Source organism: Ascaphus truei, chromosome 12, assembly GCF_040206685.1.
Source record: "Ascaphus truei isolate aAscTru1 chromosome 12, aAscTru1.hap1, whole genome shotgun sequence".
NCBI classification, from domain to species: Eukaryota; Metazoa; Chordata; class Amphibia; order Anura; family Ascaphidae; genus Ascaphus; species Ascaphus truei.
In genome coordinates this window covers 51,280,688-51,352,776 of record NC_134494.1, presented here as the reverse complement: position 1 = coordinate 51,352,776, position 72,089 = coordinate 51,280,688, and positions in this window count along the sequence as shown.

The following is a 72,089-nucleotide window of genomic DNA, read 5'->3' as shown; positions in this document are numbered from 1 at the left end:
TTTTATATTTATAAGAGCACTGTTGTCAAGAATAAAAAAAGTAAGAATCTCTTCAACAATGAATTTAACCTCGTCCTAGAATGCTTCTCCACCGATAGCTGTTGGCTTGCAGCACTGCCCACTCACTTGAAACGCTCCCAAATATCCAATCCTCCACCTGTTCGTCCACTGAAAGTTATTTTTCTTTAATCTCTTCCACCCAGAGTCATTTGGATTTAATTTTTTGCAGGTGCAAGAGCATTGTGTACTTTTACACGCGCATACTGTATGTACACCGACATCAGTAGCTGTATTTTGTACAGAGAGCAGAAATAAAGAAGCGCAAGCATATGTCGGGCTTCCTGCAATATATGATTTTAAAATGAATTGTTGCATACAGTATGTAAAGTTCGTATGCAGGCTCCCACATCCCAATATGGGACTAAATGTTTTTTTATTGTGTGATATGTAAACATAGGACTAGAAAATGTTCTTTAAGGTATTCAAACCTAAAGGTGGTGGGAAGGAGGGGGGTGGGGGGGAAGGGGAGGTGGGGGGGAGGTGGTGGGAAGGGGAGGGGGTGGGGGGGAGGTGGTGGGAAGAGGGGGGGGGGGGTGGGGGGAAGGGGGGGGAGGTGGTGGGGAGTTGGGAAGGGGGGTGGGGGAGGTGGGAAGGGGGGTGGAGGTGGTGAGGAGGTGGTGGGAGGTTGTAAGGGGGGAGTGAAGGGAAGGTGAAGGGGGGGTGAAGGTGGGGGTGGAGGGGAGGTGAGGGGGGGGGTGGAGGGGAGGTGAAGGGGGGGGTGGAGGGGAGGTGAGGGGGGGGAGTGGAGGGGAGCTGAAGGGGGGGGGTGGAGGGGAGGTGAAGGGGGGGTGGAGGGGAGGTGAAGGGGGGGTGGAGGGGAGGTGAAGGGGGGGTGGAGGGGAGGTGAAGGGGGGGTGGGGGGTGTGAAGGGGAGGTGGGGGGTGAAGGGGAGGTGGGGGGTGAAGGGGAGGTGGGGGGGTGAAGGGGAGGTGAAGGGGGTGGAGGTGAAGGGGGGGTGGAGGGGAGGTGAAGGGGGGGTGGAGGGAGGTGGAAGGGAAGGGAAGTGGAGTGAGGGGAGGTGAGGGGTGGGTGAGGGGAGGTGAAGGGGGGTGAGGGGAGGTGAAGGGGGGTGAGGGGAGGTGAAGGCCGCTCCCTCACCCGTCCGGCCGCTCACTCACCCGTCCGGCAGCTCCCTCACCCGTCCGGCTGCTCCCACGTGGATCTGAGGCGGGAGGCAGCTTGTTGTGGCCGCTCCCCCGCTGTGTCCCGGGCGCTCGCTCGCTCCGCTGACTGTAGCGGCGCCGGGGGGGGGGGGGGTGGAGGGGAGGTGATTTGAAGGGGGGTGAGGGGTGGGTGAAGGCCGCTCACTCACCCGTCCGGCCGCTCCCACGTGGAACTGAGGCGGGAGGCAGCTTGTTGTGGCCGCTCCCCCGCTGTGTCCCGGGCACTCGCTCCTCCGCTCACTGTAGCGGCGCGGGGGGGGGCTGTTTGAAAGCGCGGGAGACACGGGGAGAGGAGGACGTGCGCGCGGGTGTGGAGGCTGATTTCGGGGAGGAAGAGGCGGAGGCTCCGGCGGGTATGTGAGCCTCCCCCCCCCCGGGTTATACAATGCTGCTAATGTACACCCCTCCCTACTGTGTGTGTGTGTGTGTGTGTGTCCCTGTGTGTTTGTCCCTGTGTGTGAGTGTATGTGTGAGTGTGTGTGTGTGTGTGTGTGTGTGTGTGTGTGTGTGTGTGTGTGTGTCCCTGTGTGTGTCCCTGTGTGTGTGTTTGTGTCCCTGTGTGTGTGTGTTTGTGTCCCTGTGTGTCCTTTGGGCCGTCACTCCGCCTCAGGCCAATGAGAGGTGTGCGGGGGCGGCCCAAGGGACCAATGAGATTTCCCCTAGGGACACCGGACATCCAGCAGGCAGGCAGGCTGGCATGCATGCATGCAGGCAGGCAGGCATACAGTGCTTTCACTAATATAGTATAAGATAATCAGAGACAATGTATCAGGGAATTGACGGCTCAGACAAGGGCAATAAAAACACACAATACATGAAACATGTTATCACCGAGTAAGTAAAGCAAGAGCACATAGGACGTATTTGCACAGTTCAGCACTGAGAGAGCTATAATGTGTGGGAATATGTCTACTTGTGCCTCAATATCAACTGCATAGCAGTTACATAGTGTACATGTAATGTGTCACTGTGATGATAGCCTCCACAGGTGCATTAATATTTCACAAAAATAACTGGGTTTTAACTGAAACGAGTCTTAGATATAATAAATTTAGTTTATTCCTTAGGATAGGTTAACACATGAATAATACAGTAACAGACAAGAAGTACACTTACTTAGGGGTTGGGGAATGAGAAGTTTGATGTAGCATTTCTCTTCAGCAATCAGGTAATCATCAGATGATAAATTGAAGACTCACAACGAACAACCAACAATGAAGACTAACAGCTATGGATATATGGGGAACAGCTTATAGTTATATAAGTTTATATACCTTTTCTCCCTCTATCCTTAACCTTGAGTACCTGTGATTGGTTTCCCATTATCTCCAGCCAATCTTTGATGGGGGAACACATTTTAGGACAGGCCCCCCTCCTAGCTGGCACATGCGCAGTAGAACTTTGGGGTCTCATTTCTGTAACCCCCCATAGGCAAATGGAATGCCAGCCAGTCTACCCATCTGGACCTCTAGCAAGATAACCTTTGTTGGAAGGTGATAACTGGGACACTTTGAGACTGCTCTGGCTTGAGCCTCCTCCGCCCTTAAATCATCAGGGAGCGTGACAAGACCCTTTGCACAACACTTAAATCCCAGACATTGGGGCGACTCGGGGCCATCTGCTATCCTGGTGGACAAAGGAATTTCCTCTGAGTCTTTGTTCATACCTTGGAACACAGTGTAAAACATAAAACATAAATGTATTAAAATATCCGGTTCTATTGGGTCCCAGTTCTCATGGCCGGAACTGGGACACCATATGATCCAAAAGACGACTTGCTACGACCTATGGAACCGGAGTTACACAAATGCACATTAAATCATTTTTCATTTAAATACAAAAATCTCCGCTAAAAAAGAAATCTCAGCTTTTCACTAAATCCCCATTGAAAACAACGGGCTTCTCCGCCATAGACTTTCAATGGTAAATTGCCACCATTGAGGTCAATGGGGTTTCTCCGCCATTGAAGTCTATGGGAAAAGTCCCGAACCTTCAAGAGGGTCCACACTCCGTCGGGTTGGTCCTGGAGGGTCAAGGATGGTTCTGCAGTGATGCCGGAGCAGTGACTGCAGACACCCCAAGCCTTGATCCGCTGGGCCCTCCGAAACCAGAGATATGGAGTACCAAAATACAGCATTTCACACTTAGTCATTTTTCTGAACCGTTTCTCGGTACGACCCTTATCGGGGGTCCAGGATTTGGGGACCCGGTTGTGGTCGAGTGGGGGGACGCCTAGGGACTAGGGGCAAAAAGAATTTTATTCCTAGGGGCCCTAGAACTATTTATTCCCACGCCACTTGACGTTGACCTTGACTTGTAAGTGATCAAAGCTCTCCTATTGAAAATGTATCCGCTTTGCGGTTTGCGTTCTGGACGGCAGCCAACTTGTTCTTCGAAAGTTACTTCGAGGAACCTTCATTGAAGTCGATGGGCCCATTGACTTTCAATGGGAAACCGCCGCTCTCCCTCTCGGACGCCACCTGCTGGTCTTTACAGGAAACAGGACTAAAACAACAAGATTCTCCATTAGAATGCATGGAGCCCTAATGGCGGCCAATGGGGACCTGCAAAATGGTGCCTGAAAAGGCGGGAAAACTTCACAAAGAGCTATAATCATTAAAGGACTATTATCCCTTGTGCTTCCGGATGGATTCCAGTGTGTGTGTGATGCAGACACTGATTAAACCAGACATTACAATGGAACAGGGAAACAGGGGAATACACATGTACATGTCATTACAGGGGTTAAATCACTGTTCTGGGTCTTAGCCCAGTTAACCCTTTGACTCCCAGGTGAGGTCAGGGGATGGCCAAGTGGGGTGTAACCCATTTAATCCCGGGCCACCCCCTTTCTCCCTCTACAGTCACCTTGGAAACAAAGAATATATCGCAGGACAAGAGATGTATAGTATCGTTATGTACAGTATGAGTCAACAAGGGTTATTTAATGGTTACTAAAGTAGGCGCACTTGTTAGTTCATCGTGATAAAGGTTCTTGTATGAGCCGAAACATTGACTGTTACATTTTCACGATTTAAAAAGCCATATGAATGCTATGTTTGTCTACTATATAATCTTCTTTCGCCCTAATTGATCCACTGCTGGATAAAGGCTCCTCAGTGATCTTACAGGTACTGTGGTTGCAAGCCTTTCTTCTCCACATTGCTCCAAAATATTTACTAAATAAGCAGGGACTATTGCCCCCCCATACAAAAGTAATTTGTAGTGGACTCTATTTTATTACAATTGGTTAATTTTTTTATTCAGAAATGTGGTACAGCGATTGGAACAAAATTCAACCCATCATATGCCAATTTTTATATCGGCCTAAGGGAAGAGAAATACATATGGAACAATAAACCACTAGAAAAACATATCACAATTTGGAAACGTTTTATAGATGACATACTTTTTTTCTGGAAAGAACCTAGAGAAGTTTTTAATTCTTTTTTAACCTAAATTAATAACAGTAAATTCAGACTGGTCTTTAGGATGTGGTTGATGACTAACAGATTGCTTTTTTTTTTAGACCTTTTACTTTTTAACGAGGGATTTGGTCTCATTTATTCTAAGATATTTTCAGAAAAGAAGTAATGGGTATATTTCAACCCACGGAGTGGGCACCACCCGAACTGGATTGATAATATCACATCTTGACAATTCCGTAGTTAGAAGGAATTGCACTGATTTAAAAATAGAAGCTGAACTTTTAGTGGCTAGGTAAGAAAAAAAACTACAGTGCAGAATTAGTTAATTCAGCTCTGGAAAAAGTCAAAACCCTGACCAGGGCAGGATCAATAAAGGAAACAGAAAAAACAGCTCCAAAAAATGACAAAATACAAGTTTTATCACACAGTCTAATGAAGGAGCAAATCAAATACAAAAAATCTTTAATAAACACTGGAACATTTTTCAACAAGATGAAGTTCTCTGCAATGCAATCTCTGAGAGACCTGCCATCACATATAGAAAAGGAAAAAACACAAAATATAGAGTTGCCTAAATCTGTCGAAAAAAAACAAAAGAAATCATACCTAATGAAACAATATGTGGTGTTGTTAAACTGCTAGGATGTTACAAATTTTACGCAACACAAATGCTTAACCTCCAACTTTTTAGACACCAAGGAACCCAAGAAGATCATATATTGTAATAACGGACAAACTTTTGCAATTAAAAGCTACTGTATGGCAACTGCAATTCCAGTTGAGTGGTGTATGTGTTGAAGTGCCCATCTAGCAAACAATATGTGGGAGGCACAAAGAGGAATCTCAAGACCAGATTCCTTGAACACCAATGTAACATTAGCTCAAGTTTCCTCAATCGTAGAGTGTCTAAACATTTTTTTAAATTCCATAATAAAAATCCTACTGTTATGACTTGAAAATGAGTTGAGCATGTGGTGGTGGATAGACGATGGCGTGATACATTCTTACGCCTTAGACAAAGAGAGAGTTTTTGGATACATGCATTGAATACACTTTCCACGGTCTTAACATAGATATTTACCTAGCAGCCTTCCTTTAATCAAAAGTAGTTTTTGAATTAGTTTTTAAATACACTATTTTCTTTTATATAGGTCTCCATGCATCTGTTGTGCTTTTTTATCATTATTATATATGTTAGTATATATATTAGTATATATTTTCATCCTAAATAGTTAGCCTATCTTCTCAATTCTGCGCCCCCCTTTTTCCCCCCATAATTAATTGTGGTTGCATATCTGTAAGGACCTTCATACCTTTTACAATGAAGTATATTGTGAGCTGGCATTTTTAACTTTTTATATTTGTATTGAATAAATCTCTTTTTTTTACAACATAGAAGTGTTTTGCATCTTATCTTCTAGAATATATATATATATTTATATATATATATATATATATATATATATATATATATATATATATAAATATATATATTCTAGAAGATAAGATGCAAAAACACTGAGAGACCCGGCGTTGCCCGGGATGTAATGTTCCCGCTCCTCTCTCTCTCCTCTCTCCTCCCCCCTCTCTCTGTTTGTCCCCCATTCACATCAATCCAGTCCCCCCCTCCCTCCTTTACAGCTCTGTTTGTCCCCCTTTACAGCTTTATGCAGTGTGTGCGTCAGTCGTTGTGTGTGCGTCAGTCAGTCACTGTGTGTGCGCGCGCGTCAGTGAGTCTGACGCAGAAACACAAACACACACACACAGACTGACTGACGCACACACACACAGTCTGTGTGCGTGTGTGTGTGCCTCAGTCAGTGTGTACGTGCGTGTGCGCCTCAGTCAGTGTGTGCGTGCGGCAGTCAGTGTTTGTGTGCGCGTCAGTCAGTGTCTGCGTGTGGCAGTCAGTGTTTGTGTGCGCGGCAGTCAGTGTGTGCGTGCGTGCGCCAGTCAGTCAGTGTGTGTGTGCATGCGTCAGTCACTGTGTGTGTGTGTAAGTGTGTTTGTGTGGGGGGGGTGTGGGGGTGTGTGTGTGCGCGCGCGCGCGCGCGTCAGTCATTGTGTGTGTCAGTCAGTGTGTGTGTAAGTCAGTGTGTGTGTCAGTCAGTGTGTGTGTCAGTGAGTGTGTGTGTCAGTGAGTGTCTGTGTGTGTGCGCGTCAGTCAGTGTGTGTGTGTGTGTCAGTCAGTGTGTGTGTCAGTCAGTGTGTGTGTCAGTCAGTGTGTGTGTCAGTCAATGTGTGTGTCAGTCAGTGTGTGTGTCAGTCAGTGTGTGTGCATCAGTCAGTGTGTGTGCGTCAGTCAGTGTGTGTGTGTGTTTCAGTCAGTGTGTGTGTGTGCGTGCGTCAGGGTGTGTGTGCGTGTGGCTGTCAGGGGTTGTGTGCGTGCGGCTGTCAGGGGTTGTGTGCGTGCATCAGTACATGTGTGTGTGTGCGTCAGTCAGTGTGTGTGTGTGCGTGCGTCAGTCAGTGTGTGCATGCGTCAGTCAGTGTGTGTGTGCGTGCGTCAGTCAGTGTGTGTGTGCATGTGTCAGTCAGGGTTTGTGTGCGTGCGCCAGTCAGGGTTTGTGTGCGTGCATCAGTCAGGGTGTGTGCGTGCGTCAGTCAGGGTGTGTGCGTGCGTCAGTCAGGGTGTGTCTGTGTGCGCCTGTCAGAGTTGGTGTGCGTGCGTCAGTCAAAGGGCAGGTGCGGGGGGGGGGTGAAGGGCAGGCATGGGGGGGGTGAAGGGCAGGCGTGGGGGGGGGTGAAGGGCAGGCGGGGGGGGGTGAAGGGCAGGGGTGGGGGGGTGAAGGGCAGGGGTAGGGGTGGCGTGAAGGTCAGGGGTAGGGAGGGGTGAAGGTCAGGGGTAGGGGGGGTGAAGGGCAGGGGTATGGGGGGTGAAGGGCAGGGGTATGGGGGGTGAAGAGCAGGGGTAGGGGGGGTGAAGGGCAGGGGTAGGGGGGGTGAAGGGCAGGGGTAGGGGGGGGTGAAGGGCAGGGGTATATGGGGTGAAGGGCAGGGGTAGGGGGGGTGAAGGGCAGGGGTGGGGTGAAGGGCAAGGGGGGGTGAAGGGCAGGGGTAGAGGGGTTGAAGGGCAGGGGTAAGGGGGGTGAAGGGCAGGGGTAGAGGGGGTGAAGGGCAGGGGTAGGAGGGGGGTGAAGGGCAGGGGTAGGGGGGGGTGAAGGTCAGGGGTTAGAGGGGGTGAAGGGCAGGGGTAGGGGGGGTGAAGCGCAGGGGTAGGAGGGGTGAATGGCAGGGGTAGGGGGGTGAAGGGCAAGGGTAGGGGTGGGGTGAAGGTCAGGGGTAGGGAGGGGTGAAGGTCAGGGGTAGGGGGGTGAAGGGCAGGGGTATGGGGGGTGAAGGGCAGGGGTAGGGGGGGTGAAGAGCAGGGGTAGGGGGGGTGAAGGGCAGGGGTGGGGGGTGAAGAGCAGGGGTACGGGGGGTGAAGGGCAGGGGTAGGAGGGGTGAAGGGCAGGGCTAGGGTGAAGGGCAGGGGTAGGGGTGGTGAAGGGCGGGGGGGGTGAAGGGCAGGGGTAGGGGGGTGAAGGGCAGGGGTAGGGGTGAAAGTGAGGCACAAATTATTGGCAGGAGTAAAATGTCCCTACACACACACACACACACAACGGGAGTGAGAGGTGGTGGAGAGTGGGACTGGCGCATATCCGAGGAGGCTGCTTGGCCCCCCAGCGGCCGGGGAGTTAGCGGCGGGGAGGTAGCGGTGGGGAGGTAGCGGCGGGGAGGTAAGGGAGCGCCGGGGAGTTAGCGCCGGGGAGGTAGCGGCGGTGAGGTAAGGGAGCGGCGGGGAGGTAGCGCCGGGTAGTTAGCGCCGGGGAGGTAAGGGAGCGTTGGCGGCTGGGGTAGGAGGGCCGCGCCTCGCTTCCCCTCCGTCTTTCCGGGAGCCGGTTGAGAGCTAGGGGGGAGGAGCCTGAAGTTGGCGGCAGGGGCAGGAGGGCCGCGCTTCCCCTCCGTCCGGGAGCCGGTGCAGGGCGACGCACGTGATGGGGGGGTGGGGGGGGACAGAGGGGGTGGGGGTGAGGGTGAATGTGTGTGTGTCTCTCTCCTTTGGCCCATCACTCCGCCTCAGGCCAATGAGAGATGTGCTGGGGCGGGCGGGCCAAGGGAGTCATCTCATTGGCCTGAGGCGGAGTGACGGGCCAAAGCTCCAATGCGATTGCCGCTAGGGACAGAGGACAGACAGAAAGACAGGCATACAGTGCTTTCAGAAATATATAGTAGATAATAGTATATGGAATTAGAAGAGAGAAGTGCGTACCACATAGTGTGATACAGTATACTGTATTACATTTTATGACACAGATTTAAAACATCTACATAGGTACACTTAGAAGTGAAGTGAGGAAATGCACATTCGGGAGATAAAATCTCTCAATCATTAGGTAGTTTTGGATAACGGTCATCTCACGGTGTAGAAAGAGCTGTTGTCCTGTTAGATCAGTCAAACCCCACTACTAGCACCCGATTGGAAGCTGTTCCCATCCGATAGAGGCGAAAGACTTGCATACAGCAACTAATGTCCACAAAGTAACAAAACACAATTCCTCTGAGCTCAATCGCTTCTGCTGACATACTAGCGTGATGACGCAACATGCAGCACGTAGCACAGCCCATATACGTTTCATCTACATCCACGTGACATCATCAGGGGTATGGGTAGTGGAGTACTCGGCACTGCTTTGGAGAACTTAAGCTATATAAAACTTTATGCTCTCCTGCCCCTCCTTACATCTCTGCCCTAATTTCTCGCTATACACCATCCAGACACGTGCATTCTGCTCAAGGATGTCTTCTCTCTACCCCTTTTGTACCTAAAGCCCTCTCCCGCATTAAACCTTTCTTACTGACTGCCCCACACCTCTGGAATGCCCTCAATACCCGACCAGCACCCTTTCTATCCACCTTTAAGACCCACCTTAAAACACACCTCCTTATTGAAGCATATGAGTAGCCCTGGGGCTGATACTTTACACATCACACATCGACCTTGACCCCTTGCAGACGCATGCCTGAACACCTTCCTACTGTCTCTGTATGTTCTTTCTGCGTACCATTTAGATTGCGAGCTCTTCGGGGCAGGGACTCCTTTTAGTGGTGTCACTTTAATGTCTGAAGCACTTCTCCCCTTTGTGTTATTTGTATTATGTCTTGTCTGTATGATTGTCATGCGTATTACTGCTGTGACGCGCTATGTACAATAATAGCACTATATAAATATATACTTAATTTATAGACTCGCTACTGTACATTCAACCCAGATATAACAATGTTTTCCCGGAGGACACTTCCACACTGGGAAGTTGGAGCTGGCCGCATGAGTTGCGATAGGAAAACATTGGCAATCTCTCCACATAAAGGATCCTATGTAACCAGCTGCCCGTATCATGTGGACCATTACATTATCCATCTAGATTCAAAGCTTCGTGGGGCAGGAACCTCCTTTCTTTGGCCTCTGTTTGTCTTAACATGTATTTACTCTTATGGTATTGTCTTCCCTCCCACATTGTACTGCCATGTTGAAGATGTTGGCGCCATAGAAAATATAGATGACAATATAAAGTTATTAAACCAGTTCTCTCTGTTCTGACAGAGAAGCTCTCTGCCCGACCCCCAAGTCTGCCACCTAGTGCTTTTAATACATACTGCATACAGAAAGATAGCTAGCAGTGCTTTCCGTAGAGAGAGAAAGCAGAGACACATTCATTCGGTAGCACAACAGAAAAGGGAATAGAACTGGACATCTGCATTTTATGGCAGCGAAAGAAATAGTACTAATGCATTTTCCTGCAGAATTTTGTAGTGAAATTAAACATATTAATCATCACTCTGGTGTCTGAAGCACTACAATGATTACTTAAAGTCTCATGAATTAACCCGTAATGTGCATATCACAAGTCTATTAACGTTTCATAAAAACATAAAGAGACACCGCTTTTAAAATAAACTATTATAGGGCTATAGCTAAAGTAGTGACACTTTGTACCATTGAGAACTATTATGGTTCAGTTACATCTGCATACTTTTGTTTATTCTCTCATAACATCCATGTCCCCTAAAGATACAGTACATGGCATATTTAATATTACTTCCAGGTTCCAATTATAATTCAAGTGTTGTATGTTTACCCTACAAAATACAGCCCACTAGGTTGCATAGTTTTGAGTAATTACGACTATAGCTGCCTGGCTATAGAGACTTGGAATAATGCCATTGTACCTGTATACCAACCACCATTAGTAGAACATGAGTCTTTAACATCTGTATGTAAAAGCACCAGCCTCTATAAGACTGTACTCCTATGCCTCATGTTTAAATAGTAATGTGCAGAAATTGACAAGTGTTAGTAGACTGAGTATGGTCAACTGCTGATGCATACAGACCACCAACAAACACTTCAGGCTGGAAGGACTATCTCATTTCACGTGGGGCCTTAGTGAGAACGCAAACAAGATTGGTGAAGGATCTATGAATAAATATAATAAACCAACCTCTTCATACTGCTATAGAGAAACCCAGGAAATAAAAACATTCAATGAGATTAGGCTGGACACCATGACGTACTGTAACAGAGCATTGCCAGGTTCTAACAGTGCCTGAATGCAACTCTTATTCAATAAACAATTACACAACGACTGGAATAATGCAAACAGCTCCTATAAATGTAACCAACGTATCTCCAGCAACACCTGCACAAAGTGAGCTGATCTGAATGCTCTGTGCCCACCTCCAGTCCTCAAGGGCCCTCAACAGGTCTGGTTGACTGAGCCACTGACTGAGCCGCCTGTGCTGAATAAGGGATATCCTTAAAACCTGACCTGTTGGTGGTCCTTGAGGACTGGAGTTGGCCACGCTTGTGCTAAGGTATTCAGACTCATCTTAATGTACAAAAAGAGTTAACCCAGCAGCAGCTGGTCAGGAGAAGTCTGGCTCGCTTAGTCCTTATCTCACTGTTATCCTCAGCTATTAACTGGCCACAATTAGGAAACATATCAGTTACTGCCATCTGTTTTTCACGAGGCCCTCATTGCATCATAGCAGCTAAGGGGGATTAAGTGGAGAAAGGCAGAAATGACAACGGGTTCCTAGTGTTGTGCTGGTACAGTCGGAGCAGTCATACTGTTACTTGCATGCACGGTCTGAAATCAGGAACAGCTGCAAAGAATTAGGCACAAAGATAAACTGTGAAGACCGTTTTGAAGCTGCTGAAGCAGAGGAAATACACTTTTTATATAACAGAGGATATTTGTTCAACCGATTAGAGCTGGAAATGTGAATTCAACACCTACCTGTAGGTTTGCATAATTGTGCATGCTTTCAAGCAGCACTCTGCACTAAGCGCCATTTTGTTTTGTTTTTTGCATTTTCCTTTGATATCGACTTTAAGAAAATCTCGCCTTGCCCTTTCAGAGGGTGTTTTTAATTTTTTTAATGCAATGCATTGTTGAGGAGATATGAGCAGTTAAAATATGAAGCATCCGGGAGGTCAAAATGGACATCCCCGCAAGAACTTAGTGCAGTGTGAGGTTACCATGAAAACCTGAGACGCTGCAAATGAATAAAACAATGATAGGTAAAATGCAAAAAAAATATGAACTTTGTTTTTTTTAAAGGAGCGGGAAATATGCGGGCGCCAGGATGGCAGCACTGTTGACGGAGTACAGATTGTTTCTGGCAGCTCATTTTCTGTACCCCCCTTCTCCAGAGCTGAACCGTGCTATGTACCGTCCCCTCCAGGGAAAACACAACGGTGGTTTAAATCTCTCACATCACAAGGGAAACTGCAAATTGGATGGCCATTTAAATACCAGCGCGAAACCAGGAAGTGATTGATATCGGCACCTTGTATGTATGTATGCATATCTTTATTTATATAGCGCCATTAATGTACATAGCGCAGTGGTTTCCGACCTTTTTTTTGTTAAGGAACCCTATGTGAAATTCTGCGGAATCCCCAACTCTCTCTAATATCGCGTCTGAGATCAGATGCATTGTAAGGAACCCCAACCCTCTCTAATTGCGCGTCTGAGATCAGATGCATTATAAGGAACCCCAACCCTCTCTAATAGCGTGTCTGAGATCAGATGCATTGTAAGGAACCCCAACCCTCTCTAATATCGCGTCTGAGATCAGATGCATTGTAAGGAACCCCAACCCTCTCTAATAGCGCGTCTGTGATCAGATGCATTGTAAGGAACCCCAACCCTCTCTAATAGCGTGTCTGAGATCAGATGCATTGTAAGGAACCCCAACCCTCTCTAATAGCGTGTCTGAGATCAGATGCATTGTAAGGAACCCCAACCCTCTCTAATAGCGCGTCTGAGATCAGATGCATTTTAAGGAACCCCAACTCTCTCTAATAGCGCGTCTGAGATCAGACGCATTGTAAGGAACCCCAACCTTCTCTAATAGCGCGTCTGAGATCAAATGCATTGTTAGGAACCCCAACCCTCTCTAATAGCGCGTCTGAGATCAGATGCATTGTAAGGAACCCCAACCCTCTATAATATCGCGTCTGAGATCAGATGCATTGTAAGGAACCCCAACCCTCTCTAATATCGCATCTGAGATCAGATGCATTGTAAGGAACCCCAACCCTCTCTAATATCGCGTCTGAGATCAGATGCATTGTATGGAACCCCAACCCTCTCTAATAGCGCGTCTGAGATCAGATGCATTGTAAGGAACCCCAACCCTCTCTAATAGCACATCTGAGATCCAATGCATTGTAAGGAACCCCAACCCTCTCTAACACCGCGTCTGAGATCCGATGCATTTTAAATTCTTCTGCATATAACACGTGTTCCCCCCCCCCCCAACCTCACTTAGAGGCCAGTGTGTGGGAAAGGAGAGCATTGCTTCGCTGTTTGGTGCTTCACCTGTTGGTTCGCAGGAGGTCTGAGTGGTCTGTAGATGTTATGAGACTTAGACAGGACTGGCCCTTACAGGACTCTGGTTCATCTTGGTGTTATCAGCGCCTCCAGTAGCGATGGCTTCCACAAGTGTAGGCGTCAGCACCCATCACTACACACATACCTTCACCCAGCCCAGGAACCAACACCTTAGGCTGAGGTATAATTGCAGGATCTTTATTCAGCATCATTCAGCTTAGCAGCATATTCTTCTGCATACGCCCCAGGACTTCTGGACAGTGCTTTACTTCCACTGCTCCAGGTGGTCATGGCTAGCCAGCCAAGTGAACAAGCTTACCCCGCCATGGGGAAGACTCACAGTTCCCACCATCACTTCGCCCTCCTTTACCCTAGCGAGGGATCAGGGAGGGACACACTCCACCTCATACCCTGAGGTGCAGAGGCAGACTCCTACATCCTCTCTCCCCAAGGTGGAGAGGAAGACTCTCCTTCCACCTCATCACACCATGAGGTGCAGACGAGAACTCCTCCTACCTCCTCACTCCATGAGGAGCTGGGAGGAACTGCTCTAACTTTAGCCTACTCCCCTTACAAACTTCTAGAAGGGGCGGGCTCATGGACTGTACCCACCTACAAGGGGCTGTACGCAGGCCATGAGACACCACCTACCTTCCTTCACTTTCTGGGAAAACAGGAAGGGGGGGGGTCAAGGGCCCACAGATTAACCTGCTAATGCCTGGATCTTAACATGACTTACATAGCAGATATACTAAGTGGGGAGGAACAGGTACAGCTGGACATACCCAGTTACACGCATTTGATACCATTTTAAAATGACCTGAAAATTACAGGGGACCCTTTAGGGAGGCCCAGGGGAACCCAAGGGTTCCTAGGAATCCTGGTTGAAAAACACTGACATAGCGCTTCACAGCAGTAATACACGGGACATAATCATATAAATAACAGATAATATAAATAAACACATAATGGAAAGAAGTACTTCAGACATAAAAGTAACATTTAGGAAAAGGAGTCCCTTCCCTGAAGAGCTTACCATCTAATTAGGAAGAACGTACAGAGACAGTAGGAGGGTGTTCTGGTAATAGCGTCAGCAAGGGTCAAGATCGATGTATGAGGTGTAAAGTATCAGCCACGGAGCTACTCATATGCTTCGTTAAGGGGGTGGCTTTTAAGATGGGTCTTAAAGGTGTTAAAGGTCTTCACCAGTAAGTGTCTCAGGAACAGGGGCAGGAGGGCGGATCCCCAAATCTGAAAATAGTGCAATTCAGCTCGGGGGCCCCACCACTTCCTATCCTGTAAAAGCAAAATGGGGTAACACTGCTGGGATTGCTGCTTTAAGGACATGTTGGGTTACAGGTTTCATAGCACATCCTTTAAAAGGAGCCGTCTGATACAATAACACATATTGGAGTACCATGTATAACATACTCTTCATCATTTTCATATATATATATATATATTTACGGAGAATGTGTTTATCTAAGATTAAAATTCTTAGCAGTCCACTGGAGAATGTCATGGATCTCACCTACATAATATTTGTTCCTTAGGAAAGAGGGGTGAATTGTGTTCGTCCTCTCGTCTCTCTCTCTCTCTCGTCTCTCTCTCTCTCGTCACTCTCTCTCTCGTCACTCTCTCGTCACTCTCTCTCTCGTCACTCTCTCTCTCGTCTCTCTCTCTCGTCTCTCTCTCTCGTCTCTCTCTCTCGTCTCTCTCTCTCGTCTCTCTCTCTCGTCTCTCTCTCGTCTCTCTCGTCTCTCTCTCGTCACTCTCTCTCTCGTCACTCTCTCTCTCGTCTCTCTCTCTCTCGTCTCTCTCTCTCGTATCTCTCTCTCATCTCTCTCTCTCGTCTCTCTGCACAAATTGTGGGGATTTCCATGAGGTTACCCACTAGAAATATTTAGACCCTGTTTTTTCTTGCCTGGCTTGTTAGCTTTTACATCATGTCATAAGTGTATTCACATGTCTCGCGCAGGTCCCCACCACCTGCTTTACCACATTGTCACGTCATACAGTGGTTAACACAGAGAAGGATTCTGGGTAAATACATGGAAAAGAGCATAGAGAGAGTGTCACTTTTTGCTTGCTATCCATGTTGAACAAAGATATTTCCATGCTACATAACAAAATTTAGTCAGAATAGCCCCGGATTAAGGAAATGCATAAAATCCGAAGAATCCACTCATAGACAGCTATGTTTTCCTTTCAGATTTGCCTCAGTGAGCAAGGTCGCTGATTCTGCTTTCAGAAAATGATAGTGGGCATGAAACTATAAACATTGAGGTTATGGGGGTAAAAAGTGACCAAAACTGGGGGGGCGCAGGGTTTACAGAGGCCCCGCGCGCTTCCCGAAGGCACTTCAATGAAATGCCGGGGGAGCGGTAGAACGCTTGTAGAAACAATGCTGCGGTAATTCCAGTTGCGATAACTAGGGCAGAGTTGGAAAACAAGACCTGTAGTATTCAAACGATAAATTCCCGAATTCGAAGTGCTGAGAATCTCAGTGAGAACAGAGAAAATAAGGAAATGAAACAAAAAATATTTGGTAATACAGTTACTGTAATACTGTACATGTTAATGTAGGACGGAGGGCCAAAGTACAAATGAAATAGGGGCAGCAATATCAGGAAAACAGGGCACTTAGAACATGAATAAAGTTTCACAGGTTGGCTACTGTTTGGAATATTGAAGGTCTTTCTTTGTACACAAAAACACTGTGTAGATGTCACACTGTATGAATGTCTGTTTTCTATCAATACGTGAGAATAGTATGTTTTGATATACTGTAAGTGCCTGGAAATGTTTTATCTACCGTAATAGGGAACCAGAGGAAGACACAGAACTGTGGGTTCAAGACCCAAAAGACAGACAAAAGATTACATTGGGGAACAAAGAGAAGATCAAAGCATATCTGAATGCCAAACTAAAGGAGGGAAACATGAAATGATACCCACTCTCACGCAAACAGTGTCAATGAATAAGCAGAATACAGCATGTTCCAATATAGGGTAACATCCTGTCCCTAATCTTGCAACTAATTATCTTTTTCCTTTTTTGAACCAACAGGGGAACAAGTTCAGACACACCAAACATGCCCAGACATGTAGATAAAACATGGATATGTGTGGTCTTTGAGAGAAATATTTAACTTGTTCAATGCTGAAAATGATAAGCCAATATTTCATGTCTATAAAATACATACATGTTTCCTTCTACCAATAAAAACAAAGACCAGATTTTCTGAACAATGTCATGAGAATACACTTTAAATCCCCCAAATTTCAATAAATATAAATTTAAGCAGCAACCTTTTCCAACATTAATTTAGAGTTAAGTTTGAAATATGCACATTATGCAGCCATTGTACCCAAGCTAAACCCTTTCTCTGCAGTAAAAGTAAGTCAGTTACTGATTTTTTTGGCTTCTGAGTTTTCTCTGACACTCACAGGCAGCTGTTATAAATCTATTTCAGGAACAAAAAAATGGTGCAAAGTTACTTAAAACAGGTCTCAATAGAATGTTATCAATAGTGTACAGTATGTAACTGTTCGTCTGTCTGATGTTATGAAGCCCCGCATTGCTTTCTCATCATCTAGAAACAGAGGAACATGTTCTGCAAAAACATGTCCAAACTTGAACTGAATATATGGATACAATGGGAACTTCTTCAGTGCAAAGGAAGAGAGGTCATTTCCAATATATTTAATCAACATGAGCGATAGCAAAAAACATAAAAATGTCAATGTAATAGAAAGTTTATATTACCACATATCAATTTTTTTTATGTCAAATTCACATGACTTCAAACATTTCTTTTAATGAGATAGTAATATAAAAAAATGTTGGACTGGAATATGTCATGTTTGATTGGCACTACACATTGTGGCAAATATACTTTATATCAGCGGTGCGCAAACTGGTGAGCAGGAGAATTTCTAGGGGGGGGCGTGGGTGGTTACAGAGGCCCCGCACTCTGCCCCGCGGCATTTAACTTAAATGCCGGGCCGCGAGGCCTGTGTAACTCACTTACCTGCTGCCAGCCGGGTCTTTGGCGATGCGTCGCCATGGCAACGCAGTGTCAAATGACTCTGCAGGGTTATGTGATGTCACATGACCCACAACGTCATTTAACGCCGAGTCATTGGAGAGGGGGGCGCAAACGCTGCGGCTCCCGGGCAGGGGGGCGCAGCTGAAGAAGTTTGCGCACCCCTGTTTTATATCACCTGAGCAACTTGTGGAGCGGCAACAGCAGAGAGTCCTGCAGATAGGGTGAACAGATAAAAGGCCGTGCGGGAGTTCACGGGTAATGAGAAGAGGTATATGTGACTATGCATGCTGCCAGGACAACCCCGGGGCTCCGGACTACAACCATTGCCTGGGCCCTGGTGAAGTGTTGAGCTGGGTGTGGGTGTGGGGTTGGTTGGTGTTGAGGCCCTAGCGGTTGTGCCAGTGGTCCCAATGTGCTAACTAGAGGGGAGGGGACAAACGACAGACAGGATAACCGGGACCCCGGTCTACAGTCATTACTTTTTCTAATGTAATACTTATTTTAAGAACTTTTTTTCATTCTTTATTATGCTATCTGAGCATTTTGCTGATTATTTTGATATTCTTCCATGATGTTTAACAAATTAAAAACCAAAACGCGGAAACATTTTAGAAGCAGAATAGCAGTGAAAGTGCCCACTCTTACTAAAATGTATCACAAACAATCGACACTTCTCCCGGAACAATACGGCTGCTAGAACTGTGAATGACATAACAGAAACCATGATAAGGCGAGACTATGCGCCACTGGAATCCTGCTCCTCTCTTGTGCTCTTGGCAAAGGATTATAACCCAAATTTACTGAGTGGTACTATCCAAAAAGAAAGCTTCCGGGACTGGAAGATACCTTCTGGCCCATTCAAGTAAATGGCAGTAAGATGTCTTCCGGCACCGGTAGGTGTCTAATGAAATAGCACCATTTAGTAAATAGTAGCCCAAATTTTGTTTAAAAAAGTTAAGCAACCTAAGCTTTCTGAAGTCTTGAGCTTTGCTTTCTATGAATGGCCATGCAAATACAGTAGCTCCACACAGGAAAACCATGAATTCTCAGTGGTTCAAAGTGTAAGGATCTGTCATCCGCGCCCCTCCCGGCGCGCTCCCAGCTTACCCAGACCCGCGATCGGGTGTCCTGCCTCTGCTGCCTCCTGCAGCGCATCTCGCAGAGCAGTCATTACCAGCGTACCTTCTAGGGAAGCACGTGGACCTCACTCAGCACTAAATGCCGCCCCCGCCTCCATGCTTCGCTCGTGCAGTTACGTCACCGTCGTGCAGCGAGCATCCGCTATGCGCATCACCCACAAACGCGCGCAGTCTCCTCCATTCCGCTGTGTAATAGGATTCTCCTGTCTTGCCTCCATCAGCCAACCACAGCCATGCATACTAGGGAGTATGCTTCCTCCACATTGGACTGCTCTCCCTATATATGCTCAGCCTGCCCTCTGGCACATTGGATGAGCATAACCTTGTTTATGTGTGCTGCGTTCACTGCAGTCCTGCCTCCTGTCTGAGCCTTGCCTGTCTTGTCCTGAGTTACCTGACCTTGCTTGTTTTTTGGATTCTGCACTTCTCCGCTCCTGACCCGGCTTACCAACGACGACCCGTACCTTTCCGCTCCTGGCCCCGGCTTACCCATGACGATCCGCATCTCTCCAATCCAGGCCTTGGCTAAAATACCTGCAAATGATCCGTACCTCTCCTATCCAGACCTCGGCAAGTATCATTGACTATCCTGACCTCTCCTACCCCGACCCGGCTAGCTCGACCTATCTACACTCCAGACGCACCCACGCTGCTACGGGTTGGCGCTTATCAAATCCCCACCTCAGCCTCACGGTCACGCCTTGTTTGTGGTGAGCACATCGTTACACAGAGGTTGATATGGAATTTTTCAGAAGATTAAAGAAAGATTTGATACACTGGAGTCAGGTGGCTGTAAGGGAGAGAGTTATTAGGCACCAGTACAGGGTATCACACTACGATTCAGCATTAAATGTCTTTCGAGTTAATAGCAATTAACACGGGGGGGTCATGCAGTAAGCGGCGGAAAATTGCATTCGCCAGGGGTTTAAATTCGCCATGTTTTTGGTGTGTTGCCCTCGCTGTATGCAGGAAGGGCCGAATCCCTGGCGAATCACAGCGAGAGCAACATTGCCAAACATGGCGAGTAACCGGTGGCGAGACAGTCTGCCTGGTGAGAAGCTGCCGAGATGCCGTCCCCTGCTGAGATGTGTCTGCAGCAGAGAGAGATCCGCCGCTCTCTCTGTGCAAACATCGGCACATTAAAAAATCTTTTAAATACAATTTTATTCATAGTGTACATGTGCAGGGGGTCTCCTGAGCTGAACCGCATTCCTTTCAGGTCCGGGGACACCGTGCTTCCCGAGATGCAGGCCCCGTTATGAGGTGCCGGTATCCCTCTGCATTTAAATGTCCCGATCATGTGACCGCGGAATGTAAACAAAGCAGAGGGATACCGGCACCCCATAAAGGGGCCTGTATCTCGGGAAGCAGGGGGTCCTCGGACCTAAAACCAAAGCGGTTCAGCTCCGGAGACCCTCTGCACATTTACACTATGAATAAAACACCCATATCAATAAACAATCATTCCTTACCTTTGCGGCTATCTGCTATGGTAACGAAGCAGCATGAATGTATTTTTAATAATAGTGTACTGTGAGCACGGGGTCCCCTGAACTGAACCGCATTGATTTGTGGATCAGGGACCCCCTGCTTCCCGAGTTACAGGCCCCGGTATGTGTCATCGGGTGCCAGTGTCGTGCTATCTTTATAGCGTCCCATACATGACGAGCCCGCTATAAAGATGACGGCGACACTGGCACCGATGCCCCAAACTGGGGCCTGTAACTCGGGAAGCAGGGGGTCCCTGAGCCACAAATCAATGCGGTTCAGCTCAGGGGACCCCCTGCTCCAGCACAATATTATGAAAATACATTAGTGCTGCTTCATTACCATAGCGGATAGCCGCTAAGGCAATGAAGGGGTTAAGGCATAATAGCATGTTTATTGGGGACAATTGCCCCCAATAAACATTGCAATAAACAACATACACCCCCTGTACCCCCAACAAGCCCTATACCCCCATTACATATATCACATTTTTGGGATGCACAGCAATGATACTATAGGCCGGCGGTGGCCCTCGGGTGATCCCCGCAGGCCTGCAGTACCAATTCAGTGCACCCCAAAAAAAATTACAACACATAAATACACCCCCCCTTAACACATACAGTATAGTAATGTGCAAAATTAATATTATCCACATATGGATAATAGTGAATGTGCCCATTTAAAATACATAACGAACACTAAATGCAATAAATACATATAGCACTCACCCATGTCTGGCTGCCATGATGAAGGCTATCCTCATCTTCATCACCGTCCATGCCCCCTCCGATGCTGCAAAACATAAACAAGAATAAAAACAGCCAATGTAATGTCCCCAAACCCCTTAATCACCATAGCGGTTATTAACCGCTACAGTCATTAAGGGGTTAACCCACCCTCACCCACCACTTGGGAGGCCTACATACCCTCCCCCACTACCCCCCCACCCCGTGAGGCCTAACCACCCTCACTCACCCAATACCCAGCCAGGAGGCCTACCCACATACCCTTGGGGCCAATACCCCCTTCCCCCACCCCCAGTACCCACAATAAAAACAATACACAGCCCCACAATAAACATCATTATATGTATTAAATACATAACCCACCCCCTGTGCCCCCCCATAAATACATGATTTATTATTTAAAATACAGGATTAATACCCCAGGCCCACGGGAGTCCCCGGTGGGCCTGATGGGTCACATCACAGACCTCACCGTAGCCCAGCACCATGTTTCAAACAGGGTCTGGAGGCCTACGGGTGGTCCCCACCAGGCGCAGTGGTCCACCAGGTGGTCTCCGTGGGTCAACGTGGGCCACAATGGGATCTCCACAGGTAGGCCCGTGGCTGTCTGGGGGGCCCCGGGTCAGACCCACAGGTGTCTGAGGGGCCTCGGGTGGTTCCCACAGGGGTCTGGGGCCCTTGGGTGGTCCCTACGGGTCCGCGGTGCCCCCACAGATGTGGGGCCACCGGTTCTTCCCCGCAGGTGTCCCCCATGGACCCGGCAGCCGTTTACCCGTGAGAAGCCAGAGGAGACCGCAGGTGGTCTCCATAAGTCCCCCGCAGACCTGAGGAAACAACCCTGTATGTAAAAAAAATAAACATGTCCTATGCTTTAAATACATCAATCCCCCCCCAACACATACAGTACAATAATGTGCAAAATAACTATTATCCAGATAGGGATAATAGATTATTTGCCCATTATTAAACACATTAACTAGCATAATAAAATAAATAAAGTTCTACTGACCTCATCAATAAGAAGCCCCCTCGCCAGCAAATTCTGTGTCCTCCGTTGCCAACAAAATACATAGCCAATACATTGCAATTACATTCTGATATCAATTAACCCCTTAATCACCTTATCGGATAATAACCGCAAAGGTAATTAAAGGGTTAAGCCACCCTGGCCCGATACCCACCCTTCAACAATTCATTTGTACAGTGGCTTCATCATGCAACTATATATATATAAAAAAAAAAAAAAAATATATATATATATATATATATATATATACATACATATACATACATACATACATATATATATATATATATATATATATATATATATATATATATATATATATATATATATATATACATACATATACATACATACATATATATATATATATATATATATATATATATATATATATATATATATATATATATATATATATATATATATATATATACACATGATGAACCAATATACAAAGAAATGTTTAAGGGTTAACAAAAACATGCACAAATAAAAATACCACTTCTCCATATCAGCCACAGTCAAACCAAATCCTATTTCATAATAAAACCATTCTCATCTGCCAATCAAAAGCATCAAATGCCAATCAAAACATTGATTTTACATTGTATACATGATGCATAAAATCTGTGCACAATGTACACTCTGCCAATCAATGTTAACAATAAAACATTCAAAAGAAAATACAATGAAATCCAAACAAATATACTATTTAAACCAAGCAAGCCAACCGAAATAAATTACCATTAATTAATCAAATCCCAAAACAATTAAAATACCATCCAATTCAATTACACAATTAACTCTTTTAATCGTTAAACAAACCCATTATCCAACAAAGTTAACATCTGACAAAATAGTAGTACCAAAATAAAACCCACTATAAAAAGCAAGCCTCACCCTGACCTAAAGTACAGCATACAACACCAAAAATTACATCTATCTAATTAAAAATTACATTACACACATTTAAGAATAGCAGCATATCAAAATACATTTAAATAGTGCAAAACAAGCATTTCCAAACAAATCATTTCTTACCCTGTATGTATATATCGATAGAGACATACATACATACATACATACATACATACATACATACATACATACATACAGTGGCAAGAAATGATAATGGCAAAACATAGTATCACATATAATAAATGACCAAAAACAGTTAAAGTTAAAAAAAACCCATTTCTTTTGTTAACTTACCATTAGCTGCACCATTCTCCGACTCCCATTGAACACCAAGCTCTCGAACCAATCCACGCACAGCAACAGGAACCCATAAAATAAAAAACCATAAATAAATAAACCAAGACTTTTTTTATATAATCCAAAGCGTCAACGGGATCCTGATCTGTGTTCTTCCGTCTTCTTTCTTGTTCTTCTGTGGTCTTCTGGGGTCTTCTGGGGGTCTTCATACCGTCTGCTGCCACGCCCCGGTCCTCTTCTTTCTTCCAGAGGTCTGTCCTCCTCGGCGTCTGCCTTCAAAATGAGACGACATAGGCTTTTATAGGCCTATGACGTCACATTGTCGTCATATGATTCCCATGGCCCTGATTGGGCCGTGAAAACCATGTGAATTTGGGGGGAAAAATTAATATTAATGACGTCATTTAAAGGAAATGACGCCAGCCAATCAGAATGGCTGTGCTTCAATTGCCTTTAAGATGACGTCATGAAAAGAAAGATGGCCGGCCTCACATGGTACGGTAGCCAATCAGAGCGTGGGAACTACATCCCTACTCTGATTGGCTCTAGTAGACCATGTGACAGAGGCTTTGGGGAGAACGGATGTGACGTTCTTGAAAGCCTGTCACATGGTACTTGAGCCAATCAGAGTTGGGATGTATTTCCCACGCTCTGATTGGCTACCGTACCATGTATTAACCGCTACGGTCATGAAGGGGTTAAGTCCACCCGCAACCCCCCCACAAGCCCTAAACAACCACCAAGGGCCAAATACCCCCTTCACCCACCCCCGCTACCCACAATAAACCTGGCACGGCTGGTTAACCCCTTCATTGCCTTAGCGGTTAGCCGCTAAGGTCATGAAGTGGCCTTTAAATGCATTTTTCCTGCCTCGGATGCATGCCGGGGGGCTGGTATTAATGGGTATCAACCCCGGAGACCCCCGGCATCAATCCGAGGCAGGAAAAAGACCTGAATTTTTCTAAGTGCCGTTCCACCGCTCATCCGCAGCCTCTCCCAAGTAACTTGCCAACTTTTTGGGCCGAGACAGATTGCCGTGAAAATCTCAATTCGAGAGTAGTGGCGCAAAGCTACTCGCCACTACTAGAATTGAGCGGGTTTCAAAACATGGCTAGTTGCGGCGCAAAGTGCCTTTTCGCCGCGCCGATGGCGGAAAAAAAAACCGCCAACAAACTTGGCGTTTTTTTTTCTTTTCGCCAAGTTTTCGGGGCTTACTGATTCGTGGTATGCATTTTTGACGAAAAACGGGCGAAAAGTGACTTTGCGCCTCTTTCTGCATGAGGCCCTGGATCTGGATGCGATGCCCCCCAATCACACAGCGCTTTGTCAATCCCAGCAGAAGTGTGTACTGATAAATAAATTACCACCTGAACCATGTTCTCCTTTCTCTACCTACCCCATGGAGTTTCTACAGTCAAAGGTGCCAGGTCTGATAATAAAATATGCACATTAAAAAAAAATCAATTGTTTAATAATGGTGTTCCCAGGAAGCATACCCGAAAAAACTCAAATGAGTTCTACTCTTTAGCTATCCCTGGATTGGGGATAACTATCCCTGTGCCACGGAATATCTACTTAATTTACCCCTGCAGAACATTTAGGGTCAGCATCTGGAAATAGCCAAAGAGCTCAGTATTTAGAGCTGCCAACAATGAATCACACACTTTGATCCTTCGCTGATGTACAGTTTTAAGTAATTGAAAAAGTTCTAGTTTCTAGGGTTCGGTATTTTAGTTATGGCAGGGCCAAACTTAATACTCCTCTAGTGTCAGGTGCTATAACCTAAAATAGGGCCTCATACTGTTGGATTGTGTGGGTATCTCTTACACCTTTTGGTAGAGAGCCTGCTGAAGAAGATGTATGTTAGATTCTTAGGCATGAAGAACTGTTTCAGCCTCTAAATATACCCTCATTATTCAAGGAAGATTTGCCACTTCTTAAATAGCCAGAACTGTATGTATAATTTGTATTGCAGATGACGAGTGAGGGAGGCAAAGAATTCTGTGAAGGTGTGAAAATTGCAAGTAAGACACATTTTCGGATGATGTATGCAAAAGTTATTCCTAATAAGATCTTGTGTCTATTCATTAAATATGTAAAGGCCTTCATTCTTAAAAATGTAACAAAAGACAGATAAAGTGCGCAAATTAATAGTTCTATTGAGTAAACCCTTAACCACCGTGTGTTAAATAAAACAAAATACAACCTCTATTTCGATAGGTGACCTGCAGCTATATGATCAGGGGTAAACCCCTAGGCAACTGAAACACAAAAAAGACAGAAGCGCAAACGCACATAGTGAAGTTTGTAAAAATGGGTGGATATATTTTTAGGGTATAATATAACATCAGGTTAGTGGGTATAAAGCATTTCATGTACAATACATGAGTTTACCAACGCCGCACTGCCGCCTCCAGACTTGAGGAATTCTCTCTCACAGCATCCAGGACAAGCTGTCTCGGTTATAGTAGGAAACCTCCTCTGTGGTGCTGTGTCTCGGTCAGTCTCCTTCCCCGATCGCTGCCGTTATAGCTGCTCTTTCTCGGGTCTTTTTCCAGCTACCACTGCGTCCCAGCTCACTTCGGCAGTAGGTCACGTGTCCCGCGGGGTTTTCGACCGGCCGCAAAGGGAGGTGATGCCTTAAAGCACGATCAGGGATCCCTGAAGAAGAAGCTTATGCTTCGAAACGCGTTGGATGAAGATTTTAATAAGTCCTAGGACTGTATCCCCACACTCTGTGTGATTTTTCCTGCATTGGACTGATTTCTCACAAAAAAACTGCATTCGGCAAACTGCAGTAAAGCTAAGATCGTGCTTTACGGCATCACCTCCCTTTGCGGCCGGTCGAAAACCCCGCGGGACACGTGACCTACTGCCGAAGTGAGCTGGGACGCAGTGGTAGCTGGAAAAAGACCCGAGAAAGAGCAGCTATAACGGCAGCGATCGGGGAAGGAGACTGACCGAGACACAGCACCACAGAGGAGGTTTCCTACTATAACCGAGACAGCGTGTCCTGGATGCTGTGAGAGAGAATTCCTTAAGTCTGGAGGCGGCAGTGCGGCGTTGGTAAACTCATGTATTGTACATGAAATGCTTTATACCCACTAACCTGATGTACGCAGATATTATACCCTAAAAATATATCCACCCATTTTTACAAACTTCACTATGTGCGTTTGCGCTTCTGTCTTTTTTGTGATTCTTAAAAATGTGGATTTTATCTAGAGAGTAAAGAGCTGGAAGACAATGGAGGGACCTTACCGTCTACAGTGTCAGTTTTTGGTTAGGATTCAAATTTGAACTACGAACTAACTGAAATAACTATAGTTGTATTTGGTTTAATATTATTTGTGTATTTATATAAAAGGGGTATCAATATTTACGTTTTTATCTAAGTATGTCTGTATTTTTGTACTGTTTTAACTATGTTGTTTAATACTGTATAATATGATGGGAAAATCTAATAAAAAAACACCAATGAAAAAAAAATGTGGGATTTGCACATCGCTCTTTTTGCAAAGCAAAAAAGGTGTCATGTACATTCCTAACTACAAACAGAAATGTATGCAGTTAGTAGTTACAAAGTAGATGATATTGAAAAAAGACACACAGTATGTCCATTAAGTTCAAACCAAGTTAAATTCAGACGAAAGATACGTATCCTATATTTGTGTTTACAATATTTTGATCCTGAGTAAGTCAAACAAAAAACCCCAAGGAAACATTATCCAATGAAGTATGTTTCAAAAGGGGAAAAATAAATTAATTTCTGACTCCAGATTACTCCCTGGATCAACATCCTTCCTATGTTTGCTTATTTGGTATATCCCAGTATACAGTACCTTTCCTTTCTAAAAAGATGTCCAATCTATTTTTGAAGATATCTATTGTTTCTGCCTTCACTGTCTCCATGAGTAATGAATTCCACATTTCACTGCCATTACCTTAAAGAACTCTTTAGTTACTGGTGAAATCTCCTTTCCTCCAACCTTAAGGCTGATTCCACGCTGCCGCTACCGTGCGGAGACGTCTTAAGGCCTTAAGGCAACGCCTTAAAGCATTGATCGCACACATAGGCCACGCGGGAGTGCACGACAACAGGAGGGGGCACTTTTGCGTGAGGAAAGCGTGCCCAATGAGGGCGAACCAGCTCTGTGACATCACTGACACGCCCCCCCAATGGCGCATCTGGTATTGCCGAAAAACCCACTCGCTTCACGAGGGTGATGTCACGGATGTGCACGCCTCCATATGGGCGAAGGCAACATGGCCCGGGCCTAAAGCATGACCCTGTGTCCTTTGTACTGCCCTTGGGATGAATAGTTCTTCTGAAAGCTCCTTGTATTGTCCCCGAATCAGTGGCGTAGCAAGACTTGTGCGGGCCCCGGGCAAAAAAAAATTCAGGGCCCCTTCATGTCTCTCTCTTTTCACGCGCTCTCTTTGCTTTCTCTCTCTTTGCTCTTTCGCTCTCTCTCTCTCGCTGCTCTCTCTCTTTGCGCTCTCTCTCTTTGCACTCTCTCTCTTTCTGCTCTCTCTCGCTGCTCTCTCTCTTTGCTCTCTCTGCTCTCTCTTTGCGCTCTCTCTCTTTGCTATCTCTGCTCTCTCTCTTTGCGCTCTCTCTCTTTGCACTCTCTCTCTTTCTGCTCTCTCTCTTTTCTCTCATGCTCTCTTTGCTCTCCTCTCTCTCTCTTTGCTCTCTTCTCTCTCTCTCTCTCTTTGCTCTCTTCTCTCTCTCTTTGCTTTCTTCTCTCTCGCTCTCTCTCTCTGCCCTCTTCTCTCATCTCTCTTTGCTCTCTCTCTCTCTCTTTGGTCTCTCTGCTCTCTCTCTCTTTGCTCTTTTTCTCTCTCTTTGCTCTCTGCTCTCTTTTTGTGGTCTGCTCTCTCTCTCTCTTTGCTCTCTAACGCTCATGTCTTTCTTTTCCCTATTATACTTTATTTTCTCTTGGTGTCTCTTCCTTCTGTCTCTTCCCTTTTCATGTCTGTTTGTCTGTGCTCCCTACTGTATCTCAGGGCCCCGCCCCCTGCCACAATCCCCACCCATCTGCAGAGGACTGGATTTCCCTCTGGGAATTAATGTGCAGGCAGGGGGGGCAGCCGCCGACAGGGGGGAGAGCGGGCCCCCCAAGAGCACAGGCCCTTCCAATTTAGCTAGCCTCATAAATCAGATTATCCATCCCCTTTATTAATTTGGTGACTTTTCTACACCTTTACTAGTTCCATAATGTCTTTTATGGAATGGTGTCCAAAACTGTACTCCATGTTGCATAACCATAGCCTTTGTTACAAACTTTCACATAACATAATAAATATAGCTTTATTCAAAGCAAGGTGCATGTACCACAATGCTTCCTCTGTACACAATAAATGCTGCAAGCATGTGCACTCACTGTTCACTACAACCAATAGTAAAGATGGACAGGTTCAAAATCTGAACTTGGCGAACTGCGACGTTTGTTCGGATAGTAAACATTGGCAAAAAGTTGCACATTTTTTTAAGAGAATCCTTCTTGTTTTGAGTTTTTTTTCCATGATTTATTTCCAAAACCCCAAAACAATCAGGTTCCAGCAAAATCAAAATTCTCTTTTTTTAAAAAAAAATGAAAACAATACAATAATAACTACATTAAATGTCCAATAGACGAACCGTATTTACAGTATGTTACACTGACCATATCACTAGTGTACAGTATGGTTAGCCTCTTCAAAGCAGAATTCATTTCTAGGAGTTGTTAATGACAGACTTTACTGTTACTGCGATGGCATTATCAAATGTCTTCTATCACACTTATGTATCCCGAGGCAGGGTGCCCTCTGGCATGAGAGCTTACACCCTATCACCTCTGATAGAACAAGGGAGTGTTTTAACCCCCTAGTAATTCTAAGGTGATACTGGCGTACAGAACCTTCTTAGGAGTACCTGTCCGTTCCCTCTTGGGGTAGAACATGCTCGGAGCAGTATAGAGGGGCTCTTTAGGAGTGGAACTTCCCTACCTGGAAAACAACAACGTGATCCTAACACTGAACACATGTAGTTACAGACTGTCAGGACTTACTGATGAGATCCACCTCACTCTGGGTCCAGTAAGATCTGAAATCTTCCATCCCCATCGTATATGTCCTATAGTGACATCACTAGTCACTAAGACTACTAAGGGAAGGGTTAACTGTCTACAAAGTATAATTATCTAGTGACACACTAGGCACCTACTAGAAGGTGGGCGTGGCTAATGTGTTTACCCTGCAACTCCACCTAAGGGACTAGGAGACTATTACACTATATTTAACCCATCTGGAGACCATTAACCCAATAAATTAACATAGCATACACCCCAAGGGTGCCACATATATAGTAGCTGAAAGTTCCCGGCTTTGCTCTGGAATTCTAAGAAACTAACCTCGTCCCTCCCCTCCTCCCATCACTTTCCTTTAATACCTTATGATGTCCCAATTATTTCCGCATCTCTCCTTCATTCTTAATTTCTCCTCACGTGCCAACTGGCTTCCTCACTTTCTTTCCTCGTCTGCTTTCTATGTAAACTTTATAGCTCAAAAGACAGAAAAGCCCAATGCTACATCCAATTTGACAAACTATATAGTAGGTAGTATATAGTTAAATACTTCAATAATGTTATTCTCATAAATAAGGGTCATTTGGTTAAACCCTTTGGCCAAAGTGTTGGATTAGAACAGGGGAGCGCAATTTTTTCCCCTGCGCCCCATGGCAGTCCCCCTCTCCTTACGCCCCCCCCTTACCGTGGCTCTGCTTCCCCGGCATTTAATTTAAATGCCTTCGGTAACCACGAGGGGCCTCTGTAACCCCCCTCAGAGAATCTAGCACCCCCCTGAGGAGTGCGCCCCCCGGTCTGCACACCCATGGATTAGAACATAATGATGGCAGAGATATTTATTTGTTGAATGTGTTTGTGTATTTTCTTTCCATGATAGAACATTATGACTTTGAGAAAATCTGTGGGGGGTGGGGGGGAGGGAGGGGAGGGAGAGAGGGGTGCCTTAGCGCTACTGTGTCCACATGGAAGACTTTATATGGTATTGTTCTCTTATGGAAAGAGCTTACAATTTGCCAAACATCTGACTGATTTGACAGCTATAAGCAAGATTGTTTTAAGTGTTAACAGCCTCATAGAGATGTCCTATAGAGGTACAAATGGCATATTCAATAGTACTGATAGCACTACAGGTAGGTTTCATTTTGGCACTGGTGCAAATATCCTTCATCTTATTTTTTCTACAGCCTTAAAAAAATGTCTGGCTAACGTATGAGCTTTAACCACTACTATGGCGGCCATGTGTACCTTCAGTGAATTTAAGATCAGACCCTAGTCAAGTCCCTACTGTAGACACTGCTAAATATGGGGAACAGACAGCTACCAAGGATCTAAATCTCATTCCTTGCATCAGAGAGCAAAGCATTTCCAAGACCTGATATAGGTTTTTTGTTGCTTGTAAAATTTCTATCACCTTGGATGGTAAACCGAGAGTCTCTAAGACGCTTTACTCAGAAACCAAGATGTCAATTTCAACCGCTGAATAAATGTCGGGAGAGAAGCGGCACTCACGCGGACTTCGTACAAATAAAATAACTTATTTTTTTATTAACATCAACATTTCAGTCCCTTGCACAGACCTCTCTCTCGAAAGGAATATCTAAGGAACCAAAAAGTTGATGTTAATAAATAAGTTATTTTATTTTTACCAAGTTCGTGTGAGTGCCACTTCTCTCCCAATATTTATTTATTGGATCCAACTCCTGCTGAGCACCCATGCCTGGTCAACCGAAGGTTTTTGTGAGTGCCCTTTGTCTGTTAAGATTAATCTCAACCTCTGTACATCCAGATATATTATTTGTCCTTGGAACAACAGATTCAAAATAGTTGGTAAGCAACATGGGGCTTGAACTGACATTAGCAGAACTTCTGAGAACCATGACCTTCTTGGCCAGAAAGCAATTATTTCAATGTGACCACGCTGTTCCTCAACTTCTTTAATACTATTGGAATCAATCTAAAGTGAGGGGAGATGTAAGCTAACCAGACCTTCCATTCCAAAGTCATGGCATCCAGATGAAAAGGCTGATCTTACTGGAACTTTGAGCATTAGACTTTCATCTTTCTGGTAACCATCAGGTCTATGCTGGGTTCACCCCACCTCTGTACTAGCTCCTGGAAAATGACAGTACTTAATTACCATTCTGCCTGATAAATCCAGTGGTTGCTGAAAATATCCGCCTGATAATTGAGCTTTCCCGGTATGTGGATTGCTGAAATACATCTCACATTTTTCTCTGCCCACTTGAGAATCTTTGGAACGTAGAACATAAGTGCGTGACTTCTTGTGCCTGATTGTTTGTTTATATAAGCTACTACTGTAGCGATGTCTGACTCTCAGGTCTACTCCTTTTAACTAATGCTGAAAAGCCAAAATTAACACCCATAATATACTGCAGTGTTTTTCAACCAGGGTTCCTAGGAGCCCTTGGAATCCCGAGGCATTCATAAAGGGTTCCCTGTAATTTTCAGGTAATTTTAAAATTGTACCAAATACAGAAGAATTTACAATGCATCTGACGCACTGTTCGAGAGCGTTGGGGTTCCTCAGAAATTCACATAGGGTTCCTTAGCCAAAATAAAGGTTGGAAAACACTGCTGTACTGCTTTAATTTCTAACACATTGGAAGGCAGGTTCCCGATTTCTGGCCTGTTTGGCTATGTCATACTGGAACCCAGATGCGCTCCCCATCCTTTCTTGCTGGCGTCTGTAGTCAAGACAACCCATGATGGGGAGTCAATGGGATTAGCTATACTTAGATTGCCATATCCACCCATTCAAATGGATAAACCTGATAACATCTTTTAGATAAGGAAATGTTCTTGTCAAGCACACTACATTCTTTTTCAATAATACCCTTGACAGACTAATGAACTGGGAAAAAAAAATCTTGTTTCTTTAGAACCACTTTGTAATTTTTTTTTATTACAGACCTCATAGCTTTAATTATATTATCTATATCAGATGCCAAAAAAACACCCATCTCATCCCTTACTTCACCCTCCTCTTCAAAAAAATTCTCTCCAACACATATCCTGTATTCCATGGGAAAAAGTACAGTATCACACAGGCATTAAAGTTACTGATGGGTATTTTATGGGGGCATTTACATTTTGGCAATGGGCCTTCCAACCCATTGCAAAGGCTCCTCTGGCAGTGAAAGGCTTAGAATATTTGTCATGTAGCATTAGACCTTAAGGTTTCGCTAGCTCTAATGTGCATATAGTGTGACTCTGTATGATAATTCATCACTTAATATGCAAAACTCGCTGACTTTGGAATGTATTTTTAGAATCTCTGCACTGTACAGTACAACTAGCTGAGAGTACCCAGCGTTGCTAGGGAATTCTAAGAAACAAAAAAAATGAGATTTATAATCAGATAACTACATTTTTTAGTTTCTTAATGAAAAAAAATGTACAGTATGTATTTTTATTCTAATGCTGTTGGGTAAACTATATAAATATATATATTTTTTTCATCAGGCGCCAAAACATACAAAAAATTTTTACAGTTCCCACTCTGGAGCATCTAACATAAAGTTGACCATGTTCAAAACATGGATTTTCTAAAGTCAGTCCAGCTACTTTAAGTGACTGTCCCTGAGATTTATTAATTGACATTGCAAAGGCAAGCTTCACTGGAAACTGAAGTCGTTTGAATTGGAAAGGAATGGCGGTAGGGATGCGTGGGATTCTTGGTATGAATATATCTTCTGCTTTAGCACAGCCTGTTAAAATAGTGGCTTTCCATTACATAGTCCTGGAGCATCTAAATTTCCCGGAATCTTGATAGGTGAGCTGATTTTAAGCATCAAGTAATGTGACAACATCCCAGACGGTTCAATTGAATTTAAAAACGTGGGATATTGAACTGCTTCATTTATATCTATACTGTGTCGATTTGACTTGTACAGTGTGTTCTAACTTCTCCAGGAAATTGTTGTTGTACTTCATTGACAGAAAACGAAAAATTGTGTGGTACTCAGAACAATAAACAGACATATGAAGAAATATATTAATTCCAGTAGGGGTTACCCTTGAGGTATCAATTGGTATATGAGGTTTATATAGGTAGATTCAAAGAAACGCTTGCCTGGAAAACCTCACAAATCTCAGCAGTAAAGGTTTAACACATCCTGTGTCCAGAAATAACAGCGTAAAAGATCTGACCATACCTTCCTTCAGCCATCTCGAGATATGAGATGTACTTATTATTATTATTATTATTATTAATAATTATTATATTAGTCATATTTGGACTCACTTCATAAGTGCAGCATCATGACGTAATCCCCTGAGTCCTAGGGTCCTGGGTTTGCCATTCGTTTGTAGAAATTGCAGAAGAGTGAATGGAGAAAAACGGAGCACTAACAATGGAACAGCAAGAAAAAAATATACAGAGAATGCGTTCTCTCTAAAATATAATTATTTATTGATCAGAGATAAAACGGAGGTATCTCCCCACCTACGCGTTTCACAGAGGGGGTGGGTGAAAGTTTTAATTGTCCCAGGGAGGGTGATTAGGCCTCCTGGGAGGGATTAACGACTCCCTTACCTTAGTGGTTACAACCGCTAAGATAATGAAGGGGTTTACCCACACCGCGAGACCTAACCACTTCACACACCCCCTCAACGACCAATACAGCAGTGGAATTGAAAAAGTGCTATTAGCTAAAGAAGGTTAATAGCGCTTTTGCTGATTCAAATAATCAATAAAGTGCAATACACTACTTTAAAAATACATTACTCTAAAACAAAACTCTAGCCAGTTAATCCATCGATTGCCACAGTGGTAATCTATAACCTCAAAGGGTCACAGATAGCCACATTGGCAAGCAATGGCCACGCAACAACCCCCCTTATATAAGGCCTGTGATGTCACATTTGACTGACAAATGGTACCTCCACAAATATGATTGGTGGATATACCATGTGATGGCTTCCCTTTTTTTTTTTGAGTGATGTGACGTCACCTTAAAGGGAGGGAAGCCATTCAATCAGGTAGCATATGCTTCCGTTCCTTTAAGATGACATCACTTAGCGGTAGTAACCGACTTTTATCGAGTGTGAAGCACCTTTCACCACTGTGTCCAGTATTTTTGGAGAAGCCACCTGGCAACCCTAGTTATGTCACTGATGATGTCATTTGTGATGTCATCTGTGAATTGTATTCAAACATAAACAAAACTTTGCTCCTTGATCTGAGGACCCATCATGAAAAATGTGGTTACAATATCTTAAGAGTTGTCCAAATGCACAGCGAACAGACAAACAACTTTCCAGAATATATATAGTAACTTATACTACAGTGGAACTGTCAGGTTCTCCGCACGCGTTAAACTGGATACAATGCAACCCTATCTTGACCTTTAGCTTGTGAATATAATTTAGTCAACAACAATTTACTGATAATGTTGCCCAGGTATGATGGGGAAAATCTAAAGCTCTGCCTGAAGCATAGTGTGCAGGTTACACATTTCCATCACTGTGGGCCAAGCCGTCGCTGCACCAAGCTGTGTCACGTCACTCACAGAGAATATTACAAGGTCGAATGGGGGAGACCGTGAACTTTTGCAGCTGTATTGTGACTCAGTGACAGATATTTGACTACTATAGGGAACCAATTTGCCTCCAACCTATTTTAGCCTCAAGTGGGGAAAAATCTAGACAGCTGGATAGGTCATGGTAGATGTCCGAAGACTGAGCCACTGTTAGAGCCACCTGTGCTGAAGCAGGGATATCCTTAAGATATGACCTATTGGGGTCTTGAGGACTGGAGTTGGGAACCCCCTGGATTAACCCATTGGTGGCATGGGGGGGGGGGCAGCAACTCTTTTAGATCAGGGATGCATCACACGCACACAATATAATATATTATGGCAACAAGTATTCATTTACCAATTTTATTATTTATATTTCAAAGGCACAGTGAAAAAAAGGAAAGGCAGCATGACAAAGAAAGGTGACAAATACTGTTAACAGCATATAAAGGATTCATAAACTGCAACAAACTAACACTAAAACCTCCTTTCCTGTGCTTCCCCCTGAGCAGTTCCTGCTCTACCTATTCAGTGTGGACATTGTACAGAGGTACAGCTTCAGTGTTCCCCCAGATATACCAACATACCCCGACATGCTTCAGAATATCACTGAGCTTTCATACACCTAACATCCACCCACCAACCCTATTGGTTCCAGCGGTGCAGCTACGTATACAGATGCACAACATTCGACGACGGCTGCCTCCAATCCTCTGTTGCCGCTGTCCTACAGGTGAGTTTTACACTCAAAGCCTGCTACGGTAACCCACGGGACTTCACTGTGCTCTGCGATCGGTCGCTGCGGACTCCAGTGACGTCACCATTCCCGGTGTGTGGTGCCGACAGCTTGCGATACATCATTCTTTGGCAAGGATGCAGAGAACCAACAGTGAGGGACGTTTGTTTGTTCCAGTATGTGATACATGCCCTCTGGACTCTGATTAACGGACTGCGCTTTGAGTGTAAAACGCACCTGGAGGACAGCGACAACAGATGGAAAACGATTCTATCCGGATTGGGGCAGCCGTTGGCAAGGAGCTCCTGCGTAGTGGTCACCTGTATCCAGTAGTGGTAACATGTACCCTAAACATGTGAAAGTTACCAATGCACCTAAACATGCCCTGCCTGATTAACTGACTATTTTGTATGTGCATTTTTTCACAATTCATTTGCGGAAGATTTTTAATTTGTTACAATGTTACAACCTAAATAGGATTAAAGAACAGCAGGGTTTTACTGTACTGTATTCTTAATTGTTCTAGATTACAAAATACTGCCATTTGACTATCTGGTGAAATAGCTCCTCCGAGTGATCAAACAGGAGAACTGCAGAGACCAACTAACCAACATACAGTAGTAGAATGTGAACACTTTGAGGTATAAGAAGAACAAATATAGTAGCGCCAAGGTATTGGTGAATATGAACCCTAATAGTGACTAAAGATATCTAATAGTGGAACTATACCATGTATAGGTGCATAAATAAAACAAATAAGTAATAAAAAATGTGCAATAATAAAGTGATATATAAACATACAACACAGTAAATGCCACAATAGAATGATGTTAATATGTGCACAAATGTGAAAAAACGTGCATGAGAAAAAGAAAAAGAAAAAAAGTCCAACCAGTCCCTTTTAAATCAGTCCATGACTGGTAGACAATTGGTGCTGGTATGGGGGTCTCAGAATGGATGAACCACAACCAATGGAAATCTAAAGGAAAAAAAGAGGAGAGAGCGCACGCCCCATAGCGTAAAATTGTACATTTAATGGTAAAAAAGGAAGGGAGGGGGAGGGGGGGGGAGGAAATGCACTCACAAGAGTAAAAACAATTCAGGAAATTTGTGAATAATTCACCACCATCCGGTTTCTCTGTATCAGGAATCAACAGATCGAAGCTCCCTCAGGGCTGTATGGACGATGTGGCTGCTACCAGGAAACCAGAGATGTCCTCAATGGTCAAATCCGTCTGTAAGAGTCCCAGAGATTGCCTCCTACACTTGAAAGCCCGCAATGTTATCTCGCGCTCGAGGCGTCCTCCTCGTGCGCATGCGTAACGTCGTAGTGACGCGATGACGTTCCCTGACGCGTTTCGTCACCAGACGGCGACTTTCTCAATGGGCTGATCATCCCTTTGAGAAAGTCGCCGTATGGAACTTTCATCTTTAATTCAAGGGGTTGAACAAAAATATCGTATGAAACGTTTAGGAACTGCAAACATTTTCATACACAGTCCCATTATTTCAGGGGCTCAAATATAATTGGACAAATTAACAAAATAATAAATAAAATGTTCATTTTTAATATTTTGTCGAGAATCCTTTGCAGGCAATGACTGCTTGAAGTCTGGAACGCATGGATATCACCAAACACTGGGTTTCCTCCTTTGTGATGCTTTTCCAGGCCTTTACTGCAGCTGTCTTCAGTTGTTGTTTGTTCGTGGGTCTTTCTACCTTTAGTTTTGTCTTCAGCAAGTGAAATGCCTGTTCGATCAGGTTGAGATCAGGTGATTGACTCGGCCATTGCAGAATATTCCACTTTTTTGCCTTAAAAAACTCCTGGGTTGCTTTCGCAGTATGTTTTGGGTTATTGTCCATCTGTAAAGTGAAGCGCCGTCCAATCAACTTCACTGAATTTGGCTGAATTTGAGCAAACAATATATCCCTATACACTTCAGAATTCATCCGGCTGCTTCTGTCTTCTGTCACATCATCAATAAACACTAGTGACCCAGTGCCATTGTAAGCCATGCATGCCCATGCCATCACACTGCCTCCACCGTGTTTTACAGATGATGTGGTATGCTTCTGATCATGAGCCGTTCCAAGCCCTCTCCATACTTTTTTCTTCCCATCATTCTGGTACAGGTTGATCTTAGTTTCATATGTCCAAAGAATGCTGTTCCAGAACTGGGCTGGCTTTTTTAGTTATTGTTTGGCAAAGTCTAATCTGGCCTTTCTATTCTTGAGGCTTATGAATGGTTTGCACCTTGTGGTGAACCCTCTGTATTTGCTCTCATGACGTCTTCTCTTTATGGTAGACTTGGATAATGATATGCCTACCTCCTGGAGAGTGTTCTTCACTTGGCTGGATGTTGTGAAGGGGTTTTTCTTTACCATGGAAAGGATCCTACGATCATCCACCACTGTTGTCTTCTATGGATGTTCAGGTATTTTTGTGTTGCAGAGCTCACCTGTGCGTTCTTATTTCTCAGAATGTACCAACCTGTTGATTTGGCCACTCCTAATGTTCCTGCTATCTCTCTGATGGATTTTCTTTTTTTTTTGCAGCCTAAGGATGCCCTGTTTCATTTGCATTGGGAACTCATTTGACTGAATGTTGTGGGTTCACAGCAACAGCTTCCAAATGTGAATGCCACACCTGGAATCAACTCCAGACCTTTTACCTGCTTAATTGATGATGAAATAATGAAGGAATAGCCCACACCTGTCCAGGAAAGAGCTTTTGAGTCAATTGTCCAATTACTTTTGGTCCCTTGAAAAAGAGGGGGCTACATATTAAAGAGCTGTAATTCCTAAACCCTTCCTCCAATTTGGATGTGAATACCCTCAAATTAAAGCTGGTAGACTGCACTTTAAACCCATATTCATTATTTAACTGTAACTTGAATTTATTTTGGTACATAACCGAAATAACAAAACTTGTGTCAGTGTCCAATTATTTCTGGACCTAACTGTGTATACCCAAACACTCACCTGTCTCACCTCACTGCAGGTGTCTCGTGGCACGAAAATCGAGCTCCCGTGACATCACGGCGCAGACAGAACCCCGCACACGGCCTGCCGCCCAAGCGCTGGCATGAGGAAAGAGCCTGAGGACAGACCCCCCTCGTTGTCATGGAGACACGACACTCAACAACAGAAAGAGCCACGCAAATCTCCTAGCAAGGATACAGTGAGGTGGAAAACAGACCCCAATGTGTAACAAGAGCAGTAAGAGGACCACACACACCAAATGTGACTGTGTGTACATACCCCAACAAACAGGTACAGAATCCTGACATTAAAATCCAAAAAGACTACATATAATTACTATAAAAATAAATAATATGAATAACCAGGTAGTACACAAAAAATAAAATAAATAACCATACAGAGCTAAAATAGACAGACAATACAAAAAAAGAGACATACATATACACTAAAAACAACACAGAGAAAGCAGAACATCAGTGGAGCTTTCTAATATAATATTACTCATCCAAGATCCATAATTAAAACCTCCAGTGTGAATCAAAGATGACGGAGGTGTGGAGGCGCAGGTCCACTACCGAAACAGAAAATGATCTCCTGCCAAAGAAACACGTAAGATTTTGTTGTTCATTCAGTCCACCACCATGACTGGGCTGCAAATTATGCATCCAGTAAGCTTCCCTCCTGAGCAGGGCTGTATCCCAATCTAGGGCACCCCGCATGGGTGGTACTATTTCTATACCCATGACCCTCATAGCCGCAATTGGATGTTTATATTCAACACAGTGTTACACCAGAATTGTAGGATCAGCACCTTTTCTAATAACACTTTTATGTTCAATATATCGTTGTTTAATCCTCCTAGTCATTTTTCCAACATATAAAAGCCCGCGGGGACATTTAATAAAATGCACGACGTGCGTACATCTACAAGTGATCCTATGCTGAATCTTGATATTTTCACCTGTGTTTTGTGGCAGAAAGTGGCAACAGTACAAAGACTTCTGCAAATCGAACAGCAACAACAGCAGAAGTTCCCTGATTTGCTGGGACTCACAATATGTGGAGTGGAGTAGAATTTATTGTCATCTGAGGTAATCAGTGTCAGATAAATTCCTACCCAGTCTAAAGGTCAACATTGATTGTACTCGGCAAACCTGGGACAAAATCTGGTCATGTTGTAATATATACCAGTGTTTATTAATGGTAGTTCTCAAATAGTTACTAGCTCTAGTGTGTGTTGTCAGTCTCTCCACTGATGGTTTTGTAACCCCAACTTTAGGGACCTCACGAATGAGTGCCTCATCTAGAACTAATGGTGAATAACCCCTGGCTTCAAACCGTTCCCTCAAATCGGAAATAGCGGGCCTAATCGTTCAGGTCTGCTAGTGATTCTAGACATCTGCACCTTTAATAATAATAATAATAATAATAATAATATGTTCTTGTATAGCGCTGCTAGTTTTACGTAGCGCTTTACAGAGACATTTTGCAGGCACAGGTCCCTGCCCCGTGGAGCTTACAATCTATGTTGTTGGTGCCTGAGGCACAGGGAGATAAAGAGACTTGCCCAAGGTCACAAGGAGCCGACAACGGGAATTGTACCCGGCTCCCCTGCTTCACACTCAGTGCCAGTCAGTGTCTTTACTCACTAAGCCGCTCCTTCTCCCCTTTTCTGAAAAGGAGAGTGTCTTAATAAAAGTCCCAGAATGATGACTATCTGCCCTCAGTATAGAATTTCTATCTGTGGGCTTTCTATAGATGTCTGTGTGTCTGTTAAGCATAGGAAAGCTTTGCAACGTATGACCTTATTCTGTATCCACAAAGGCAGCTTCAATAGGGACTTTGGCCTAAAACGTCTGGAACTGCCAATTCGGTGCGCATTGAATAACCCCCTCGAGTGAGGTGTGTAATCACCAAGTAAAACTGTAATATAGCAAATACTCTAAAAGAATTAACTGGCACTAGTTGATATCACCTGCCGGCGAACCCGGAAGTGAGACGCACGGGGAGACTGATACCTGCTGAGCACGATCGGGACGCCGACATTTTCTGACCCAGAGTGGTCTAAACGCCTGTGTTCTATCTGGAGCATGTTAGTTGAATGGGCTCACTACTCATCTGTATTTTAACCTTACACTGCATTACACTATCAAACCTCTTCTTTTGTTGTATGATCAGGAGCGTTCCTGTTACATCTACTACTGATCCAGACCAGATATTAGCTGAAAATGCTTAAACATTACTTCTACGGCCTGGGACCCGCTGCGCCCGGCGGCGCGGGCGGCTGCACGAGCTTTCCCCACCAGCAGGGGAATCCTCCCGAGCCAGTCCCGGTCTCCCCTCACGGCACAGCTCACTACACGCTGTGACGCGTCAGCCACTAGGGGATTCAAGAGAATTGTAATTCCTAGCGTCAACGCGTCACGTGGTGTGGCTGTGAGCCAATGAGGAGGGGAGGCTTCGGGAGGAGGGGAGGCTTCGGGGAGCGGGGAGGGAAAGCAGCGTGAGTACCTGTCTGTGCCTGTGTGTGCCTGTGTGTGTGTATGTGTCAGGAATCGGCGTTCTCCTCGCTTCCCACACAGAGCACTCCCTTCCCGCAGGGAGCCCCTGGACACACAAAACAAACCTGCCTTACTGGCCTCCACGGCTCCCCGCCCCTGCCGCCGTCGCGGTATCACTCCCCTCTGCGATTCCTCTGCTCGGCGCCGGGCGCGCCCACGCTCTCCTGCACGCACACCTGCACCATCCACTGGCTCGGTTCACACGCGTACACGAGTTACGGAGCACGCTCAGTCTGCACACTCTTATTCCCGTCCCCTGGACCTCAGGCTCCGCCCCCGCACACTGCACGGGCATACTCAGGTTACTAACAAGACTCACCTGGCCTTTTATGCCTGCACCAATCTGCAGTGTCTCCCTGTAGCTCTTCCTGTCCCGCCCTTCCTGTCCCGCCTCCGTTCCTAATTGGACATTCCTGCTTTATCTAGCTCCTCTCTGCTCCCAGTCTTTGCTCGACATACTGTAGTCTCTGTATGGAATTACTTCTGGATTCTCTCAGTGTTTTCACAGGTTCTGACACGGCTTGTACGACTACCCCCTCTGGCTCTCGATCTCGGCATTCCTTGGACAACGCACACTCTGGTAACCCCATGAACACGGCTTGGACTACGACCTATCTCCACTCTCCACTCCCTGACTTCGGCGAGGCATCCTTCACTCTATCTCTACAACCGGTACCGGCAAGTATTGTCTACCTTACTACACCTGGCCTGGCAACGCTTCATACCACACTCCGGACACGCTCCCTTTGCTGCGGGTGCGTGTATTACCACTTCCCCCTTCAGCTCAGGGGACGGGTCTGGTCTGCGGGCAGCACCGGCGTAACAGTATGTGTGTGCCTGTCTGTGTTTGTGTATGTGTGTGCCTGCCTGTGTGTGTGTGAGTGCATGAGTGTCAGCGTGTGAGTTAGTCTCCTGCTGCAGCCGGATACAGTGTCCCTCTCCCAGTGCTGTCTGTACAAGCCCAGCCGATCACACACCTAGGGCAGCCCGCAGCAGCTCCCTGGTGCAGCCCGAGCCCGTGGAGGGGGGGAGGGGGGGTAGCGGGTCCCTCCGCTTAAACCACGCCCCCTTGCTTAAACCACGCCCCCACTTAAACCACGCCCCCCTCCCTCCCACTCCAGCCCCGGCTCCCGCTCCCTTCAGACCGCATATCGTGGTCTGTGTCTGTCAGCGCCCCACCTGTCTGCAGTGCTGGCGCGCTGACGGAGGGAGCGGGGCCTTAGCCTACCACGGGAGTTTGCGCTTTGGAGTGTTTTGTGATGTCTGACACTAGTTGAGACTGTCCATGCACATACTGCTAGTCTTTTTTCCCCCTATATGTAATATAAAGTTTAAAAAGAGTACCCAGGAATTATCCAACACTAATTCTTCAGACTGTTCCTGTATAAAAGTCTTTGTGGAAGGGCCATGCCCAAAAGATCGTAGGTTTCTCTACATTATTATGTGACTAAGCCTTATAAGAAGATTGTTATTAGAGGTGTGCGAAAAGGTCCTAAATGCATTTGCTACATTTTGTTTCTCAAATTCGCTTCCCATGAAAATTTTCGCCAATCTTCTGTAATAATGTCGCCAAAATAGTCTTCGCCTCCAACTAAATATTGCCGTGTAGTGAGTGAAACACGAGGTGTCCTATTTATAGTCTCAGCATTAAGCGAATCTAGTGATTTTAGAGACTATCGCAAGTGAATCCAGTAATATTAGAGAATTTGGCAAATGCACATATTTAATGAAATTGCAATAGACATCGCCTGGCGTTAATCGTTCATTAACTCTAACCAAGTCTCTGCTTCTTTTTTTCCCGCAACTAAAAAAGGGACAATTTCACATGGTTCACAAACTCTAATTATTATATGTATGTAAAAAGGCCACTAACATGTTCAATATCTGAAAATACAAACTAGTTATGTATATATAAAATCTAGATATCAGTCTAACGTTAAAGGTTCTTAGGGTGGCAGAGTAAAGAGAATAACAAAAATCAAACTCCTTTTGTTCACATTAAATAATATACCTTTTAGTTATCATAACAAGCACAGAGACTCTTATCCTGTCCAAAGTCATTATCTTTCAATATCCCTCAATATACTTCTGCTCTCCACATCAAATTCACATCCTTCCCTAAATCTTTTCATTATTCTTCCCAGTGCTCTTATATAATCCATTCTTGGATATCATTTTCATTACTCAACATGGTGTTTGGCATTCACTTAATTAAGGTTTGCCTCCTGAGTGCCAAAACAAATGGTCTGGTTTAAAGATAAAGGGAGAATTAATAATAATGTCATAGTTTAGCAGATCTGTGCGTAGAACCCAATTGCTTCCACACATATAAATCTCGGGTGTGATATGGAATTTGTAATACAGTTATGGTCTCTTTGAACCTGTACTGTACTTCACAGTCCGAAAAACCCAAAGATCATTCGGTTTTATGCTTGGAGGAAAAATAAATAAAACTTTGATGAGAATTTGTGTCATGTGAAACCAGCGTGAAATCCGTCACTCTCACTTTACAAGAGAACGTTTTCAAATGAAGTGCTTAATATGTATAATCTCATTAAATAAAAGATCATCTCCCAAAAACCCCTTTTTATACCACCGGATCAAAAGTGGGCCTCCTTTCAATTAACAAAAATCTCGGGACAGACATCAAATGTTGATGTACATGTCCAGACCTGGCCTTTTGGCCTAGCTGCAGGGAATAAAGCTTCCAAACTTGAGACTTAAGAATGTTTAGCTCTGAATCCTTTTTTCTTAAAATAACAGAAATGAGACGCTACAATTTTCTTAAGCTGCTACCACTCAACATCTTTTCGGGCACATTTAATAGCCCTAATGCCCTTTAAACCATCGTTATTTCAACTTTGCAAAAACATTGAAAGAACAGCATCAAACACAGAACGTTACTGAGCAATGGCAATTAACATTGCTCCATGGAATTTATTGATAATGATAAAACATTTTAGTGGAAAAGTTCATCAAATGTTAAAAGTAATTGTCTCCCAAGCAGATTTGGGACATGGAAAAAGAACAGCAATAATGAGTTAAGAACAAAAGACAATTTGTTAAAGGGTCATCTTGTTTAGTTCCTTATTTTGTACAGAATGTTGTTGCAAATACATAACCATTCTATTGAAATAAAATAATAAAATAGAATGGTATGTAAGATTACATTTTGAATTCTAATGTATCATTTTTATAATTTACTACAATGGCAAAATGTAAGGATCGGACGCAGGCTCCGCTCCAGAGTTTGATTCAGACTTGCTGCAGGCTTTCCTCATCAGCTCCTGCTGTGTGCACTCTGCACACCAATGGATCAACACTCTAGTTTCACTTTCAGCCTCTGCTGACCAGCAGTTCACTGATTGGCTGATTCACCCTTTATATGCTCAGTCTTTGCCTCTGCAATTTGGCTGGGCATAACAGTTTGTACTGTGTGATGTTGTGCTGGTCGCAAGCACTCTGTTATCCCTTGTTCTGCCTTGCTGTGTTTTGTCTTTCCTTGCAGCTCATCTGAACCCTTGCCACGGATTTACCCACTACCCTCCTGCCGCCTACCCTCAACCTCGGTTTGGATACCTACTACACTAACTTCTACTGACCTCAGCTACGTGACCCCTATTACTCTCACCACTCCAACCCTGACCCACAACTACGCATTCCGGGCGCAACTTTGTGGCTCCATGTCAGTGTTTCTATATCCCCATCTCGGCCTCGCAGTTTAGTCCAGATGGTAGTGAGCACCCGTTACACAAAAATAGTGAGATAATTATTCACAGTGTTAATTCAAACTTTATTTTTTTTGTACACACCGTAAACCATTCAGTTATCAGGCCAAATAATAATAATGCGCTCGGTTAAACTTAAATGCGCAATCCCTTCTACATTCCATGAAAAGTCATGCTGTCTGGGATAGAACCACATGGCAGATATGTGAAGTTGAGATTCCATTCAGATAAGATCTCAGTGGATGCCAGTTAACATCGGGCCTCTTTTTTTTATGCCGGTGTGCACCGGATGCTGAGCCTAGCTTGCTCCAGGGGGGTGGAGGGGGGAAAGGGGGAGGAAAAAGAAGTATATATATTTTCCTCCAAAGCAGCTGCAATGTTAAAAGACAGTTTGCTGCTGCAATTCATATAAGAGGCATTCTTATTGTACTTTGTATGGAGCAGTTGTTTTGGGGTGGATAACCAGATTAGCTGGCTGCCTGGTAGAAAGGACTGAAGCTGAAGACGTTTAGTTAGTTTCCCTAACGGGAAGAGGTGTTTATTTATGTTTTATTTTGCCTTAAAGTGACAGTAACCTGATGTTCATTTGCCTGGTGGATAATAAAACCACTAGAGTTAAGTTTCACACCATGTCTTAGCGTTTTACTGACCCTGCCGCGAGGCCGTCCTGCCACAATATATATATATATATATGTGTGTATGTGTGTGTGTATATCTATCTAATCTATATCTATATCTATCATACATACATGTATTTCATATTAAGGGTGGAAGGTGGGGGATGGTTTCAGACTATTTCACACTAATTTTAGTTCCAGAAATACTCAGTTCCCGAGGTACTTACCGTTTTAGTTGCCGGTTTTTCAGCCACAATTTGGGAAACTAGAATGGCCACCATACTAATGTTGCAGCAGGCGTCTGGGTGACTGCTTGCACCCTCTTTGACAATGAGGGAAGTTCACTGGCAACAAGAACATTAAGTATATTGGGAAGCGGAGCTAAAAATACTGTGTTTCAGCTCCAGAGAAACAACTGGTTTGAATTCTGTACAAAAATGTGTATCCAAAATGTGCTGTTTTAAGCAAATTTCTACCATTCAGTCCTGAGTACTGAACTCATTCTATCTGCTTCCAGCTCCGGTAGGATCATTATAATCCTTGTTTGTACGAGACAGTACAAGGAATTTAGTCAATACCGCAGTTAAAAAATCAGGTTTGTTATTTTAGTTTTCGTTTATAGAAAATAAAAAATTACTTGTCCAAGATCACAAGAGTGTGAATCTTCAACCTGCAGTCCCATACTGAACTAAAGGCAGAGATACATTGAATCTGTCAAAACTAGGTGTTTGATCTGGAGGGGGGAAAAATCAGATGATTATAAATCTTGATTTAGCATCTCACTACCTTGCTGGCTCTCGGACACAGAGTGGGCATCCATAAATCTAACTACCTTAGGACTCAGGTGGAACAAACATAACGTACAGATGTAGCCAGATTCATTGTCTATGAAGCCGCGGCTGAAAATGAAAAAAAAAGCTGCAGCTCAGGAGAAAAAGCCAGTCGAGACATTGCTGCAGGGGGTCTATGTTCCCGGATCGGACCTCCCCGCACAGCATTAATCCTCCCTGGGCAGCCACAGTCACTTTTCCGCAGCTTGCCCCCAGTGCAGAGACCATTATGTCACGGGAGACCAGGTCTTTTAACACCTTTTAATACCGGGATCATACGATTGAGCAAAGCAAGGAGGTAAAATAAATTGTCATTTATTCCACGAAATGACATACACACAATGTTACACAATTACACTCAAAATACACTTACTGGGACGGGGGCAAACAAAATAAATTGTTTCCAGAATGAAATCTTGAAAAGCAAAGTCTTTAGGAGCAATTTCCCTGGAGTGGGAGTTACTCGCGAAGCGGCTTGGAGCTGTCCTCAGTCAGCGGTGCAAGTTGTCGCCGCTGTGTACTCCGATAGAGCGACTTCCTTCGTTCTGCCACTACGATAATGGCACTTGGAATCTTGGTATCTTATGAAGCTTGATGAATCTTAGATGTTTTTTGCATGAATCTTAAGGTGAATCTGATACCCGATGGGCTGCAGACATTCTTATAGAGTTCAGAACCCTATACTTAACAAGTGCAGCCAATCTCTCTGTGGGAATCACTTTTCCCACCTATCCTGGAGTTGCCAATAATTTAGAAACCTGTCAGAGGCGGCTTCTTATTCTGCTAAGAGCATGCGCCAACCTAGTACCTTTGCTTATTAACATATGAGACCCAGCCCCTCTACCTGGCAACACCAAGTCTGATTTGGCCACCATTTGCCAAACTGCCCGGACTTTACACTAGGACGGGGGTACTTGAGGAAACCCTCCCCACTAACACCTTGGGGACACTGAGCCCTTTCAACTCCGGACTTTTACAGACATTGTGGCGTCAAGCCAGCGGGATATCTTAGAAGTCCGGAGCTGCACATCCTCCGCTCATTTACAGTTAGTCACTAGAAGCATACTAAGTGGGGGCTACAATAAATGAGTATTTCCCGGTCCCCGGTGGTCTGAATGAAAGCCCAAATGTGCCTATTATGTTTAATACACTATTTGAGGGGGACTTTGATTCATCAATTTTTATTAAAACTTATAAAAATGACGCTATAGTTGGTTTCCATGTTTCTCCCTGAACAACGCGCACAGCAAGTTTCAGAGCGCTAGGAGCTTCCTAACACAGCAAACAGCCGCTTTTATTCCTTAAGCGCTGAACTTAAAAAATGTTTTACTCTCGGGAGAGACACCGAACCCCTACACTGGGTTCTGGGGGTTTGGGCACATACCGGGGGACCCTGTAATGTGATTTCCCCCTGCCCGGTCTTACTGTTCTGGTATGTGCTGAAGCAGGGAGATCTGGCAATGAGCCGCTAACTGCTTCCTAGGGAGGATTTTGTCCGGTGGTCTGTGTCTTCATGTCTCCAGGAATCTGGTAGGATTCCTGGGTACATGTTTCGTGGTAACCAGCAAGTCTGGCCCCCTTCCACCCAAACACACCGTTTTACCGTAAAATCATCCCTGAAACTCACGCCCTGCGGATCTCCGCTGGTTAGCACCCCTGAAACTCACGCCCTGCGGATCTCCGCTGGTTAGCACCCCTGAAACTCACGCCCTGCGGATTTCCGCTGGTTGGCTCTCCTGGAACAGTAAAACACATACATCTTTATTACAATACAGTGCACATGCCATAACTGGGTTGCAGAGCTGACACTTCAAACCCCCCAATATGGCACAGGGCACCCAGCCGGGCATAATACCTTTATTATTGGCCTGGGTACCCCATCACCGTCACACATTAGTCTGGCTGCATCTGTATAATCAGCCCTCCTCCTCCTCTGTTTATAATCCCTGATGTAACTGAAACGTTATTTAAATGGTCTTCAATTTGTCTTGGTTCGTTTTTTCAATTGAAAAAAACTGGTGTAGAAGGGGCGCTCTCGCTGTCTAGTATAGTGCCACGAGTACTGTCTAAAGCAGGAGTAAATACTCCATCTCGTTCATACAGGAAAGTTATAGAGAACACTCGCATGGACTTTTCAAAGTGGTGATTGAGTTTATTAAAAACTGGTCGACGTTTCAGTTCTCCTCCTGGCCCTTTCTCAAGAGCCCCTGAGAAAGGGCCAGGAGGAGAACCAAAACATCAACCAGTTCTTAATAAACTCAATCATCCCTTTGGAAAAGTCCATGAGAGTGTTCTCTATAACTTTCCTGTATTCTTCACTATTTGTCACTTAAAACCTATCACTATTAAATCTATTACTGTTATAAGCTCACATGTTCCTAACTGGGACTGTTCCTTTCAAAAGCAATAACGTTACATGTTACATTCTCCTATATACTGAAAACTGTACAAGGATGAACATTAGTGACATACTTGAGGTCTATCCTTGTGTGTACCCTATGAATTCCAATGTATATTGACACCATAGTGTACCCGAAAGCCCCTACTAGAAATGAGACAGCCACCTCGTAGTGGGTGGTCAACGTAGTATCATAGACCAATGTACACAAATAATACACGTCGAGCAGTGCACTGTGCATCTTAAGAGTGATACAAAGAGATGAAAATACAGATAGAGGAAAAGACTAATTAACCATGTCAATTACTGTGAACAAATCAAGAAATGAGATAAAGCAGAAAGACCAACATATCTTGCTGTGCAAATGTGATTAGTGATGGACTGAGGAGCAGCGTGAAGTGGTGGGGAAAGCCGCCAGATTGGTGGTGATCCAGGAGTGAGTCAGAGATGGGATCAGACGTAAATTGATGTAATGCCGCCATTTTCAAGTGTCTAAGAAGAGGAAAGAAAGCAAAAATGCCTATAATTAAGCTTATTTCTATATGGAATGTTTACAGTGGTATTTCCTAATATATGAAATGTTGGTTCTTCCAAAATATCCGAGAGATTATTCATTTGAATTACTTGATAACTGTAACAGGGACTTATTTCTGTTGAAGAAACTATCTCTAAAATCCAGCAGGGATCTGGTTAAGTGCAGCAAGCGATTAACCAGACTCCACCTGGCCAATTGTTTGTAAGAAAAGCATCTTGTTGGAAACAGGAGAGAGATTCCTTAGCTCACATTGAGGCTGACAGAAGGAGAGCAGAGAAGCCTGCACACAAACACTGTCTTGGGCACAAAAGCTATGCCGAGATCAAGGCACCCAGACACCTATATCTCCTGGACACAGAAGACCCAGGAACCTGCCAGAGACTGACATGGAGGGCCACAAGCTTAGCTTAAGGTACCTCCTGAGACTTTGGGGTGATAGGCTGGTAATGGGAATATCCCTCCAGCCCTGCAGATAGGGTCTGGGGAAGTAAGTTAGCCCTTACAAAGGGATAGGGGCTTGTTATTTTGTGTTTTTGTATGTTTTGCCTGGATACAGGAATGGGCACAATAAAGCCAAGATATAATTTCACCCAAATCGGTCTTCATTAAATGTACTGTACCTTTGCACACATCTCTTACAGTAACATACTGACTATCAAAGTGTATTAGTTATAATACTGGTTTAACAGTTTGAGTCAAACTCATGAGGGTCGAAGCTCCGGAGGATCTTGTGACATCCAGCTGACGTCAGGCCTATTGTATCCGTTTTGCAGTGAATGCAATGTGAGCAGAAGAGAGAGGGCCCTCATCTTCCGTTGGCGACACTAAAGGAGCAACACCACAATCGTGATTTTCCTGAGAGGTCAGGGCATTAATGTATCATGGCCCCTTCAGCAACTAGAGGGTTAATCTATAAGATATGGTAAAAGACATGTTTAATAGCATAACAAATTCAACAGTCTACCATACCATTGCAAATACCATCCAATACACAACTACTTCCGTAAAGGGCTAGTTAAGGGCTAATACCCAACGGGTAAAAGAATGCAGTAACAACCGCACGCTTCTGTGACTAGAGTGAAGTTATAAATCAGTTTGTTTTTAAAATCATGACGATTTTCAAGAGAAATAGAAAATGATTTACTGATTTCACAATGTTTTTTTTATTAGAGTGAAAAAGGATAACGAAAGGCAGTTAATAGAAAATAGTTGAATCAGCTGATTGGGACCATATTTTTAACATAGTCAAATACAGTATACATGAGAATATCTGGCTGAATCTTCCCAATTTTTCTCCACAAAATTGTCAAACTCTGCCCTTTAATCTGCCTCCCCCACAACTAAAACTTGTAAGCATGCCCTCATTATCTCTTAACTGAATTATTGCATCCCTCTTTTCACTGCCTTCCTGCCTGCCAACTTCACACTCCATGACCTATCCCAAAAGCTGCTGTGAGAGTTCTCTCTATCTTCTGGATCTCTGCCCCTCTCCTCCTGAAATCCCTTCAGTGGCTCCCCCTCAAACGCTGCATTAACTATAAAAAATCTACTCTCCTTCAAGGCTCTATATTCTTCTACCACCTCTTACATCTCAGCTCTAATCTCCCGCTGTGCCCCTTCTCATCCATTGCGCTCTGCTAAAGGTTGTCTCTCTTCTGCTCCATCCGGCTGTACTGCACTCATGTCTGAAACCTTCTTCCTGTTTGGCTCCCTACCTGTGGAACTCCCTGACCTTGACATTCGTCAATCCATTTCTCTCCCCATCTTCAAGTCACGTCTGAAATCTCACCTCCTAAGCGAAACACCTAGTTAATGCAAGCCTGGGACTATTCCTCATGGGACTATTCCTCATGCATTCACTTGCTCCATCAAATATGATCTCTACTGCACTTACTATTTTACTGTGCACGTCTCCTATTTTTCTATTTAAATTGTAAGCTCTGTGGGGCAATGACTCCCTAATTCTTTTTGTTTACTTCTTGTTTAACACAGCTCTGGACTTTCTCCTCAGTTTTAAGGCTACACACTCTTCTGCTCCTCCTGATATCTTAGCCCTAATTTCTTGTTATACACATGCCCGACTCTTGCACTCTGCTCTTTTGTATCTAAAGCCCTCTCCTGCCTAAAACCCTTTCTCACTGACTGCCCCACACCTCTGGAATGTCCGTTCCCCTCAATATCTGACTGGCACCCTCTCTCCACCTTTAGGACCTTTCTTAAAACACACCTCTTTAACGAAGCATATGAGTAGCTCCGCTGGCTGAAACTATACATCTCAGATGCACTGACCTTGTCCCCCTGCAGATGCAGTTACCAGAACACCCTCCTCCTGTCTCTGTAAGTTCTTCCCACTTACCTCTTAGATTGTAAGCTCTTCAGGCTGGGACTCCTTGCCCTATTGTTTTATGTCTCAAGCGCTTATTCCCATTATGTGTTATAATATTATGTTACGTGCATTGTAAAGCGCTATGTACTTGGATAGCGCTATATTAATAAAGATATACATACTTTGTATATTATGTCTCTGTTTGTATTATATGTGCTGCATATATTGGCGCTATATAAATAAACTAATGTTACCATGTCTAAAACAGGCAGTGCCGTTGCCTATAATATGGGTTTATACCACAGTCATAAAGCAATAGAAGAATGTTTTTGATTAGCAGATAAACTACAATTAAATGGTCAGTCACTTCTAGAATAAAAATAAACTGTGCACAGTGACTGTTTTTAATGGCTTAAGTAGAGCCGATTGACCACCTTCCTGGAACAAGCAAAAGTATTTTTACATTATGTTAACATTTCCACAACAAACACAACATGTTTTTATTTTACAGTCTTTATCTGTGTGTGTTTTTTTTGTGATAGGACTTATTTAACAATCCTTCCTAGCCACAGGCAAATTGTTGCAGGTTTGTTCTTTGTAAACTAGCTGATACCCTATGCTTGAATTCAGTGGACCAAAGCAAAGCGTGACGTATTTACAATATACAAATAGGTCAAATAGTTACTTTAAGGGCAGTTGAATTGTTCTCAGATTGTTTTTTCTCTGGAGCTGAACTGTATTCATTTCAAGCCCGGGACCCCCTGCTTCCAGATATACTTACCTCCGTAGGGGTAGCCAGTATATGCAGCCAGGGAACCGTGTGCCTAATGAAATGGCGCCGTTTAAATGTCCCGCGGGCCAATAGGAAGCCACGACCTCATCTTGTGTGGCTTCCTATTGGCCCGTGTTACCAGGAAATGTAAACTGTCCTGTGATACCGGTCGCCCCTACGATGGTAAGTATCTCTGGAAGCCGGGGGTCCCGAGAGTTAAAATTAACTCTATTCTGCTCCGGAGACTCCCTGCTTCAATCCTGTAATAAAAATGAAATACAAAAATAAATGAATCCTGTATTGTGGCTTTAAGAAAAACTTTTCTGAACCTGCTACATGGGACTGCCTCCTTAAATAAATGAAACCAGCGTGTCTTTTCAAGAGATGCAAACAGAAGAGCTTCTAATGTAAAAAAATATCCCATTTTCAAAAACATCAAATCGTCTCCTTTTAAATGCCATTTTCCCAGGGGAGGGGAGTGGGAGGGGGGGGGGATTTGCATACCGTGGAAGGGGGTGCTCTCTTCAACCCCAGATATACTGTAGCATGGGCACTGACGTCAGATGCATTTATGCAAATGCTGAATAAAGCTGTCAGAGTTACGCTGGGATTAAGTTACCAAACGAGGTGTAACGTACTCTTGACCTCAAGATCAACTAAAGTTAGAGTAACCATTGCAGTCTAAGAGATCACAGGGTCTTCCAAAATAATGTTAATGTTTGGGATTGCAAATTCAGCTCACAACAGGGGCCACTTCTAAGGCGTCCATAAACCAACGCTCCGTGTCAAAGCCACCCGCATGGAAAGGGCACAATGCATATTGGGATTGGAAGGTGTCCTCCTCGTCGCTAATGATGGTAATAATGAGCTCATCGGAACACAGTCATAGCCACAATAAGAATTTGCCAAGCCAATAAGAAACATCTGAAAGCCCAAATGACAAGGTGACAGTGTGAAAGTCAAAGGAAATTGTCCCATTGTTCCCTTGGCGTTTGACATCAAGTCACAGCTTTTTGTTGAATCTGGGGGTGGTAACATGTACAGCTAATGGAAAAAGAGCCTATCTGTATAATGATAACATTAATATTTAAGGGTACACAATATATCGACACGTATGTGTGCGTTTGTATCTAGAGATAACGCTTTCTTAGGTATAATCCCACACGCCCACACGCGTGTGTGTGTGTGTGCGTGTGTGTGTGCGTGTGTGTGCGTGCGTGTGCGTGCGTGTGCGTGTGTGTGTGTGTGCGTGCGTGTATAGTCTTCTTGATGATTATAAAATGTCATTACTAGCAGTGGGTATTTATCAAGCACAGATTTAAATATATAAAAGGAAGTATGGTATAGCATTTCACATGTATGTATTTATGTTAGCTGTTTAGCTTGTTCTTTAAATATCACATTTGATAGTGTTATAAACTGGATTTAAAAACATCATTTTAAACTAGGAAGCACATTTTTTACCCCCCCCACCCCCCCCATTCCAAGAACTGCATTATGATACTGTATTGCAAATAAAAATATCACTTGTGAGTACATTTGCACATCTCAGATAGGTCTGCCTCCCTGTCTTTCCCCCTTATTGCTAAGCGATAATGGTGAAAAGCAGGATTGTGCTCACAAGTGATATTTTTATTTGCTGTGCACTGTATGGTGTCACTTTTTTTGATTCACCATAAAATGTCTGGTGATGCTACAGTATGTTGATAACCTACTGTATATACTTTAAAAAGCAAAATATGGGTGAGTTCTGGGTCACAGTTGGAGTTCATCATTAACATTTACTTCTCTGAAGCCCAGAGCAGCTCAGAAACCCATTCCCATAGTATGTTATTACACGGAGGGGGTTATTCCATACATTGCAGATCCGGGCACTACTGCATGGAAACGCCCATTCACTACAATGGGAGCCTACGTGTGATAGGGCCTTAATTGGCACCATCACAGTTTAATGATTAACCCCAGAATCTTCTTATGAAGAACAGTACGAAACAGTAATGTCAATTTTATAACCCAAAGCCCATACTTGTTCTACCAGCAAGCATGCATTATAAGAGTCCCAGGGTGGCTCCCGTCATATGTTCTAGTTTATAATATGTATTAGACAAATGGAAACGTATAGCAACATTAACCCTTTGAATGCCGGAGGGCCCATGGCACCAAGAGAGCCCCCAGCACCAGGGTGCCCCAGAAACCCCCAGCACCAGTGTGCCCCAGAAACCCCCAGCACCAGGGTGCCCCATAAACCCCCAGCACCAGGGTGCCCTAGCCACTCCGTACAGCGCGATCGCATGACCGCTCCTCACATTACAGCAGCAACACTGATGAATTGAACAGAAAAGGAGGAGCGCTGAACGTGATCAGACCAGGACCTCGTGGAGCCCCAGGAGTGCCACGTCATAGCTAAATCATAGGGCACGGAAAGGGTTAAGCACAGCATGTCATTTTAAGAGAGGGGACATGCAGCTTATTTGTATTACAATGGGTTCATGGCTGACCGGGCTCCAATATTTGTCACTAAGGTCCCTACTCAGTATGCTGTGAAGCCACGTCCTGCTGCAGGAAAAGAGTTCAGCTCCTAAAACAGGGGCAACTCCAATCCTCAAGGGCCACCAACAGGTCAAGTTTTCAGGATATCCCTGCTTCAGCACAGGTGGCTCAGTCGAAGAGTGAGCCAGTGATTGAGCCACCTGTGCTGTAGCAGGGATATCCTGAAACCCTGACCTGTTGGTAGCCCTTGAGGACTGGAATTTCCCACGCCTGTCCTCAAATGTTCTCCAGTAAAAGGAAGAAGGCTTCATTGCAAATTGAACAGTGGTCTAAGTGGCAGTGTTGTAATCTCTTCAATGCACTGCAGGCCCGTCTGCCATTTAAGAGGTGTGGGAGAAAGTAGGATTGGTACTTTAACCCCTTGAGTGCCAGGGCATTGCCATTCATTGCTGGCACTTAAGGGGTTAAGCGATGAAGGCGAACCGGGAGGACAAAATGGAATAGAAACCAAATGTTCCAGTAGTTCTGCATCTAACACCAGAGCTGTGACAATGTGAATGTGTCCTCCCTGGTCTTATTGACCTACCCTTCTCTTTCATATACTGTATGCACTGGTGTGTGGGAGGAAGGTAGCACCAGGCCTCAAAGAACTTTGACAAACAGTAGCTGGAAAGATCAAGCAGCAGCGATAACAGATTGGCGGCCGGCCCACTTTTCACATGCAACTCTGGTCCTATGTTACTCCTCAAAAAAACTTTCACTTTCTGCTGCTCAAAGGGGGCTGCTCAGCAAAAGGAAGTCAACTTGTCTTTAATTTACAAACCTTAAAGCCTCCATCAATCCCTTTCATGGTCAAACTTTGCTTAGGGTTTAGCGAGATGAACAAACCAAAGAGTGTTCAGGAACCTTGAAACCATGGCAAACGTTGCTCTCCATATGCAACAACTGCTGTAATTAGAATAGTTTATTCAGCTCACGGTAAATCATGGTTGGATAGTACTTTGACTATTCCCAGTGGACATCTGCCAACAGAAATTCATAATATTGAGCCCACGCTAATAAAATACTGTATTGATACGCTATCCCTTCAATGCCAGACCTTCACACTTCTTATTGAGGATACCTTCACATGGCCATCTCTAAGCAAACAGGTCACACGCAACCGAGCACTGAATCTGAAAGCCTGCCCTAAAACGTGTAGTTAATTGGATGTTATATCTTACAAACTACTGAACAAAAGACACAATCAAAATAATACCACTTTTGGAAAATGTATATTAGAGAGGTAGTGTATGGTGGTCTAATTATCGATAGATTACTGCAAGATCTATGCCAGGAGAAAATGAATCAACGTGTTTGTGCAAGTGGCGTAATTCTGTACAAAACAAGAACAGAAACTACAAATCTGCTAAACGTAAAAAAATTATTCTAAAGATCAGTGTAGCAGTGAGTATTCAAAAAGCAATGTTATTATTGTATTTTCCTACTGTATGAACCTTGTATGGACAGTTTTATAATATGAGAATATGGTCAATGTGATATACACAGGTGTACAGATAAAGTATGGCTAGGGTTAACATACTGATTCAAATAGGCACCTACAGCAATATATAGGACCCCCATAAAGAGACAGCGACAGTAAGTATTATGGATAACAATCCTTAATTAGTTTAACCCTTTTGATGCTGGGTGGTCTTCAACACAATGCAGCTTATGTTACTCTCTTGCCATTCTGCTCCTTTATTTTCTGTGAGGTGCTGTAGTGTTTTCATAAAACCACTGTACGTATACAGTATACTACACCTGGATTCTCCCCAAAAGGAAGAATAGAAGTAGCTGCCTTTGGAACACATGCTACAAGGAAGTCAGGAGGGCAAAACAAACACATCACATGGGTGTCAATTTGGGCTAAGTGACATTTCATCAGTGGGACACCTTGGCATTTGGTAATGAGCTTTGCTCAAAATAACTCTAAACTTATTATTAGTAAAACATTGCTTTATTTAACATCATATTCAACTTTCAACAGCTGACACAATTTGACTTTTTATTTTTTACTTCAGTGTGTTCTTTAATTATTTTGGCTTCGGTCTCCTCCTGCTATTGGTTAAAGCCCTGAACATTTACAGCAGGTAAGCAGTGTGTCAGCCTGCTCACTCCACATAGGATAATGCGGACACATTGTTCCTCTTAGCTTTGCTCAAACAGCTAAAACAGTGAGGATGCTACAACTAGTGATAAATAAAGGAGATAAAAACGATGATGGAAATAATGGTATGTAAAGGGGAAAAAAGGAGTACAAGAAAAAACACCTTTTTTTGTAAATCATAGGGTCCTATTCTAGTAGCTCCGAAGTGTGACAACCCACTTCAAAAATGCCCTTTGGAACCGGATTGGCGCGCTTTGCTATTCTGCAAGCCCTTTTCGCATGTCCAATCCGTGTCTAAACGGCTTTTTTAGAAGCGGTTTCACTCTGGCTCTGCCATTCCGATTGGTTTGTCAAAAAAGCCTCCAACTTGACTCCAATTTTTTCACAGGTGGCGAGATCGGTATTGTGAGTTACATCCAGTGCCGGCAATGTGGGTTTGGCTGAGAGCGCAAAACCCACAAGTCACACTGGGGACGGAGTTAGCACCTCCGCTTCTAAAGCAAGTCCAATCCGGGCTGTGTGTCACTTTTTATAGTATCGGTTTGGAAGATGCGATTTGCAATAGAGAATAGGGGTTTTCTCACATTTCATTCTGCTGTTTTCTGAACACGCCGCGCGTGGTCCGGCACTGACAACTTCCAAGCTGTGAGCATAGGCCCCACATTATGTCACCACAAAAATCAATAATGGCTCCCAGAACTCAATGTAGCAAAGAGAAATCTTGGCAAAATATCATGAAAAGCAATGTTTTACTAATGGGATAATTCCAGCAATATGAATAACTAACGGATTGCAAATGTACACAGATTAGTGTCAAATGTACAGTGCGTATAAAGCAACCAGTGTAAAGATAAATGGAATAATACTTACCCACGAGCTGAATGGTGTGAATAAAGGAGCAACCACAAGGAGGGATGGGATGAGGGGAGAGTGAGGGACACATTAGGACTAATGGGTAAAGGAACTACCAAAAAAAGTGAGCTGTTCAAGAGTAGCAAGAGGAGAAAAAATATATGGGGGAAGGGAGGACAACGGGTAATTAAATAAGGTGAGCAATATTTTTTTTGGGGGGGGTGAACCCCTTCTTCTGGCCAATTCCCACGGAACATATGTCAGTGGTTCTTTGGTTCTTCCCTCTATATTGTACCTCTCAATAATATTATTCTCCCACAATATTCTTTACGTCGCGAATTCCCATGTGAGGTTTTCTTCCTTGAACTTGAGCATAGTGTGGGATCATAATATTACATATCAGAGGCATAGAGGGAAGTACCACTGACATTTGTTCCGTGGGAATGGGCCAGAAGGGCTTCACCTCCCAAAACGTTGCCCCCTTATTTAATTACCCTTCACCCATTTTTTTTTTTGCTCCTTCATTTGCACCATTCAGCTTGTGGATAAGTATTATTCCATTTATCTTTATATTGTTTTATTTATATGCACACATTCGTTGTTAATATTTCTGGAATTACTCCATTAGTAAAATATTGCTTTTTATGATATTTTTGCCAAGATTTCTCTTTGCGACATTGAGTGCTGGGAGCCATTGCTGTTGTTTTTGGTCACTTTTGAGGGAAGAAGGGTCCCTGTTTGTTCCCGCTGCACCATCCTTTCAGGGCATTATTTACTGAAATAATTTGAGTCTCACATATAGTGCAGTCTATACCATATACTTGCCCATATTGCACTGTGCTAAGGACAATGCACTTTCAAAATACTGTAGTAATAATAACAACACAGTTGACATGGGAAAGGACTCAATCAAAAGTGAGATGTTTGAACTGAATATGGTGATCATGTGAATTAATCTGGATAAAATAGGAGAACAAACTCCTACGGGAGAGAAATTGATATGCATATTATATCAATATATTTAAATTAGAAGCAGATTTTTTTTTAAATGGACTTTCATTCTCCACGTTAAACTGGACAAGAAACAAAAAGTTATGAGTAGAGACATTCCAACATTTTTTGCTATACTTTGCTAACCTGTGAAATTGACCAATCAGAAAATTGCAACATTGATCCAAACACTGGAATATGGCTATATAGGTACTGTATAAAAATCAATAGGAACTTAACTAAATAGGATCCTGCTCTACTCTTCTGCAAAAGCCCTATTTCAGGGTCTCCCAGTGTTGTGACATTTCGCAGATTCCTGCAGCATCTAAGACTGATTTCACAATTGTTTTCAGATTTGCTAAAATATTTTGCAATTTAAAAAAAAAAAAAAAAAACTTGCAAAGCGTGATGAATACAGTTGAGACTGTTTTTCCCATCTCTGTGAGTGCTCATTTGCATGCTATTACCCAGAATCCCTGGCTGCAGTGGAAGCACCGAATGCTGCGTAATGATTGGGTAAGGCAGTTTTAGGGAACATGGGAATGTGCTCATACGTGTTCTTTATCATTACTGGGCACCCATTTGGCTCGCAGTTAAAATGTTTATATATAGTATACATGTTTTTTATCTTGAGAAATATATTACCTAATGGTAACTAGAAAAAATAGTCACATAAACAGTGAAAAGAACATACAGTGTATCAAGAAAAGCCAAGAAAAAGCGCACTGCGCAGCTTAAACAATGAATAAGAAACAAGTTTAAAGTGCCATTAATGTAATGTGTGTAATGGCTCAAGTATTGTTACTCTGTGTAAATATTGTCCTCTTTACCATTTCAGGAATGTGGTTAATAGTACTCTAAGGAAGGGGTGTGCAAGATTTTTTTTTGGGGGGGGCGTGGCAGTTACAGAAGCCCCGTGCGCTTCAGTGCGAGGCCTCTGTAACTCACTTACCTGAATTCAGACGGCTTCGGGAGATGCGTCGTAATGGCAACGCGCCGTCAAATGACGTCATGGGTCACGTGGCGTGATGTCACATGACCCTGCGGCATAATTTGACAATGAATTAAAGGTATGGGGGGGCGCAACAATGGGGGAGAGCATGCGGGGGTGCGCAGCACAGAAAGTTTGTGCATCCCTGCTCCAAGTGTAAAAAAGTTAGGCATCTGAATGTTGAGATACACATACACATTTCCCAGAATCCCTTGCTGCAGTGGAAGCAATGTATGCTAAGAGATCATGGTGGAAAGCAGGGTTTCAGACCTGCCTGAGACGTGACTGTGCTCACAAGTGGTATTTTTATTTGCTGTATGCTGTACAGTGGAGGGTTTTTATCACTTGTTTTTACCCGCCATTACTTGTTTAATTTGTGGTTGAAACCTATTCCAGCTTCATATTGCAAACTGTGTGTGAGTAGGGTTTACTGGCTTAGCACTTCTTTAACCTGGACTGTACTTAAAAGCTGTGTAATACGGCAGGTATAAGTTTATATGGGTCCATGTTAAAATGGATGAGAAGTAAAGAGTGATACACTGTGCTCCTTTGCATGTCATTTCCCAGAGTCCCTGGCTGCAGTGGAAACATTGTATGCTAAGAGATAATGGTGAATAGCAGGGTTGCAGATCTGCCGGAGACATGTGAAATATCACCAGTGATATTTGTATATGCAAGATACACATATAAAGCATTTTCTTTTTAAAGAGATCTAAATCACAAGGACCAAAAACCTACAATCCATGTTGCTGGTTTACCACCTTCCTGTTTCTATCATCTTTACGGGATGAAAGCTACGGAGGGTCGATTGAGGGATTTGCTAAGTGAGGGGGACAGAGGTCAACAAATGTGCCAAAGAGGTGAAGGGACATGTGGACAAGTGTCAAGATGAATAATTCTAAATAAACAAATGCTAGAACACAAATGAAGTCTGAAGGACCTCTCAAGATGTGCTGTGTGCAAGTGGCTTTATGTTCCACCTCATTTACACTTATTTATACTGCATCTGTACATTGCAGCTTTAAAAAAGCATTAATAGATGCACTATGTACAGTATATTGGATGTGTGCATATCACACACATACATACATCACAAACAGTTATAATTATTGTATTTATTTATCGCAGAACTGTCCAAGGATACAGGCAGTTAGACATCAATAGTTAACAGATGCCAGCCAACTAACCTAGAAGCTCCTTAGGGTTGCAGAAAAGGCAGGAAGTCACTCGTATTTTTGTGCATACAGTATCTATAAATGGATGTCTTGCTTATGTTGTTTCTTTGCATTCTCACGATATTATCCGACACAACACCCAGTAGTGGTGATCAAATAATTACATCAGAGTTTAGGAGAACCAGGGAAAGCTAGTGTAGAGGAAATGTATAAGAATAATTTGTAGACTTGGGCATCATACAAGGCCCCTCTAGCTCTATATGGCCAGTGTAATTGGGGTCTCACTCAGTAAAGAAGGGGAAATTAAGGGTTTGGATGAGGTTTACAATATTAAAGGCTGACAGGCAGAGATATGCGTAAGTTTTAATATTTACCACTAGGGAATTTGTGCACCCACAGATCACCTTTATAATAAGGGAATCTGATACTGGCTTTTAATTGCACTAAATCACAAAAGAATAAGCTTAATTTATTTAACCCCTTTGGGTCCTTTTCACATATGTCACAAAGTTTATTCCATAGGACAATAAGAAATTACATATATTCCGTGTAGGTACCCGCTAATGAAGAGGTGATACCGGGATGAGGTTGGCGGCTTGAATCATGTTTTGATCAAAAGATGAAACCAAATGACTCCTCTGTGACAGACTTGCGTTCTAAATGTTAATGTCACTAGTATATTTTAGCCCAAATTAATTGGTAGAAGCGCAGAATCTGTCCTTTTGTTTTACAATATTAAAGGTTTATTACACAGATATGTACTTCAAAGATATTTACGGGAAATGTGATATATCTGGACATATGTAACAACTTTAAATCTGATAATTTCATGAACAGAAACAATTAATTGTATAAATAGAACATATTTATGTAACTTTATCCACTGTAGCACTACGTAAGTCATGTTGGATTTTAACATGTCACACCCAAGCCACATATAGCATGTGTAGTGGATGCACGGTGATATTTCAACAAGAGCCATAGAATGACATCTCTGTTATTCTACCTAACCTTTCAGCCCTCATGTGTCTTTTCTTTCGCCTAGTCACACTGCAACTTGTCTCTGGCACTATAAAAACAAGCATTAATGTCTTCTTCATGGGTAAATGTGAAAACTCAGGGGAATTCTCTTTTTCCCCCCTTACTAAAGAGATCAAAAGAAGCCAAACATCTTGTAATTGAGGAAATCATCAGACATCTCAAGCTTTCATTTGGTCCACTGGGATGGGCTTTTCCCAAAGAAACAGTGGTAGGAGATCTTTGGGAAAAAATGTAACTGCTAAGAACAGGCAATGCTGGGTATAATGTAGATATAGGTTATGTAGTATAATCTCATAGATGTTGGTCGTGTGTTTAGATCTATGATGAACAAATATATATATATACATCGTCAATGGCGTCATGTTACCATGGACACATGATGTCACATGACCTCGCGGCGTCATTTAACACCGGAGCCAAGGTAAGGGACGGGGGGGACAGCATGCAGGGGGGCGCAGGGGGAAAGGTTTGCGCACCCCTGCACAAAGGTACAAAAGATTATAACAAAATCTACACACATAAAAAGTGAAACAGTTGTTACAGCAATACGTACACATTTAATATGAAGCAGCATTAATACCACTGGTCAATGCAATATATTAATTATTACTATGTAATGTTTTCATCTCATCAGCTCTCTCCAGACTAATAACTGTCCCAGTATTTTAGAAAATGAGAAACTATATTATATAACCCTGAATGACCACACAGTCTGGATGCTAAAACAGTTACATCTGACAAAGACAAACGTTTCATCTGTATCACTTTAGTTGTTTGACAAGCATTGCAGATAAGACACAGCTCCTGTAAAGGTTCACCACAGCAGGGGATGTTGCGGAACTGCATAGGCCACAGCCCTGCTATGTTATCCAAGATATATTCCACTTGTGACTTTATTCTGGTGTTAGCAGCGATAATCAAGACTCACTTTGCATTGTGGACACAGCCCTACTTACCAAAGAATAGTTTAGAAGTTTTCAGCATACGCTGCATATCCAGTGCAATCCAAACGTTGAATAATAATTAAAAAGCTGAGGACTCTGTAACGGGTCACGCAATGAGGCTCTATCAAAGGCAAAACAGCAAATACAAATCATCTCTTTTAAAATGAAATATCCTGCAGCTGAAACCATAGTGACTAGCACTAGGATGTCAATAAGATAGAAAAAGGATGGTGTGAATAGCGCAAAAATACTAATAATAACAGTGCATAAAACTTACAACAATTATACAGTGATATTAATGCGTGATAATTCACCTATAAACTATAGGGCAAGGCTGCCAGATGAAAACTAACCCGAACACAGTTAGTGAAAAACAGAAATTAACAATACAGACCGGCGCCTCAAAGTCCAAATGGAGGAACAATAGTGTAGTCCAAAGAATGACGACAATGTCCAATGGAAGAAAATCCAATCTTTAGACAGCAGGCTCCACAGCAACGAATAACATATATGAAGCAAGGGAGAAAAGAGGAAAAATCATAGTGCAACAGTGTTATGACTGAACATGAAACACATAGGACAAGACAAACATACGACAATGACAGGTGGGCTGACAAATAGTAAAAGAGTAATTTAATAAAACACAATAAAATAGCCTGGAGCAGATGACGGATCCGGTGTGTAAAACTGGAATCCTACTTACAAGATGTCCAAACAATACAGGCAGGGATAAGCTGTGTGTGTAGTCCGGCGGCAGCTGCTGATGGACACGTGGCGATCGGGGGAGACTCCAAACACTTCCTTAGTTCTGCATCATCATGTGCGTCACCGTGGGCTGGTTCTCCTGATGCCGTCTGTCGCTCCGTAACCGGAAACACGTCACTGAGAGCGGGACAAGTCACCGAAACTCCCTTCTCCTGTTTCTGTACTCCGTCGCGCTCTTGTATTGTTCTGCTCTGCTCAATGCAATTACTATCACAAACTGCCCTACGCATTTCGTGCGCATGCGCACTTCTTCAGGGATGTGTTTCCGGTTACGGAGCGACAGACGGCATCAGGAGAACCAGCCCACGGTGACGCACATGATGATGCAGAACTAAGGAAGTGTTTGGAGTCTCCCCCGATCGCCACATGACCATCAGCAGCTGCCGCCGGACTACACACACTGTTTATCCCTGCCTGTATTGTTTGGACGTCTTGTAAGTAGGATTCCGGTTTTACACACCGGATCCATCATCTGCTCCAGGCTATTTTATTGTGTTTTATTAAATTACTCTTTTACTATTTGTCAGCCCACCTGTCATTGTCGTATGTTTGTCTTGTCCTATGTGTTTCATGTTCAGTCAAAACACTGTTGCACTATGATTTTTCCTCTTTTCTCCCTTGCTTCATATATGTTATTCGTTGCTGTGGAGCCTGCTATCTAAAGATTGGATTTTCTTCCATTGGACATTGTCGTCATTCTTTGGACTACACTATTGTTCCTCCATTTGGACTTTGAGGCGCCGGTCTGTATTGTTAATTTCAGGATGTCAATAAGACCCAATAAAACACTGAGAAGGATGTTCCTTTATACACACCACTCTGCAATTGTGAAAGATGGAGGTGAAGGTGGATAATGGTAACTCCAGATGTGATCCGTGCCACTGGCCATTAGCCAGAAAGGTGTTGGGTGATATATGAGATATACTGTAATATGCTGTGGGTGCTGTGTTGCCACAGTGGTCAGTAGCACAGGTCATATCTATAGTTTAATAGGAATGTAGCCTACAGTCATCAAACAGCGATAATGTAAATAAGTCTGCGTTCATTTAGCGGGCAAGTCCTCAACGTGCTACATATATTTTAACATGTGTGTTAAATGTATCAGAGCCAAGCATCAAAATTAATAAATTCTGCCAATTTATTCACTTTGATGCTACACCTTAAACGCCAATATCTGGTGCTATAGGGATACCGCTAAAATGTAATGCAAATAATTATCGGTTATATCAGGCTGATGTTGGGTCTGTCATGCCTACATATGCCATTATATAATGCACACACTATATAAGCAAGATAACTTAAACCAACCTGGAATAGGTGATAACAATTTGAACCCTAAACATTTTTATAAAAAATTAACTCCATAGGAGTCTAAGTGGGCATCTAACCATGGGCAACCCATAGTTACCTGACCACTAAGTGGTTAACGTCTTCCTAACACTACACTTCCATTCCCCACTTTGCATACCAAAGAAGTTAGTAGGACATTGCTTGGTAATGCCATACCCAACCCCTATGGAAACATGTGTCTAACCACCCTCGCCGGAGAATCTGCACCATCATCCAGCCAGCCCCCAACCCCCACCCCTTTCAACACACCTAACAACCCCCCTCAATAAGAAGACCAGCACAAAAAAAGTCACCAATTTAAAATAAAATATAAAAAAATTACATGTATCCCCCCGCAACTATTTCATATAAGGCTGCAACCATAAAAAAGCCTTACAGTCATTAATCCAAGGCCCGATGGCCTTAAAAAGAATAAAAAATCCCTAAAAAGAATGAATCTATGACACAATGTAATCTGTAATCCAAGCCCACCCACGTGCAGAGGCGAGTATTTCATGAAAATGTTTTTTCCTTCTTTTCTTGAAAGTTGACGCAATTTTCTCACGAATGTCTCTCCGCCAGCGACTAATAGCGGCGTGCGAGGGAACAGCCGTGGGTAGTGAACACATGTGATAGCAGCCAATCAGAATGTCTTACTAGCCTCTTAGGTAGGCAAGGAGGTAGTTAATGTAGTGTTCGGAAGTTATAGGCCTGTGCAATTGACTGGTAACCCATGGGCCATTAAAGGGGTTCATTTATTTTTGTTATAGGGTTCATACTATCTCTTTTTATATAACAGGGAGAGGGGTGGCTCAGTGAGTAAAATACACTGAGTGGCACTGAGAGTTTGAAGCAGCGGAGCCTGGTTCAATTCCCGGTGTCGGCTCCTTGTGACCTTGGGCAAGTCACTTTATCTCCCTGTGCCTCAGGCACCAAAAACATAGATTGTAAGCTCCACGGGGCAGGGACCTGTGCCTGCAAAATGTCTCTGTAAAGCGCTACGTAAAGCTAGCAGCGCTATACAAAAACATATTATTATTATTATATGAGATTCCCCAATTGCATCAGCAGCAGTAATGAACTCCTACTTATCAGTGACGTCAGCTAACACAGCGCTATCGCAATTTGCAGATCGCATCCAGTAAACTTAGGCTATAACATTGCAGTAAAACACTTTATTTTTAGTTTACCGGGTATATTAATTGCACTTTAACGAAGTTTGATGTTCCCCGCCTGCGCCCCCTGTCTGCTCTCCGCTCTTAACCCCCCCCGCCCCCCGGCTCGGTCGTCAAATGACGTTGCAGGGCAATGCGACATCACATGACCCCACGGCGCCATTTGATGCCGGGTTGCCATGGCGACACATCGCCTGATACCAAGGTAAGATAATTTATAGAAGCCTCGGATGGTCCCTCGGCATTTAATTTAAATGCCTTTGGGGAAGCGAGGGGCCTCTGTAACCTGCTGCGCCCCCCCCCCCAGAAAATCTTGCGCCTTCCCCAGTTTGCGCACCCCTGCTCTAGAACATAGAGCACAAGAGCATAAAAACACCATAAGGAATCATACCATGGAAGTTAAAACAACATCAACTCCTCACTCATGTGGCTTCTGTTATAGTTTTTATCGAGACACGTCATGCAGAATGAAATGACTGGGTCATACAATATTCTCTCCCAAATCAGTAACTTCCGGGCTCAGTATTACTAGCCAATATAATAAATACTCATCTATCATATCTTGATATTCCTTGGTAGACAGTATTTGTTGCAGGAAGATATGATCATAAATGTGTCAAAAATGCGCTTGACTACTTTCAATAACAGACGGAGACTAATCTGCCTTTACAACCCTTAGCAATCCTATAACAAAATGATCTCCTGATTATGTTCCGTTCCTCTAAAATGATGGTTTTAATAACTTTTAAATTAACCTCTAATGCAGGCTACAACCCCGTATAAAATGGTTACAATATTTGATCAGCTGATTATAAACAAGCAAGGTATAACCGATTTTAGAAATTGCCACAAATATTTGCCTTTTCAATTCAACAAGGAATATAATAAGAATATAAACAAGAGTTCATAACACTGATAACTAACAATATGACTTAATAATTATTAAGCCATATGCTTAGTTATCAGAAAGTTATGAAGTAGTTAAGGGGAATCCATGCAACATACTACATGTTTTATTTTTATTTATTTTTAAATAAATCAGTTCTGTAGTATTATATAATACATACTACATTTAAAAAAATTTTTTAATGCCATTGTTAATGCGTCTTAATATACTGAGCATCCTGTTATTTCTATAGCACACCTCCCCAGCAGTGCAAGATCTTTGCAACTTTCCTGGTTGTGATCATTTGTTGCCAATATTGCAACCAGTTTGAGCTGCAAACTGTAACAATAGATAATGTTACCTTAGTAATATAAGGATACATTGTAGCTGCTTAGTTACGCTGACTGAAAGGTTGAAGGAAACAGAAAGGCAGCAGTGACAGGGCCTTTTGGTTTAAAAGTGCAGCACACACAGTGCCTGTCTGTAGCTGATGAGTCCAGCAGAAAGCTGGTTAATTGTAGCTAGAGTCAATTAACCAGGCTCCCCCTGGCTCCTCATGCAGCTTTATCTGTGTGCTGCACACACTGCATGGGGTTCTCTAACCTAGAGGGACTGTTTTGCCAGAAGAGATTCCGAGGGAATCAGACCCTTCTATTCAAGGGCGCAGTGGACCCTGGAACCCGCCAGCAGGGCTGCAGACTGATTTCCCGGGGCCTGGGACTAGAGTTACGACCACCCCCCGCCCCCCGCTGCGATATTGCGAGCCCCCCATTTCACACCTCACAAGCCCCGCTCTATGCCCCCACCCTCTTCCCATCCCAGGTATTTATTTCCCCACCGTCCCACTCACCCCCTATCACTCCTCCCTCCCGCTTCGCATGTATTTCTCTCCCTGCATCTCACTCTCTCCTCTTACTGGCCCCCACCTTCCGTCACTTATCCTACTCTCACTCAATCCCCCCCCACAAAATACATACCAAATCCACCCCAATACATTTGTACAAGACCCCCAATCCTACAATACATTTGTAAAAGACCCCCACTCCCCCAATACATTTCAAAAACAGACTTACCTTGTGGATGGTATGCCGGGCGGCCCGTCCGGCCGGAACTGCAAGTTGGGCAAGACCCGGCTGCCGGTCCTCTTGCGACTGGGCCCTGACTCTCCCTCACTGCAGGCCTCTACTCCTCTGTCCCACACGGGCCTCCCTCCAAATCCGTCACGCGCCGGATGCTTGGCCAAGCCTACATCCGTCGTGCTGATGTCAGAGAGGCCCATCAGCGTGGGACTTAGTGATAGAGGCCTGCATCTCATCGAGAGCCGGGGCCCAGCCGCGAGAGGACCAGCAGCCGGGCCTGTCCAGATGTCAGGCCCAACTTGTGCCACTGGGCCCCCTGCTGCCTCTGGGCCCGGGACACTTGTCCCTGCTGTCCCCACCTGTCGGCGGCCCTGCCCACCAGAAGGTGTTCCCCCAATGGACACCAACCCAGAGACTGACATAAAGAGCCCCCTGCTTACAGGTACCTCTTTGGACTTTGGGGTTAGAGGTTGGCAAGAGGCCTATCCTCCCAGCCTGCAGATAGGGCCTGAGAAGTGAGTTAGCCCTTGCACAGGGATAGTCCTGTTTGTTTATTTCTGTGCTTCTTTAAAGATGTATTGTTTTGAAGGTACGATCTGACTAAAAGCCATGGTTCATTTTCCCCAAACATGTCTCCCTGGTTGTAACTCTGCACTCGTGTCCTACAGCAGCCATTTAGTGAACCCTAGGAAGCAGGATCTTTGCTGATCGATTGCAGGAGAACTAATTGATCGGCAGCTTAGATAATTCATTTTCAGTAAAGGTAATAAAAACATATATATTTTTTTATATCTTTATATTTATATTTTTAAGTGCCGCCTGGATTGCTTTTCTAAGTCAACAATAATATTTAGGGATTGGGGACAACTGGGTTTCTTACCTTTTTTTTAAGAATTTGAGGGCTGCGTGCAAAAATTAGTTTTTTTGCAAATGAAAATCAAGTTATCACTTAAAACCATATGTTTCCATGTCATTAATCATGGGGTTACTTTTGATCTCTTTTCTTTGTGCCTTGTGCCTCACGCTCGTACATATAAATGCACTAACAATTGTTTGCGTTTATGTGACGGGAGTTTTGTGACAGGCTATTAATAATACAACACCAAAAGATATAACTGGGTTGAACCGGACGAGACTTAGATATGATAAAATATAATTTATTCCTTGATAAAGGTGAACACACGAGATATACAAATAACAGACAAAATATTGACACTTACTTAAAGGTTAGGACAAGAAAGCCATCAGGATACAGGATGGGCCATTTCTTCCATAATTCAGTTGACATCACAGCAATACATGCAGCTCATGAAGGCACATGAAGAAACACTTGAGTAAGGGGTGATTCTGACTTATATACCGTTTACCCCCTTCTCTTACACTCTAGGCGCCGAGCTGTCTAGCACAAATCTCTTTGAAGCAGATTTTGGCTTCCATTGTAAGTGTGAAGTATCACACTTAAAAACCATTCAGTTCCATGGTTCCTGCCCCCAGTATAAACAATTAGGGCAGTTAGCCTTTGATCACCGAGCTATGTTAATTTCTTGCAGGATGCTCTTCCTGCCTATTAACATAGCAGAAGGAGTCTGCAGTTTTCAGAGCAGACCCAAAACCCCATATACATTTTAATACCTACACATATTAAAATATCCGGTTCTGGTAGGTCCAGTGGGTCCAAACTTTCCAGACATTAATACCGTAAGTGGTACACTATAGGATCCAACATTCAGCCTGCTGCGACCTATGGAACCGGAGTTATACAAATATCACATAAACCGTTCATATTTTATTACAAAAATCTCCGCTAAAAAGAAATCTCAGCGTTTCACTAAATCCCCATTGAAAACAACGGGCTCCGCCACCGTGGGTTTCAATGGAGCAACTCCGCCGTTGTAGTCAATGGAGTTTCCCGCCATAGACTTTCAATGGAGGAACTGCCGCCATTGAAGTCTATGAGAAAATTCACAAATTTTTACCTCCGTCCACACTCCGTTTGGTTGGTCTGAGAGGGCTGGGAATGGACATGCATTAAAGCCGGAACCTTGGCTATATGCCACCCAAATCCCATCCCTCTGGTCATTCCAGAACCGGAGATATGGACTTACACATTTCAACATATCACACTTTGTCGTTTTTTCGCCATGCGGTTTTTCCCCATTGGAATCAATGGCCGGCGCCGCCATTGACAATGCATGGAGCCCGTCGCAATTAGATTCAATGGTGCGACCCTCCTTCTCCGCTCGACCCCTTACGGGGGTCCCTCATTCCCGGACCCGGTGTGGATCGTGTGTGGGGGTTCCTAGGGGTTAGGGACAAAAATAACTTTATTCCCAAGGGCCCTAGAACCCAAGATTCCCACGCCAATTGTCGTTGAACTTGACCAAAGTGATTAAACTCTTTTAAAAGACATTGTATTAGCTTTGCGGTTTTGCGGTTTGGACGGCAGCCAACTCGTTCCTGGAAAGCGCCGTCGAGGAATCTCCATTGAAGTCAATGAGCCCATTGATTTACAATGGGAAACTGCTGCTCCTCCTCTCGGACGCCACCTGCTGGTCTTCAAGGGAAACAGGTCCAAAACAGCAAGATCCGCCATTGGAATGCATTGAGCTCCAATGGCGGCCTATGGGACTCTGCAAAATGGTGCTTGAAAAGGCGGGAAAATTACACAAAGGGCTATAATCACTAAAGAAATATTAATCCTTGCCCTCCCGGATGGATCCCAGCATGTAGGTGATGCTAACACTGGTAAAACATGATACATTTACACAGGGGAATAAACATTTGGATATTGAAGCAAGGCAAAACACATTACTGGACCTCAGTCCAGTTAACCCCTTGCTTCCCTGATGAGAGTAGAGGGTGGCCAAATGGGGGTGTAACCCCTTTAATCCGGGGCCAAATCCTCTCTATCGTCACAGTTTACATGCATTTTTCTTATGCCAAGAAAAAGTTGACAGACAATTTTGACGCATGATTGCAATTTGTTTATATAAATCATTTGCATAATGTGCGCCACCGATAGCCGGCAAACTCCACCTCTATCAAGATTACGCTCAAGGTGGAGTTAGTCTTCTGTGCATTACTTTTACGTCAAAATTGCTTTAAGTTACTACAGTATCTGCACCTACAAACATAAAAAAGTTGTAAAGAGTTACCACTGTGACAAGACGCCATGCACAGAAATGATGTGGCAAATGTGTGTTAATACAAACCTGGTGGAAAAAAAACCAGCGCAAGTTTGCCAGAACCATTTAGTGCATTGGGTGTTGTTTTCTGTACAATTATTGCACCAGCTTTGCACACATTCATCAAATTGCTTACTCCTTTAACAAGGAAAAAAAATGAATCTCTCTCAAAAAAAAAATGTGCGTTATTTCAAATGCACAATTAGCGTGATGCTGCAAGTTTCATCTTTAAAATGGTTACAAACTTGAATTACTGTCCTATTTTTCCAAATCTGGCTGAATAAAAGTATATTGTTCAGTTTTAAAGAAATACTTCAACACGCGTATAAAATATTTTCCTATCTGCCACATGTCCAAAGATTCTCAGACAGACCCAGCTGACACGTCCATCTCAGTTCAAGTTTATGAGAGCAGGAAGCACACACAATTAATCTTGAGGGTACTTTAATAAAATCCCCAAAGGGTTTCATATTCATTTCAACCTTTTAGATATTTTTCCAGTCATTATAGCAACTGAATAGTTTGATACAGCATCCATGCACTGTATGTCAAAAGGCCTTCAGAACACATGTGGCTCTAAACACCTGATACTGGGTGATGGCTCCTTATCCAGGAGCAGATTTCTCCACATATGGAATCTATTTTCCACCCTACTGTACATATGAGCTGCTACATTGGCCAGGGAAAGCGGCATACCGCTGTATATGGGACCTTAACAAACTATGCATCTTCATATCTCTCTGCAT